A 72,089-nucleotide genomic window follows, 5' to 3' on the forward strand; every position below is an offset into this window, starting at 1 on the left:
AGTCTTATCACTATACATGTGATGAGAAAAACCACTATTTATGATTCATGTATTTTTTTTCTCATATGAGAAATTAGTGTCATTTTCTCATGATTACCAAATTCATCTTTTATAGCACTGTAGACAATTTCATCTTCTTCTGCATTATCAAAATCATTAGAATCTTTTGCCATAAAACATGTTTTCTTACCTTTATCCTTGAATGATTTGAATTCTTTCTTGCCATTGTACTTGTGACCTTTCTTCTCATCTTTGTTCTGCTTATTTGGACACCTAGTAGCAATATGTCCAAATTCTTCACAAGAGAAATAGATTAGAGGAACTCTACCTTTGTATTTTCCTTTGCCTCTTGAATATTTTCTTGCTAGTAGAGCTTCAACCACTTCAAGATCATTGTCTAAACTTTGATCTAATTCTTCATCACTTTTTGATTGTGGTTCCTTCATCTTTTTCCCATTCTCTTTGAGTGAAAGCTTGCCTTCAAATGCTGATTCAACATTTTTGGTAGCTGGAACATAGTTTTCATAGTTGTCTAGCTCAAATGCAGTCAATCTTCCAACTATGGCCTCTAAATTTATTTTATGATTTGCCTCACATCTCCTTTCTTGAATTGCAAAATATTTGATTGCATAAATAGGAAGTAGAGTTCTAAGAACTTTACATATAACTGTCTCCTCACTAATATCTCCTCTAGATGCTTTGATTGCACTAACACATGCTTTAACTCTTTCAACATATTTTGCAATGTTTTCATCCTTCTTATCCTGATTTGATCAAATTTTCCTCTCAAAATTTCTACTTTGGCTCTTTGTACATTATCATCTCCTCCATAGATTTCTTTTAGCTTGTTTCACATTTGAAAGGTAGTTTTGCAATCCTTGATGTCATCAAATTCTTCATAACTCGGAGTAGATGCTATATCTATCATCATGTTATTGTAGTCTTGTATCACCAAGCTACTGTAGTCCTGTATCACCAATGGAAGCTAGATGAAGTCTCATCAATCCTTTCCATGATGAGAAGTTGTCCCTGTTAAGTCTTGGAATTTCCCTTTTGTAAGACATACTAATCTTTAGCTTAGATACTAGAAATCTTTTCCTGTAAGCACCAATATCTCTGATACCAATTGTTGGAATTAAAGATAGAGTAACTTAGAGGGGGGGTGAATTAGTTACTCACAAAAATTAATACAAAAATCCCTTAGATGTCTTAATGATCTTGTTACTGCTTTTCCTTAGTAAACAACTGCTGTAACTTGGTAAATTAAACTATTACTTTCTTTTCAAACAATCATGCATGCAACTGTTAACCTTATAATAGTTTTTGACACTTGAGTGCCAACACACTTAAACATATTTCTCATTGGAAGCCAAGTACATCATGCATGTCGAGTGACGATCAGCTACCGAGTAAAAATTAGATACCGAGTAAAGATCAGTTACCGAGTGAAGTATAAGTGCCAAGCAGTACAAGGTGTCGAGTATTAACAAGTACCAAGTGTTAACAAGTGTCAAGTGTTAACAAGTGCTGAGTGGATACAAGTACCGAGTAACATAAAGTGCTGAGCTACTTAAGGTGTCGAGTAATACAATTTTGTTAAGATGCCGAGCTATCTAGAAAACAGCATGTGCTGAGTGTTTGCAATACTTCAGGATCTGAGTAACTCAATATATCAACATAAGAGTTTGTAATTGCACAAACTATGATGCAAATAGTTTTTACAGCCGAAATAAGGTAAATCTCAAAGGATTTAATGATGAGATCGAATCTTTTATTTTTCTTATGCAATTTGCATGCAGCCAATAAGAAAAAAGCTAAAGGCATGCAACCAATTAGCAAAAGATAAGTATTGAATGGAAAATGAAGATTGAATGTGGATTGTAGATCCATACCTAACCCTAAAATTTCAAATGTCTTTATAAGGAAGATGAAACTTCATTGCAAAGTGCAATGAGGAATAAGATAAGAGGTGTGAGAAGACATACAAGGGTTCGCAAGGAGTTATATTTTCAGAAGTGAGGATTATTTGGATCGCAAAAAGGATCTAGACCAGAGAAAGCATAACAAGTTCTTGCAATCAACAATCAAGGATTGTAATCATTCAAGTTTATTGTATCTAATACTATCTAGCAATTGTATTAGAATGAAAATCCTATGGTGATAGGTTAGCTTAATAGCTATTTTGATAAATCCTTCAACTAGGTGATGAAATCCTTTAACAGGGTAACACTTCATGTTAAGTGTTTGAAATCCTCTAATCAGGTCACTATTGACACAATGTAAAGCCCTTAACAGGGCAGCCCTTTAACAGGGTAGGCCTTTAATAGGGAAAACCATCAAAAGTGGTTCAACAATATTGCTGTAGTAATTTTTGTGGGTATCATCCCCACCACAGTTTTACCTTCTTATTCTTGGAGGGTTTTTGGGTTACCAAAATTCTTGTGTTGTGAGTTATTTATGCATGTGTTTTGTTACATATTTATTTGATATGCATGCAATTTAATTTCTGTTAAAATTTTATTGGCTAAAGTTTGATACTTATGATTCACCCCCCCCTCTCATAAGTACTCTTTCCATATTTGAATATTCTGACAATTGGTATCAGAGCTAGCCAGGTTCTCACAAGAAATAGCCTAACAGCTTGGAGGGAAAAGATCTAAAGATGGAAGCTTTCAAACTTGGAAAGATCATTGAAAATTAGGTGATAGATGTGCAACTTGCTCTGCATAGCTTGGAGGAATTCAGAAACAAATTGAGAAACTCATTAAAAAAGAGGAAGAATCTAGCCATAGCTGAAAATGATATACACTACAAAGAGGTTGACACCACCAACATATTTTCTAGTGGAGACACTAAAGAGTTTGATGCAGCAATAGCAGAACTGATGGAGAAAAATAAAATTCAAGCAGAAGAAATAAGAACTCTCAAAATGGAACATGAATCACTGGCTATAATGATATGTGAAATTACTGAACAAAAGAAAAGAGTAGTTGATGATAAGGTCATGATGGAAAATGACAAAAGGAATCTTGCAAACAGACTTGAAGAAAAATATACTGAACTGACAAGGATCTCAAACATGCAGATGGATACACTTGCGCAAATGATGAACCTTCATCATGAACTTAATGTAAAGGATATTGAGATCTCTACCTTGAAGATGCAAAATGAATAAATGCAAAATGAATTAAATAGGGAAAAAGAGGTAGCAGAGAATCTCAACAAGTCAAGTGAAGCAATCAAATATTTGGAACAGTTGCTGAAATCACCAAAATCTACCCATGATACATCAAGACTAGGATACAATAGCACTGAAGTTGGAGAATCATCAAAGAGTGCTGAACAAAGAAGTGATAAAGGTAAGAATTCAAAACCCACTTGTCATTTCTATAATAAGAAGGGACATACAGCTAATGTGTGCAGGAGCAGAAAATTCAATCAATCAAACATACCCAAAAGTTTCTATCACAAGTGCAACATGCAAGGACATATGACACAAAATTGCAGATCCAATGTCTCAAGGACACAAATATTTGAAGGACATTGTTATAATTGCAAAAAATATTGACATAGGGCATTTGAATGCAGATCAAAAGCTACGTGGACATCAAATCAACTAGAAAAAATAGAAGGGAATGGAAGTCATTATCATTGGGATTACAACACCAGGTATAGTTGTCATTATTGTCAAGAATATGGACATATACCACAAAACTGTATAAGAACACATTTCAAATGGAACTACAAAAAATGGTTGAATCAAACTACATGTTTTAGTTGTTTGAAAACTAGTCATGTTAGCAAAAACTATCTTACAAGATCAAAGGCACCCAAAACTGAAGATAGCAAAGGAAAACAAAAGATTGACATTGAAAAGATAAGGGGGGAAATGAACAAGACTTGGATAAAGAAAGATGAGTGCAACACATCAAGTGGAGGGATCACTTCACCCAATGGGTCAAGTGATCACACTTCATCAAACTAAGCATGAGAAGTACACAGGACTAATATACAAAGCTATATCATACATCAGTCCCAAGACAAAGAAGCCAAGCAAGGTATAAATCTACATGAAACAAGATGTCAAGACAAAAGTAAATGTTGATGTCGAGCTAACTTCAGATGCTGAGTTAAAATAGATGTCGAGCTCCCAGCAACGACTGCGCTGATAACCGATGCCGAGTTGAAAAACTCCAATAGAAGCTAAGTAAAGTGAAGAATAGTGGAAGCCAAGTTAAGTCAAAATTTCTTTAGAAGCTGAGTTGGTAGTTGAGCATTTAATGCAATGAAACTAGGGTATATTATCACAATTTTAATTAAATTTTTGCATCGCGATTAAGAAGCAATGGAGAAGAAAGAGAGCTGAGTGACTTCACAGCAAGAATCTAGTATTTCAAGTAGATTGCAACCTCATTCAGCACATTTTTCATTGATCTAAAGGTATTTTTGTCTGTGCCGAGTTACGTAATTTTAGACCCATTTGTTGTATAAACCCTAGTTTACAAAAATGGCATCAATTTCCATGAAAGTCGAAGAACAAGAGTCATTTGAAGTTTAGTTAGTTTCAAATGAAGTTAAGAAACCAGATTTCTGCCCTATCCCTGAAGTTGCTTATAAAAATGACCCAGCCGGAGCTCTTTCCCACATTCCCCCAAAGGTTGTAATGGTTCAAGATGTGAGGAAATGCTACAATTGCAACATAGGAGCCCTAGGAGACATGGAAATTAGAAAAGCTTACAATAAACTGTGTGTAGATGGAGTACTAAAAGAAGATTTTAAAATTGTTGAAAGAAAGGGTTTGACCCAAGTTTTAAGTCTCCCTACCATATTTAAAAATGAATGGTTTAGACTTGTATTGAGAAAAATCCATGGAGGAAACTTATGGTTAGAAGATATGCCTATCAAATTGACAAAGGAAATTATACATAGAGTAATAGGGTACCCAACCCTAGACCGGTACAAGACCCTAAGAATTGAATCAAAGGAGGTCATTGAAAAGAATATTGGTGCTCAATGGAACAAGAGAGGAATGTCAATTCATACTATAAAAGATCCTGTAGTTGAATTTTCTATTAGATTCATTGCTCACAAATTCACAAATTTTATCAATCCAGTAGACTCAACAGTGTACCATGCATTGCAGTAGATGCAGGTTACAAATTGGTGAAGAAGGATCATACTTATGATCTTGCAAAATTGCAATTGCAATAGATAAATGAAAATCTAGCTGCCATAAGAAGAACAAAGGGCACACAATGCAAATTTGGAGCAATCCTAGTTTGCATATTCTTTTATATATAGAATGAATTTCCTTCTTTTGGTAAAATAGCATGGAGAAATGACAAAACCATTATTGCACAAATAAATGAATATGTTGAGCAAATGGGAGAAAATTTTGATACTTTGATGACAAGCTATTTTGAGGATTTCAAGAAATCCATGAAGCAAAGGTCAAGGATACCAGCATCCTTAGTAGAAAAGCACACTCATGATATATGTTTCTTAGTTGAAATTGATTTCACTTACATTCAAGCAGTAATACCAAGGGTAAGATGGCTAAGGCCATTCAGTTACAAAATCAATATTGATGAAGCATCAACAACAATAACTGCACTATTGACAGAGGAAGTAGATAAAAATGCACCACATTTTGGCACTTATGATGTTGTAAGATCTAAAATAAATATGGAATTAAAAACTACTTCTACACTAAAGAAGAAAGACAAATTGATCAAGAAGATCAAGAGGAAATTTTGCAAGGAAATTGAGGCTGAGGTAGAAGAAGAAGAAGATGACAACGAGGATGAAGATGAGCAGGAACAAGGACCAATGGAGCTAAGCCAAGGTCTAAGAGAAGACAAGGAGGAAGGTGCAAAGGAAGGAGAAGCCAAGGAAGCACCTACTAAAGCTAAGCCAAATAAGAGAAAGGTAGCAGAACAGCCTTCAGCCAAACCCAGAACGAAGAAAGTTGTCGCTCCATCACCTCAAAAGCCAACAACAAGAGCATCAATAAGGGCCTCTACTCAAAAGACTAAAGAGGAAGTTACCAAGAAGAAACAAGTCAAGGAATCATAGGATGAGCCAAGGAAAAGAAGAAGGTATGTGGCTCAACCTAACACTGATGAAGAAGAGCAAACAACAGCAGAGAAAACAAAAAAGGTAAGCACTTAATTCGTTGATACCTTATGCAAAGAGATTGCAAATGGTGACTTGAATAACTTAAATAAAGTTGATTTTAGTAAATTTACAAAAGAGGAACAAAATAAGATAGAAGAAACAGTGTATGGAATGATGGCACAGTTCAAGTACACTCCACTTGAACTAGATGGCCAATTGCCAAAGGACTTGTCAAAAATCATAGAATACAGATGGCATTTTTGTCTAAAAATGGAGAAGGAGATGAGGGAATCAACCCTAGCCAGTGTATTGCCAGATTTGACTAGATAAAAAGTTAGCAAAGTAGTCAAAAGGCATAACAACAGGTTCACACCCAAATATAGGGCATTCTTTATACTTCAAAACATAGTGGAAGAGATTGTTCAAAGAACAATGAAATCGTGGAAGAATTTGTATAAAAGGATTGAAGATTTTCTTGAGGAAGAATACAAGGAAGAGGTAGCCATAGCAATAGAAGAGAGGAAAAATAGAAAAGGAGAAGAAGAAAAGAAAGATGGAGAGGAGGAAGAAACACAAAAATAGGATACAATGGCAACAGCTGAACAAGAGGAGCAACCAGATCAAAGTGTTCAAGACACACAATTGCCACCCCCTAGCCCTCCACAAGCATCCATATCACCTGCAGATACAATAACAATTACTGATCTTCCTAACACTTCTGGTCAGAATATCAATCCACTAACTGTAGAAGATCTGAAAAGAATTCTTGACCAATCAACACAACAAGCAATATTGTGTACAGATCCAGTATTGGTCAGTATAGATGAATTACAGAAACTAGTAGAAAATATAGTTAAAGATAAGGTGAATACACAGGAACCACCTTCTGTCATAACTACTAGTAGTCAACTTGAAATACCAACAAGTATAATTGATGCTACAAGAAAAAAGCAAAGTGCAGCTATAGAACAAGGAAAAGAACAAAAAAGATAGACTATTACATCTGATCTTATAGCACAAACACAAGGTGCACTTCCACAAATAACAATAATTGATTATGGTAGATAGGAGGAGGAGGAAACAGTAAAAACCCCTAAAGAACAGGAGGAAATACAAACACTAATAAATTTGCCTACCTTGAGGACTCCTTCACACCAGCCATTACAAATTATTGTACCATCATCAAGTACTACCAGAGTTGCAAGGGTACTTCACTATGGAGACCCTGAATTAGATGAAGAGATAGTCATACCAAGTTATGACTCAAAATCAATAACCATTGATCAAATAAATGAAGTACAGGATGCACTAAATAGAAGGAAAAGACAGGAAATACTCAGGAAGGAGTATAAACATAAACACACACTTCATGAGATCAAGGACATCTTTATGGATGCCTTTAGTTTGCAATCACCAGATGAGTCAAAGAATATCACAAAGCAATTAAAAGATATTGTTGGCCAGGTGAAAAATGAAGACCTCGAAACCAATGCAAAACTTATGGAATGGTCAGAAAAGAAATTTCAAGGGAGAGTGAATGAGAAAATATCAAGACAAATCACACTTTCACAAGTAGAATTGGAAAAGCTTATTGATAAGGTGAAGAAGGTACTTGAGAATATATTCTCACTGTACAAAAAGTTATGTGATTTTTCATACTTCACACAGGAAACAAGCCAAAAGATACTAAGATTGGAAAGAAACTTAAACATTTCAAGCATACAACTACCAAGTAATCCAGCTCAAAATGTGAAGCATTTTGCTCAATTGCTTCACATAAACAAAGAAATAGTTTTATTAATAGAAAATGAGGCTAATATCAAGGCCAAAGTAATACAACTCCAGTCCTCCATTACCCCACATTTAGAAATACTCCATAAAGAGCAAGTAAATGCTGAAAGTGTACTCAAGAAAGATCCAAATCTTTCTACACTAGATGGACTTATTCATCTTGCTGTCAAGACTGCCATCCAGCATAAGTCACTAGAAATTGCTTTGAACAATTGGGATGCAGCTCTCAGAATGATTATGGAGGTAAATAGCACATTCTTGGCAAATATGGTCTTAACCCTTAAAAATTCTTTGACATAAGTGTCGAAAAGGGGGAGAAAAGAAGAAGAAGGGGGGAGTATAGATTATAATGGAGTTATACAGAAAAAGGGGGAGATACATATTAATAAGGAGAACAGATACAAAGGAGGAGCACCGATATATAGATAAGACAAGATAAGACACAATCAACTCAAGGGGAGTTACAAATTTTTTGAGGTATATACTGTAAAACTGTAAGTTACAAATTTTGATCAAAGTTTTCAATATGTACATACCAATCAGATTAGTAAATGTACTTATAAGATCAGTTAAGTGTTTTTTTCACTCATGTCAAAGGGGGAGATTGTTAACCTCATAATGGTTTTTGACACTTGAGTGCCAACACACTTAAACATATTTTGCATTGGAAGCCAAGTACATCATGCATGCCGAGTGAAGATCAACTGCCGAGTAAAAATCAGATACCAAGTAAAGATCAATTACCGAGTGAAGTATAAGTGCCAAGCAATACAAGGTGCTGAGTGTTAACGAGTGTTGAGTGTTAACAAGTGCCAAGTGTTAACAAGTTTCGAGTGTTAACAAGTGCCGAGTGGATACAAGTACTGAGTAACATTAAGTGCTGAGTGGATACAAGTACCGAGTAACATAAAGTGCCGAGCTACTTAAGGTGCCGAGTAATAAAATTTTGTTAAGATGTCGAGCTATCTAGGAAATAGCATGTGCCGAATGTTTGCAATACTTTAGGAGCCGAGTAACTCAGTATATCAACATTAGAGTTTTTAATTGCACAAACTATGATGCAAACAATTTTTACAGCCGACATAAGGTAAATCTCAAAGGATTTAATGATGAGATCGAATATTTTATTTTTCCTATGCAATTTGCATGCAGCCAATAAGAAAAAAGCTAAAGGCATGCAACCAATCAGCAAAAGATAAGTATTGAATAGAAAATGAAGATTGAATGTGGATCGTAGATCCATACCTAACCCTAAACTTTCAAATGTCTTTATAAGGAAGACAAAACTTCATTGTAAAGTGCAATGAGGAATAAGATAAGAGGTGTGATAAGACATACAAGGGTTCGCAAGGAGTTATATTTTCAAAAGTGAGGATTATTCAGATCACAAAAAGGATCTAGATCAGAGAAAGCATAACAAGTGTATGCAATCAGAAATCAAGGATTGAAATCAATCAAGTTTATTGTATCTAATACTCTCTAGCAATTGTATTAGAATGAAAATCTTATGGTGATAGGTTAGCTTAATAGCTATTTTGATAAATCCTTCAACTAGGTGATGAAATCCTTTAATAGGGTAACACTTCATGTTAAGTTTTTGAAATCCTCTAATCAAGTCACTATTGACACAGTGTAAAGCCTTTAACAGGGCAGGCCTTTAACAGGGCAAACCATGAGAAGTAGTTGAACAATATTGCTGCAGTAATTTTTGTGGGTATCATCCCCACCCCAGTTTTACCTTCTTATTCCTGGAGGGTTTCTGGCTTACCAAAATTCCTGTGTTGTGAGTTATTGATGCATGTGTTTTGTTACATGTTTATTTGATATCCATGCAATTTACTTTTAGTTAAAATTTTATTGGCTAAAGTTTGATGCTTATGATTCACCCCCCCTCTCATAAGTACTCTTTCCATATTTGAATATTCCAACAGTAACTAAAAATAAAGTGAACACAGGAGACACCAGATTTAATGTGGAAACCCAATATGGGAAAAACCACCAAGTAACTAGTCACTAATTTTCACTCTTCTGAAGTGAGCCCTATTAGGAGCCAACCTTGTTAAAGGTTACAATACACACTATTAGGTGTGACCTTGTTAGAGGATTTAATAACCCTGTTAGGAGTGGCCTTGATGGAGGTCTTTAGAACAATTCAACTGAACTATCACCTTGTTAGAGGATTTACAAAATGGTTGTTAAACCAACTCTATTAAGAGATTTGAAATCATTGCTACAATGGTTAGAAAGCAACAATGAATTGACCTGAACAAGATGCAATTGAATTTTCTGGATATAGGTCTCTATTTAGCATCATTAGATCCTCCTTGATCAAATATGGCTCTACTGCTTCTTAATAATCTTTGATATTTCTTCAAATTCACTTCCACAATAATTAGTCTTCATATCACATTAACTTCTCATATCTCCACATACTACCACTTTGAATTCACAACTTGACTTCTTACTTATACCATTCAGATTGTCAATTCAGCTCATTTACATGTTACATTTACTAATAAACCATTCATCAATCAGCTACAGATATTATTCTTAAACAAATAAATGTCCTTTACTGGCTGACTCTACTCGGTAAATACTGCTTCTAGGAATTTCCAGAGTTAACCTTCTTGACTCGGTTAACATTACAATATCTTAAAATCCTTTGGCTGTTGAGTTTACTCAGTAAGAACTTCTTTTACCAAATTACCTTTGATGACTGAGTGAACTGGGTAAGAACTGTTTATGTCGTATTTTCTTAGATTACCGAGTGATCTTGGTAAGAATTAATTTTGTCATGTTTTCTTCAATTATTGAGTGAGCTCGGTAAGAACTAAATTTATTTGATTACCATGAAGGCTCGGTAACCAACTATCTACTTGGTAGATACTGCAAGCTATCTTTACTAACCTTTTGGGCTCAGTAGACACTATCTATTACCTTGCTAACCTTCTAAGCTTGGTAGACACTGTCTATTGCCTTGCTAACCTTCTGAGCTCGATAGACATTATCCTTTGCTTTGCTGGCTTTCTGAGTTTGGTAGGCACTATCTGATGACTGATATGACATTTGTGTGACATCAAAGACAACACACAATTGAACAATTGTATCCAATAGTTCCAACCTTTTGATGAATACTTTGTGATATGTTTTCTTTGTAGATTTATGAGAATACATCAATTTTCTAGGATTTAGATTTTTGGTCTTGAGTCATTGTAAGTCTAGTTCAATTGTATAGAATTTTTTTCAAAATGAAATCAATACAAATATGTATTATCATCACATCATTTTTGGCTAAATCTTGTCTCCATTTATTCTACCTAGTTATTCTAAAGTTGTATAAGCAAAGCTTGTCTAATTGAATTCAATTAAATCAAATTATATATCAATATACCATTTCTATTAATTCAATAAATTAAATAAATGCTTTAGTGGTATTGATAGGGTCTCATAGGTAATAGGAAGGATGTCTATAAGTATGATTTTCAATAAGAACTATTAATAATGTTGATTTTAAAGAAATCAATCAAATCTAGGAATTGAATGGACTCTAAATCCTAATGGATGAAGCACTGATCTATTAAGTTCAATCTATAAGTGAAGAAAGCATAGGAAATCATCAAATTCAAATTAAAAATCAATTTTACTTTACTATTTAAAGAATTATTAATACGGGTCAGCACTTATTTGCATTTGATCTCTAAGCATTAGTTAGCTAATATTGCTACAAATATTTGCAAATCTAAGAAGAATCATGACCAAATTTGTTTATAATTGATGTGTATTATCTTAAGGTGTCATGGAATGAACAAATTATGTAGATGTCAGAGATAGGAGATGAGAATCAAAATGAAACTAAGAGATTCTTATTTAGTAGCATTCATTTGAACCATTCCTTAGGTATATCCACCTTGGTTCTACAAAGGCTTAGGAGTAGAAAATCTTTGCTGATTTTGTTGTAATTGGATCCAAATATGGAACACATTCAATTGTTTATACAAACTAGTTAATCCTTAGATTGTTTGTGTTTTCATTATCTTGGTATTGAGCATTTTTTTTGCATAGTAGTTGAAAACACCAAGGAAATGGTGACTCTACTGGGGAGTTTCTTAACACACATGTGTGTATAAAATATACTACAGTTTCTTTGGTCCAAGTTTATATGTATATTTTCAAGTATTTTAGTATTGATTGTAGTGCTAGTTAGTTTTTAGTGACAAACCTTGAGAATTTAAAGAAAAGAAAAGAAAACCACAAGTAGCACGGACTTACAATAATGCATACAGCCTTTATGAAGTATCTTATCTATTAGGAAAGAGTTGTAGTCATGTGTTTTTTGTGATTGGTCCCTTATGTCATAAAGTCATTTTATATTTTCTTGTACTTTTTCCTCTAAAGTCAAAAGCAATCTTACTATCATTTTTCCCAAGAATAGGGTCATGACTCAGTCAAGTTTTTGAAGCTAGTGCTTATTTAACAAAAAATTCTCTTTAATGGCTGATTAAAGGAAGAATACAAGAGCTTACACAAGGGCCAATCCTGATGTACCCTTATATACTGATTTACCCCAAGGTGGTAGGAAGAATCAAGGCAAAAAGAAGGTAGATTTGAATCCCACCTAGAAGCCTAGAAGTAATACATTAATATATCCTCAATATCAACCAGTGGTAGGAAGGGAGTCTTCTTCATTAATTTTTGAGTCAGAAACTAAAAGGCTTTTGGGGGGGGATATTTAGTACTCCACTACAAGAAGACCAAGTTTATCATGATAAGAATTTTTCCTCAGTAGGAGATACTTTTCGTATATCAAACATGAACCATAGGTTAGGATATGGGAATTTCATGAAAGATCGTAGAATAATTCCATATATGGAGCCTAATCTTATAGATCTTGATGACCCTACTAATTCAAAAGCAACTTCTGCAGACCCTAAGGAAGTATGTTTAGTAATTGAAGTTCTAAAGAAATGGATCAAAAAAGAGGAGGCCAAACATATCCATTTGGAGAAAGAAAGAGAGCAAGCCACTTTGAATGCCATTATTGAAAGAGACAACTTGCTCAGAAGAATGGCTACTTTGAAGGAACAAAATAAGAAGTTAGAAGAAGAAACCTAATTCCTTCATGTTGTTGTGTTTAGGGACATAGACATATTGAGATCTAAGGTTCTAGAATAGAGAAATCTCATTAGTCAAAGGCAAGAACTTATCATTTCTCAGGGCCAAGTTTACAAGCCTATCCAAGAAGACCCTATAGAGCCTGCTATGAAACCCATAGATAAGGGAAAGGGAAAAGCTATAGGAATTCAAATAAATGAACCCAAAAATGCACTACACAAATCTATAAACCCTCCCATGTCTAAACTAGACTTTGATCAGGAAAAGGCTAGAAAAGAGAAAGAGGATTTGGTAAAAGAACTTGAGAAGGTTGAGAGTGAAGTTTAAGTAGCAGAAACTAGGAGAAAGATTCAGTTCATTAAGTCTGACTCTTTTTTAGCTTCCTAGCCCAACATGTCTACTCAAACTATAATTTGTGTGCCTACTTGTGGACCTATAGTATCTAGTCAGACAATGCCCTACTTTACCCCTATGTCATCATCCACTACTAGTATTCCAATCCCTGCTATCCAAATACAACAATCTCAAGCCAATATTGCTCAGAATTAGGCTAATATAGCAAGCACATCAAATGCCACTAGTTTTTAGAAGAAGCCTATATATATGGAGAAATTAGCACAAATATCATTTCTAGGGATTCCTCATTTTCCTCATCCCATATCTTTCGATCTAAGAGATAAAGTGGTTAAGTTCTCTAGGAACAATGTTGTCACTAGAGAGGAACACTTGAGAAAATCTTTGTAGACATGTTAAATGACTTTGAAGTTGAGCATGAAGATGTTGTGATGAAACTGTTTGTGCATTCATTAATAGAAGATGCTAGGGATTGGTTTAGGATATTATTGCATGATTGCATTATTTCTTGGAGTGATATGGAGAAATTGTTTAAAGATCAATATGGTGTCAATACTAATGTTGGTTTCACATTGAATGATTTTAATAATATCATCAAAACCCTAATTAATCTGCATTTGATTTCAATGTAAGGTTTCAAAAAAAAATGTATAAGTTGTTGTAGGTTATGAGATTAAATGAGGATGTTTGTCTTACAATGTATTTAATGCTTTTGATAGCAAGATGGCCTATCAGTTGAGTGATAAAGATCCTAAAACTTTAAGGGATGCTTATAAGATTGTAGTGAATATAAAAAATAATAGAAAGCATCTAGTAAGCTTAGGAGGAGAGATGATCCTAAGCTATTCAATCACAAGAATAAAAACAAAAGGGAAGTTGATAAAACTCCTACAGGTAAGAAACTTGAAGAACCCACAATAGATTAGGTATTGGACTTGTTAAAAAAGATGAACCCAATGACTTTTAATACACATAAGTCAAATGTTGGTGAGAAGGTCCTAGTGAATAATGACCATTTCAACTGACAACCAAGTAAGTAGAACTTTCCTTATATCACTTAATTGAAAGATGGAAAACCAATTCCTAACCAACCCCAAAATGTGAAGGATAAGGGTACACCAGATCCTCTATAAAGAAGTTCTTTTAATATGAATGATGATGTACCATGGTGCATCATATGTCAATCAACCCACTCTCCAAATTATTGTGTAGTTTCTCAATCATTTTCTTTAGATCAAATTGCACAAGTTGGAGTGGATGAAGAAGAAAAAAGACATGATGATGTAAGCTATAATATGGTTAGTATGTGTAATGTTTGTATAGATTCTAATTTGGAAGAACCTAAAAATGATATTGCACACTAGATAATTTCTTATCAGTTACATTATCAGCAAGTGTTTTAAGACAATGAAGGTTATGATGAAGAGCAGGTATGTGTTACATCTTCTAAAGTTGGCCATGTAAATGAGAATACCCTCTAAGGAGGAGATTGAAGGATGATAGCTAGAAAAATTAGGTAAACACAACAAAGGCCAAAGATAGTAAGGCCAAAAAGTGGGAGCCTAAAAAGAAAGTTCAATTTCAAATAAGTGATATCCCTAAAACAATGGTGCAAGAAAAGAACTCAAGATCTAATTTAGCCAAGTAGGTTGTATTCCTTGCTACTCAAAGGACTTCAACTCTAGGTATTCTTGTAAAAGCCTACTACATCTAAGCCTATTGATATGATATCCATGTTGTCATAGATTACTATCAAAGTTCCTTTGTCTAAATTATTTAGAATTGATGATCACAAGAGCAAAGCCTTTTCCTGGTTAGGTGGGATAGGAAATAGTGGTAGTGTGGATGAACCAAGCACCACTTAGCAATCCCCAATATTGTTAGAGGATGGTGGTATTATATCTTGAATTGCCCAAATATTATTGGATGATTCATTAGTAGCATACATAGAAGATATTGACCAATTTTTTCTCAGTTTGATCATAAGAGGAAAAACCCTAAAGAATTGTATGAAATATTTAGGAGCTTCTAATACCATTATGCCATTCAAAGTTATGGAAGCTTTAGGTCTGAAAGTAGACACCAAGCAAGGAAGTTGCAAAGGTATGGATGCTAGAGAAGTTCTAGCCATAGGTACTATCAATGTTTTACAATTTAAGCTAGTCGCATACCTTGATATAGAATTCACCATGTCAGTCCTTGTGGTCAACATTACTCCACATTTTGGGATATTTCTTTCTAAGAAATGGAGTCCTACTATGGGAGGTAGCTTGTAGTGTGATTTTTCTGATGCAACTTTCCATATAGGTGATAAGGAAGTTAGTGTTGATAGGGAGGCAAGGGTTAATAAGATTCTAGGAGAAGGAATTGATAAGGATTCAACGTACTTTTTGGACACTAGTGTAAATGCTTTTAGGGCAGAATTGATCATTCAAGAAGTAGAGAAATCACCTATTGTAATTGAAAATGAAGTGGAATGTTGTATGCATTCACCAATTTTATGGACTATGTATTTTGATGGGGCTACTTCCAAAGAAGATTCAGTGGTAGGGGTAATTTTTGTTTCTCCTGAGAAGAATACTTTTAGATATTCAGTTACTCTAAAATTATTTTGTACCAATAATATAGCTGAGTATGAAGCCCTACTATTAGGATTGAAGGTTTCCACCCACCATGGGATCAAAAAGTTGCATGTCATAGGTGATTCAAAATTGGTTATCCAACAAATAAAATAAAATAATGCTCCAAAAGATAAAAGGTTGAAACAATATAGAAATGTAGTCTCAGATTAGATAGAGCTTTTTGATGTATTTGGTATTTCATGGAAAGATAGAAGTTAGAATAAAATAGTAGATTTACTAAAAAATTTAGCCATCAAACCCAAGGAAATGTCATTTGTAGGAATTTCACAAATAGAAGTTCAAAACAAACCTCAATACCTAACAATATTGAAATTTGGCAAGTTTTTGAAGATGATAAAGATATTTTAAACTTCATGTTAAGTGAGGACAAATTCCATGGTCAAGAAATGGATTGTACTGATTTAATTGAAACCATTGATAGTAAGGAAACTATTTTTTGCTAGGCAATTATGCAGTTGAAAACCAACAACGTACCTAAGCGTTTAGTGGTTTTGGAGAATATTTTTTATAATCAAGATAGAGTAAAACCTAGAATTAGGGACCCTAGGCCTCAAGAATCAGAAGAAGTAAATCTTGGTACTACTAAGGCTCCCAAGAAAGTTTACATTGGCAAGAATTTGTCAGCCAAAATTAGAAAACCATTGATTGAATTACTAAGGAAGTACAAACATATTTTTTCCTGGTCGTATGACAACCTCAAAGCTTATAAAGAATATTTATTTCAACATGTTATACCATTGAAATATAACATTAAACCTTTCAGACAGAAACAAAGACTCGTTAATCCTACTTTAGGCCCGAAAATGCAAGAAGAGCTAATGAAGCTAAGGGATGGAGGGATAATTAAGCCAATTAGACATTCCACCTAGGTTTCAAATCTAGTACCTGTTTGAAAGAAGAATGGCAATATAAGATTATGTGTAGATTTTAGAAATTTGAATGTTGCATCTCTAAAGGATAATTATTGGTTGCCAAACATGGAAGCTATGTTGCAACAAGTAACTAGTTATGAGCTAATGCCCATGATGGATGGGATTTTAGGATATAATTAGGTCCTTGTAAAAGAAAATGAACAATTTAACACAACATTTACAAATCCATGGGTAACTTATGTGTATGTGAGAATGCCATATGTGTTGATTAATGCTAGTGCAACTTTTTAGAGGGCTATGGATGTAGCTTTCGATGATTACATCAATAAGTTTATGGTTGTATACCAAGATGACCTAATATCTTGTTCCAAGAAGGCTAAAGACCATTGTAGACACTTACAAAATATTTTTTATCAAAGCCTTGGAATATGGAGTATTTGTAAATCCAAAGAAATGTACATTCGGGGTAAAAGAAGCTAGATTACTAGAACATATAATGTCAAAAGATGGTGTAAAAAATAGATCTTGAGAGAGTGGCAGCCATAAATAAGGTGCCTAAGAAAAAAAAATGTGAAGGGAATACAATCTTTCTTTGGGAAAGTGAACTTTTTGAGGAGATTTGCCACAAACTTTGCTATAATTAGTAAACCTATTTCAAAAATCCTTAAGAAAGGAGCTACGATCAACTGGGATGGTGAACCTTCATAGGCATTTCAAGATATTAAAATTTCCATAAAGAGTGCTCCAGTCCTTAGGACTCCAGATTATAGAAAACCAATACACACATTCTCTTTTGAATCTTTCTATACTATAGCTATAGTCTTGTTGTAGAAAAATGAGGAAGGATATGAGCAACCCATTTCTTTCTTTAGTAAATTAGTACAACCTATTGAACTAGAATATGATATAAATGAGAAGCAAGCATATGAATTAGTTAAAGCTATTAAAGCTTTTAGTTGTTATTTGATAGGTGCTATTGTTATTGCATTTGTAGCTAGTGCAACTATAAAGGACATTATTTCTCAACAAGAGTTCTCAGGAAGGAGATGTAGATGGATCAATAGGATCCTAGAATTCAACATTGAAATTCAAATCACAAGATTACTAAGAGGTCAAGGATTAGCTAAGCTTATGGCTCAATCTAACTTAATCAGATCAATATAGTAATAGATTATTTAAAATCAAGCTTATGAGACATGGAACATTGTGAATGGTATATTATTGTCCAGGATGACTTATGGTGGAGAAACTTTGAAGGAGCGCTACTAAAAGAGTCAGTGCAAGAAGTTGGGTCTCACTTTGGTCAAAAAGAAAAAAAGTGTGTTTCCTATTTTTGAAATTTTTTGTCAATTGATGTCAAAATTTTTTGTCAATTGATCTCAATCTGTGGACTTCTACAAAATTGAGACCCAACTCCTTACTTCTACCCAAAATGTGTTGATCAAGAAAAATCAAAAGAAATATTGAAGGAAATGCATTCTAGAGTCTATGGAGGACATTATTTGGCCAAGACTACTGCACACAAGGTAATGAGAGCTAGATTTTGGTAGCCTTCTCTTTTCAAAGATGCTCAGGTAATGATTTGGAAGTGTGATGTCTACCAGAGATTTGCAAGTAAATTTAAATTCTTAGGAAACACTCCATTAAAATGAGTAGAAGTTAAAGCACCATTTCAACAATGGGGAATGAATTTTATAGGTGAAATTTTGCCTAAGTCTAGTACTAGTTATTCATGGATATTGGTTGCAACTAGTTACTTCACAAAATGGGTGGAGGCAATTCCTAAAAGAAATGTAACTAGCAAGGTTATCAATAATTTTTTGCTAAATAACATTACTTCTAGATTTAGTTGCCCTTAGAGGTTTGTGACAGATAATGCAATGTGCTTTAGATTTGAGGAATTTATAAAATTTTGTAACAAATATAGAATTATAGGATCAATTTCTTCTCGCTGTCATCCACAAGGAAATGGACAAGCAAAGTCCACAAATAAAAGTTTATTGAAAGTAATAAAGAGGACACTGGATGATAATAAGAAAGCCTAGGATTCTAAATTGTAGTTAGCAATATGGGCTGACAGGTTGACTGTGAAAAAAGCTATACGAGTTGCACCCTTTTATATCGTCTATGGGATCTAGGCTAGAATGCCATAGAACAATTTAATGGGATTGTATAAATACATCCAAGTGTATGATGAAGACATCACTGATGATATGCAAGAAAGAATGGATGAAATGGTAGGACTAGCTGAAACCATAAAAGAAGCATCTACCAAAAATCAAAAGTTGCAACTACAGGTTAAGACATTGTATGATAGAAGAATAGTGAGTAAGAAATTTTAACTTGAAGATCTAGTCTTCATGTGGAATGCTAGGATTGAGGACAAGGGGAAACATGGAAAATTTGACCATATATGGTTGGGTCCTTATCTAATTGAAGCCTCATGGGGAGAGGATTCTTATTTACTAAAGGATCTATCAGGTAACATTCTTGAGCTACCAATTCATGGACAATTCTTGAAGAGGTATTTTTGCAAAAAATTCTTATTTTCTCCATGAACAGTAGTTTTTAGGGTTTCTATACATGTTTTTATCCTTTGTGTCTATGTACAGTTCTTGTATATTATTTTTCTCTGGTGTGGTTGCTCTCTCTGAAGTTGTCATTGTTTGTCAAGTTTGTGGTCTCCTCTACCAAAGATTTTATTTTCTTGCATAGGCACATGTAGTCTATCATCCCTAGATAGAGCCCCTAGTGGTCTAATTTTTGTAAAAAATAAAGAGTATAATAAATTTGTATCCTATAGGTTATGGTTTGGTTTGTGCAAGTTTTATAAAAAGAAACCTAGGTGAAATCCTATTAAACATTATTATGCCCCAAGAAAAGTTGTTAAGTCATATGTTATCTATTGGTGTGATTTCTCATAGTATAGGAAAATTTCTGATATTTGGGTGAAAAATCAGTTATGTCTTTGTTTTCTGGTGCCCTTGTTTTCAATTTTATTTTAAAAAGGTATTTTCTTCAATTATTCTGGTGGGGTTTTTTATCCTAATATTTTATTTACGTCAGAATGCCTTTTGAAAATCCTTCGTGTAACTTTAATTGCAATATTTCATTTGAAAGGATGCCAAGTTGATGTTTTTTTCAATCACCGTTGATCTATCAGAGATCAAGGGTCAGCGCATCCTCACATTATAGAGTTGTAGGTTTTTAAGTAATGCAGGGAAGCGCGATGATGACACATAGCCCCTGATGTTTTATGAGATCTAGTACACTGCAAAAGCTCCTGTATGTCAGATTTTTCAGTACTTTTGCACACATTTTGTTTTTTCTATGATATCATTGGTGGATTCATTGGTAGAGCTATGAAGATAACTTACCAAGCAGTATCACCGTTGATCTATCTTGATCAACGGTTGATGCATCCCCGCATAATAAAGATGCCAATTTTTAAGTTATACAGGGAAGCGTAGTGGTGATGTGTGGCAAAGTGGGGTCAGGTATTTGTATTTTAGTATGCTACACTACAAACGATTGATGATGTGTAATGCTAGGTATTTATAGAAGGGTTTTTGGTTGCTTAATGAATGAGAAGTAGTATCACCGTTGATCTTTTCTTGATCAATGGTTGACGCATCCTCGCATAATAAAGATGTAGGTTTTTAAGTAATGTGGGGAAGCACAATGGTGACAAGTGTCTGTGATGACGTCAAAAAATTTCTTCCTCAAAAGAAGATACGGTATCCGCTGGCGTGAAATGTTTTCAGACAGAATGAGCTAATATGGCAGTTTCCTATTGGTTAGTACAACTAGCTAGTCGTTAATACGAAATGGATTATTTTGATCATCGATCTTGTCTTGATCGACGGTTGATGCATCCCCGCATAATAAAGATGTAGGTTTTTAAGTAATGCAGAGAAGCGCAGTGGTGACATGTAGCATTTTTCAAAAAAGACTGTAAATCCTTGTTATTTTTAAATCAGGATCGTGCGATCTGTTAAAATCTACGGATGGGATTCAAATTTGAGTGCAAATTGCAGGTAATGGTTACTGAGAGTAAATGTGATCCAAACCTCACGTCTACAGTTTTAATTCATAAAAAGAACTCACAATTTCAGCATTAATGAATCACCAAAGCATAGAAATAAAAGGGCATTCAAGATTTCAGAGCTACGAAATGGAATTTCTTGGTTAATACTCCAATAAAATTGTAGAAGACATCATTTAGTGCAAAAGTGCAATTTTTGGCGGGTAAGTGCTCTGTGACTTTTTGAGTAAAATTTGAAGCCTCTTCTGTTGTGAATTTTCCAAAGTTTCATTAAAAATGCCGCCCCAAAAAGAGTTTACTGGACAAAAAGATTATCTAAAACGTTCAGTGCATGATGATTTTCTTGAACAATTCCCCTTATCAGTGCATGAAATAACTAAGGGAAGGGAGCTCATTCCAAAAAACCCTAGATTGGTTGTGGTAGAAGGATTTTATGAAAAAGCTAATTGGATAAGGGATGCTTAGGTTTCCATGGGAGGTTTGGAGTTGTTTAAGAAATGGTTTTCAGAGCGAAAATTGGACACTCTTATGAGCAATGTATGGGAATTTGACATTGGAATATTAGTAGTCCCCAGTGTCTTCTTTGATAGTGATTTATTGATGGACCTAGCAAAGAGGTATGATCCTATCATAGGGTGGGTTAAAAATCATTTAGGGGCCAACCTTTTTAGGGTTTTCCCTGAATTGTACAGTGAGGTTTTCAACCTAAACCCTAACCACACTGTGCATGAAATCATTGATCTAGATGATTTGCAAGCTAGATATGATGCACAATGAGTGTACTTCAGAATAGGGCCACTACAAGAGCATGCTGCTAGGGTTGGAAATTTGCCTGTGATCATAGCCAGTACTCCTGAGCCATTGTTAAGAAGACATTTCAATCTGAGAGCTCAAGCACTATATTTTTCTCTTTGCAAGATCTTGGGGATAGATGAGGGTGATCAAATTCCAAGTTCTGTGGTCCTTATAATTTCTCAAATCCTTCAATTTGGAATGAGTACCATTCTGGATTTTGCCACTTTCCAAGCAAAAGAGATTCCCAAAGGTCTAGTTGGAATAGTAAAGGGGAAACTAAAAAAACCATTCTGTTGGTATTCATTGATGATGCATGTAAGTTTATACAAAGGATATACTTTCTTCTCCAAAGGTATGGAGTTAGAAACCACAAAGGATGGAGAAAGGAATACAGTGCAATTATGGAGTGTGGATATGACTTCAGAGGCCACTGATGCTAGTTATGTAAGATTTGACAAGTATTTTGCATCAAAGCTTAGACTGCTTTTAAGAGGAGATAGCCCTAGAATCCCACAAGCATTATTAGAATTGGTCAGACCTAAGGACCATGCTAAAGGGCTACTTTTTAGTCGCAACTAGGGGGATATAATTCCCTACAATTTTTCAACAGTAATAAGAGTTTATGGTTTCTTAGGAAACCCTCATGTGTTACCTTTTCATGTACCTTTGAAAATAGGGATGGCTGAGCTCTTATGGCAGATAGGTACTATAGATGAGAGGGAATTGGTCAAGAAGGGCACTTTCTTTCCAATGGTTACTATAGTGCATGTTTTTTTTTGGTTAAAAATGGGTGGAAGCATTTAAATTTGTTTTTGAATAAATATAACATGGCAGAATGTCATGCTAGATTCATTGACCCTGAAGGATTCTATGATCTATTAAGAGAAAGGGTGAGAGCTTCCCATATGGTACATTAGGTTTACTATCCAAAAGATATAATCAGAAATATTTTCACATTGCAGGAGCAAGAATTAAGGAAAGAGAAATGGATAGTTTTCAGTAAAAACCTAGAATTCATTAATGCTTTTGACCCCCAATATGACCCATTGAAAGATAAGAAATATCGGGGAGATAAAATATAGGTATTAATGAATAATTTTGCTATAATAATTCAAACTATGAATGAAAAGAAAGATATATTTATTAAGGCACACCCAGAGAAGGCAAAAAAAATACAAAGAAGAATGAGTGGTAGAAATGTAGTAATTCCTGGCCAATATACATTGCAGAAAAGGGCAGGTTATGTCATGGTTTAGAGTGTGCAATAGGTACCCACTCATGAGAAGCCAAGGCCAAGAAGTCCATCTGCAGCCAGCTCTCCAAAAAGATGAAAATTGGAGCAAGGGTCTTCTTCTTCTCAAAAAGAACAATACTCCCCAAGCCAGTCTCCAATCCAAATAGATGATGAGGCATCTCTAAAGGAACAGCTTAGACAAATGGGAGGAGATGGGGATGTGATTGTCACTTCTATAGACTTGGATGTTGGAGAGCCACAAGAACCTCCTACACCTTCCTTCGACCTGACCATTGCTGATTACCAAGGTAAGGAAATTGACCTAATTGTTGCCCAAGCTTCTGAAAGATTTATTAATGATGAAAATTTTGTAAGATCTAGGGCTTTTGCTCAGTTTTAATGGAGATTAAATATAAAGAATTTTGAGAAAGCTTGTGAGAAGATCAAGGATGAGCAACCAAATAAATCTGACCCGGTTGTCAAGGAAGAGGTAAAATCAAAGTTTTTGAGTGATTTTGCCCAGTTCACTCCTGAAGTTGGAAGGAAAATAGTTAGACAATCAGGAGTCCTCCTTCTGCAAGAATGGGATATTGCAAATGCTATTGTATTTGATTCAGTAAGGAAGCAGAAGGATGTTCAATTGACAACTGCTGAAGAAGTCTTACAGGCTCATAGAGGGATCAAATTTGGTGATGACCACCAAGCCCTTGTTTTGTGGTCCATAGATAAGAGAGAAAGTTCCAAGATGCATGAGTTTCCCACTGCAGAACATACTAGTACATTGACACTATACAGGGCTGGTGATGTATGTAGTAAACAAGTAATGGGAATAGCTTTAGAAATGCTAAAATTGGGTGGTGTTGTATCTGGACAAGAAGTAGATAAGTTTTCCCAACTCAATGCTAGGTTCAAAGAAGTTTTGAAGTCATATGAGGAAAGGGGTATACGGATACAATCATTGGAAAACAAAATGTCTCAAATGGGGAGGATACTAGGGAAAAGAAAAATGGGAGAATCCAGTGCACCTACAATTGCATACCCTTCATAGCCATTGGTTGGATCTAGATCAACCCCTATTATTGAAATACCTAACACCCTTGAAAGGCCCCAATTCTATACTGCAGAGGAATTTGAAGAAGAAAAAAAAAAATTGCATGAGTTGTAGATAGAATTGAGAAATCAATATGAAGAAAAATTAAAGCAGGGTGTAATATATCTGAGGGTTAAAATACAATGGTCAACTTTTTTTGATTAGTTGACAAGAATTGCAGCCCTCATGGATGAGTTGAATAGGGATAAGGATAAACTAACTTTTCTTGCACAAAAATGGAGGGAGAGAAATAATGATATTACAATCATATGTATATCTGCAGTCCAAATGCCTTATCATCAAGTTGATAAGATTTTTGATTTATTAAATAAGCTAGAGAATTTTGATGATGAAAGAGATTCTTTACAGAGAAGATTAACACTCTGTTTTTCCCAATATATTGCTGAAAAATTCACCCTATTTCCTTGTGCTTTAGAATCTGTTGATACAATAAAAGAAAAAGAAAAGTGGAAAAGGGAGATGGATGAGTTATTCAATGAAAGAATAATAAACATCATGAGTGAAACTAGCCACTGGTTCTGGACAAAGACAAATGAAGAGCTAGTAAAAATATAGTTATTTTATACTGCTATGAGGAAAGAATTTGATGATTTAGAAGAAAATGCAAATTCTTTAATAATGATACAAAGAGAAGCTCTAAGGTTTCATTGGCCAGATGATGATGCTTTTAATAAATGGAAAAATCAGTTTCTAGAACAAATGTCAGAAGATGATGAGGAAGAAAATGTAAAAGTAAAAGTCACCCTCGTAGTTAATAATGAGGACATGGAAAATCCCCAGGTTGAAGTAAATTTAAAGGCAACTGAAGATGATACATCACTTTTAAACCTCATGGCTATTTACTCTGAGGATGAAGAATAATTGGAGAATCAGATCCTATCTTCTTGTTAAAACAAATGAGAAGTATAACAAAAAGGGACCCACCTAGGATGGTTTGATGTGTTAGCTTTTTTGTTATTTGTTTTTTGTCTTTTACTATAGACATTCGTCAGTATCTTTTAGGGGACACATGTCACTCTCTTTAGCCCAAAGCTTGTTGCATCTCAAACTATTTAAGTGAGATTCCAAGGCTAAAGAATGGTCCAAATTCTATTTCTTCTAAGTATTGTGCTTAGTCTGGTTTTTGGTCCAATTTCTAAAAGCAAGTTTTTAATGTATTGTTCTGCAAATTCTCTGAGAATACATGAATATTGAATGAGATGTGTTTCTTTCTGAAGGCCATTCTGAGTCTATTGTAAAGGATATACCATTTTCAAAGTAAATGAATACAACTTATGAACTGTCCCCATATCAATTCTTTCTGAATTTTGTCTCCTTTTAGATACTTAGCTACCTTGATGTGGTATGTGTAAAAGCTTGTGCAATTGAATGCAATCTAATTAGGTTGTATATCCATTTATCATTGCTGTTAATTCAATGGATTAAATAAAGGCTTTGATCAATGTGATAAGATTCCTTAAGTATTGAAAAGGATTTTTGAATGATAAGTTCTGATAACAATTGTTGATAGAATTTATTGTAAGGAAACAAATTAGATCTAAGAATTTGCTATAGACTCTGAACCCTAATGGATTAGGCACTGATCAAGTTATTTCAGCTGAAGGAGAAATATCTTACAAATGGTTTTTCAAATGCATCATCAAATCAAATTTTACTTTTATTTCCTGTAGATCTTCAAAGTTGGCCAGCACTTGTCTGTATGGAATGTTTTAGCTTTAGTTAGCCATTGTTGTTGAAAAAATCTCCAAATCTATAGAAAACTTCTTGGCCATATCTGTTTACAGGATGTGTTTATGAAGTTAGTAAGAATTATGTATATGTTTGAGGATCTTGAAATGAGAATCAGAATGAAACTAAGAATAATCCTCATACAGTTGTTTCAGTTTTGAACCATCCCTGGGTACACCCACCCTAGTTTTGCAGAGCCAAAAGAATAGAAAACCATTTGTGGTTTTGTTGAAGTTGGGTCCAAATACCTTACATATGCCATTGTTAATAAGAATAGGCTGGTCTTTAGATTGTGTATGTATTGTCATTTTGGTATTAAGCATTTTGTTGCTTAGTAGTTTTAGTACTTTTTTAAAACTCCAACAAAATGGCGACTCTGCTAGGGACTTGTCCAACACCTCTGTGAAAAGTACTACAGTTTCTTTGATCCTACTGTGTACATGTGTGTCATGTGATCTATGTTTTTCCCATGGTTATAAGGGAATATTTTAGTGTCAAACCTTGAGAATTTAAAGAAGATAGAGCCCAAGTACCATTGCTACACACTGATGTACCTAGCCTATCCAAGTGTCTTATTTAACAAGCAAGAGTTGCAGTCTTACTACATCAGTGATTGGTCTGTCTATGCCATATATTTTTGTTCCTACTTGTGTATTATTTTCCTTTGGTCAGCTAAAGTGTCATTATATATTTTCTCAAAATAGGGTGGTGACTCAGTCAAGGTTTTGAAGCTAGTGCTTATTGTAACAAAAGGTGAATACGACTGACAAGAGAGAAAACATAAGAGCTTACATGAGAGCCAATCTTGATGTATCAATGTATACTAATTTACCCCAAGGTGGTAGGAAGAACCAAAATAAGAAAAAGACATATCCAAATCCCACTTGGAAACCCAGAGGTAATGCATCCATCAATTCCCATTATCAACCAATAATAGGAAGAGAGTCTTCTTCGCTTATCTCTGAATCCAAAACTACAAGACTCTTAGGAGGCATTTTCAGTACCCCATTACCAGATGAGAGAGTTTTTCAAGACAAGGATGTGTCTACTATGGGAATTGCTTCATTAAGACTAGATCCTATAGAAGATATGAATTATAGGCTAGGATTTAGGAGTTCATCTGCTAATCCTTTTAATCCCAGAGTAGCCCCAAATGTAGAACCAAACCTTATAGATCTGGATGACCCTGCTGATTCCTAGGTAACTTCTGCAGATCCTAAAGAAGTGCACTCTGAAATAGAATTTTTGAAGAAATGGATTGCTAAGGAAGAAGCTAAGTGCATTCATCTTGAAAAGGAGAAGGAGAAAGCCACCTTAGATGCCATAATAGAAAGAGATGCTCTGCTAAGAAGGATGGCTGCTTTGAAAGAGAAAAATAAAAAATTAGAAGAGAATACCACAACTCTCCATAAGGATGTTTTTGGAGATGTTGATAATCTGAGAGCTAAAGTGCAAGAATAGGAGAAACACCTAAATCAAAGGCAAGAACCAATTATTTCTCAAGTTCAAGCCTATAAACCTGTTCAAGTTGATCCTGTAGAGTCCACTACAAAAGCTCCAGATAAAGGGAAAGGCAAGGCTCTAGGAATCCAAATAAATGAGCCTCAACCTATACCAAGCAAACCTATACAACCCTCCATGTTGAAGTTAGATCTAGATCTTGAGAAGGCTCAAAAAGAGAGGGAATATCTTGCAAAAGAGCTTGAGAAGGTTGAGAATGAAGCTCAAGCTACAAAAACTAGAAGGAAAATCCAATTCATAAAGTCTAATTCTGCATTGGCTTCATGGACCCATTTCTCTACCCTGCCTACAAAGCCTGCACCAGTTAGTGCTCCCACAATTTCAACTCAGGGAATAGCCCAATCTACTCCTCCCTCATCATCTACTATTGGCACCCAAGTCCCATTTGTCCCACCACAACAGTCCCAAGCTACTCCCCTAAGTCAAGCTAATATAGCTAGTACCTCAAATGTTCCTGGTTTCTAGAAGAAACCTATATACCTAGAAAAGTATAGACAGATATCATTTGCTAGTATTCTTGATGCCCCCCATCCCATATCATTTGATTTAAGGGATAAAGTGGTTAAGTTTTCTGGAAATAATGATGTTACTAGTGAAGAGCATTTGAGGATTTTCATTAACATGTTGAATGATTATGAAGTTGAACACGAAGACATGGTAATGAAATTGTTTGTGCATTCACTAACAGAGGATGCAAGGGATTGGTTTAGGAGGTTGCCTAATGATAGTATTACCTCATGGAGTGATTTGGAGAAGTTGTTCAAAGAGCAATATGGGGACAATACCAATGCAGGATTCATGTTGAATGAGTTCAACAATATCAAGAAGAATCCAAATGAGTCCACATTTGATTTCAATGTGAGATTCCAAAAAGGTATGTACAAAATTTTTCAATTCATGAGGTTAAATGAAGATGTCTGTCTCACAACCTATTTCAACGCTTTTGATAGCAAAATGGCTTATCAATTGAGGGATAAAGATCCTAAAACTTTGAGAGATGCCTATAGAGTTGCAGTAAATATAGAGAATAATAGAAAGGCATTTGGAAAATTAGGTAGGAGGGATGATCCCAAGCTTTTTAATCCTAAGAACAATAATAAAAGGGAGGGTGAAAAAACTCGTATAGGAAAAAAGCCCGAATAACCTACTATAGGCTAGGTTTTAGAAATGCTCAAGAAGATGAATCCCACTAGTTTCAATAAGCCAAATGTTGTTGAAAGACCCCCTGTGAATAACAACAACTTCAATAGGTAGCCTAGGATGCAGAATTACCCTTATACCACTCAGTGGAAAGATGGTAAACCAATTCTCAACCAGACCCAAAATTTGAAGGATAAGGGTACTCCAAACCCCCTGCAAAGGAACACTATAAATATGAATGATGATGTACCATGGTGCATTATATGCCAATCACCTCATTCTACTGATTATTGTGTTGTTTCTTAGTCATTTTCCCAAGCCCAAGGAGTGCAAGCTGAAGAAGAAACTGAAGAGAAAAGCCATGATGATATAAGCTGCAATATGGTGAGTATGTGTGATGATTTGATATATTCTAATTTAGAAGAGCCTGAAAATGATGTTACTAGCTAGAGAATTGCTTACCAACTACATCATCAGCAAGTACTTTCAGATGATGAAGGGTATGATACAGATAAGGTATGTAGTACATTTTTTGATATAGGTCTCACAAGTTTAAGAATGCCCTCCAAGGAGGAAATTGACAGAATTACAGCCGAAATGATTTCACAAGTCCATAGTAATTATAATTTGAGAAATAGAGCAATAAATAATGATGCAGGAAGGCCATCTAGTGTATTCATCAAAGACATCACTCATAAGATGAATGATCAAGACAAGAAAGTCAATGTAGATGTTCCTAAAATCAAGGAGAACAAGGGTAAGAAATGAGAACCAAAGAAGAAGGTTCAATTTCAGATAAGTGAAGCAACAAAACCAATTGTGCAACCAAAGAAGTCAGAACTGGATGTTATCAAGCAAAATGTGGTGCCTACTACTCAAAAGACTTCGATTCTAGGTACTATAGTAAAACCTAATATGGTTGAACCTGTTGATATGATATCCATGTTATCTCAAATTACTGTAAAAGTGCCCTTTTCTGAACTTTTTAGAATTTAAGAGCATAAGAATAAGGCTTTTTCATGGTTGGGTGGAATAGCAAACAATAATATTATTGTAGATCAAACTATGTCCCAACAGACCCCATTAGTAATAGAGGACAATGGTATCATATCCCAAATTCCTCAAATGTTTCTAGATGATTTCTCAGTGGCATTCATAGAAGATATTGATCCTTTTTTCCTCAGCCTAATCATAAAGGGGAAGACCTTAAAAAATTTCATTATAGACTCAGGAGCTTCTAACACTATAATTCCTTTCAAGGTAATGGAAGCCTTAGGATTGAAGGTAGATACCAAGCAAGGCAGATGCAGAGGGATGGATGCTAGAGAAGTCCCAGTCATAGGTACTATAAATGCCCTACCATTCAAACTGGTTGCATATCCTGAAGTAGAATTGACCATGTCTATCCTTGTGGTAGATATACCTCCACACTACGGAATGTTACTCTTCAAAAAATAGAGTGCTACCATGGGGGGAAGCCTACAATGTGATCTTACTTATACCACTTTTCATATAGGGGACAAAGCTATCAGGTTAAATAGGGAACCAAGGGTTAACCACATCTTAGGTGAAGAAATTGACAAAGATACCACTTGTTTCCTAGATACTGGGATTAATCCTTTCAAGGCTGAATTAATTATTCAGGAAGTTAAAAATTTACCTGCTATCATCAAAAATGAAGTTGAATGTTGCATGAATTCACCAAAATTATGGACAATGTTCGTTGATGGAGCTAGTTCTAAAGAGGGTGCAGGGCCAGGTGTAGTCTTTATGTCCCCTAAAAATAACACTTTTAGGTATTCATTCACCTTGAAGTTTTCCTGCACTAATAATATTGCAGAGTGTGAAGCATTGCTACTAGGGCTCAAAGTTGCCATACATCATAAAATTAAGAAATTATGTGTCATAGGGGATTCTGAACTAATTATCTGTCAGATCAAAGGAACCTACTCATCCAAAAATAAGAGATTGAAACAATATAGAAATGCAGTCTGGGATCAGATAGAATTCTTTGATGTATTTGGGATCTCATGGAGAGATAGGACCCAAAATAAAATGGCTGATCTGTTGGCAAATGTAGCCATCAAGCCAAAAGAAATATCATTTGCAGGAATCTCCCATATTGAGGTGCAAAACAGGCCTTCTATACTTGACAACATTGAAAATTGGTAGGTTTTTGAAGATGACAAAGATATTACAGATTTTTTGTTAAATGAAGACAAGTATCATGGTGAGGAGATGGACTGAAGTGGACTGATTGAAACCATAAATGGGAAGGAAACCATTTTTGGTTAGGAAATAATGCAATTGAAAAAAAAAAAGATGCCGAAAGGGTTAGTAGTCTTGGAAAATATTTTTGATAGCCAAGACAGAGTAAAATCAGGAGTTAACAACCCCAAACCCCAGGAGTTAGAAGAAATAAACTTGGGTACTGATGAAGTTCCTAAAAGGGTTTATATTGGCCAAAATTTGCCTGTTGAAATTAGGAAAACATTGATTGACCTACTTAGAAAATACAGACATATTTTTGCTTGGTCATATGATGACCTTAAGGCTTACAGGGAGGATCTTTTCTAGCATGTCATACCATTGAAGGAAAATGTAAGACCTTTTCGGCAAAAACAGAGACCAATCAATCCTACGCTTACCCCAAAAATGCAAGAAGAACTGACAAAAATTAGAGATGGTGGGATAATCAAACCAATCAGGCATTCCACCTAGGTTTCAAACTTGGTTCCTGTCAGGAAGAAGAATGGAGATATTAGGCTTTGTGTTGATTTTAGAAATTTAAACATTGCATCTCTGAAAGACAATTATGGCTTACCTAATATGGAAGCCATGTTACAACAAGTGACTGCCTCTGAATTGATGTCAATGATGGATGGTTTCTCTGGATATAATCAAGTTCTAATAAAAGAAAGTGAATAGTTCAAGATAGCCTTCACAACCCCTTGGGGAACATATGTGTATGTGAGGATGCCTTTTGGCTTAATTAATGCAAGAGCTACTTTCCAAAGAGCCATGGATGTAGCATTTCATGAGTATATTGAAAAATTTATGGTTGTATAGTAGGATGATCTTACAGCATATTCTAATAAGGCTGAAGATCACCCCAAACATTTGGAAAAAATCTTTATAAAAGCCCTGGAATATGGAGTATCTTTAAACCCAAAGAAATGCACATTTGGGGTCACAGAAGGAAAATGATTAGGAAACATAGTGTCTAAGGATGGGGTAAAAATAGGTCCTGAAAGGGTAGTAGCTATTGACAAAGTCCCCAAACCAAAAAATGTCAAAGAAATTCAGTCCTTTTTTGGCCAAGTCAATTTTTTGAGGAGATTTGTTACCAATTTTGCTGAAATCAGTAGACCCATCTCAAAGATGCTCAAGAAAGGAGCTGTTATAGATTGGAATGGTAAACCTTCACAAGCATTCCAAGATATAAAAATTTCAATAAAGAATGCTCCAATATTGAGGACCCTGGATTATGAAAAGCCAATGCATATTTTCTCTTTTGCATCATTCCATACTGTAGCTATAGTCTTATTACAGAAAAATCAAGAAGGATATGAGCAGCCTATTACCTTTTTCAGCAAGTCACTACAGCCTACTAAACTGAAGTATGAAATAAATGAAACACAAGCATATGCTTTGGTAAAGCCTATAAAAGCTTTCAGAAGTTACTTGGTAGGTGCTACTATTATCACTTTTTTACCTAGTGCTGCAGTCAAGGATATATTCTCTCAACAAGAAGTTTTAGGCAGGAGGTGTAGGTGGATCAATAGAATCCAGGAATTTAACATTGATATACAAATAACAAAATTAGTAAGAGGTCAAGGTTTGGCCAAACTCATGGCTGAAACTAATCTAGAGGCTAATCAAATAAATCTGGTAAATGATGATCTTAGAGCTGACTTATGTGACATGGACCAATGTGATTAGTACACCAATGTCATATATTACTTGCAACATATGGAAGCTCCTCCCCATCTGTCTACCAATGAAAAGAGGAATACTAAATTGCAAGCCATCAAGTATGTAATTGTCCAAAATAACCTATGGTGGAGAAAGTTTGAGGGAATTCTGTTGAAGTGTGTTGATAAAGAAAAGGCAAAAGAGGTTTTGAAAGAAATGTATGTTGGAGTATGTGGTGGACACTACATGGCCAAAACTACTACACATAAGATAATGAGAGTTGGATTCTAGTGGCCTTCTCTGTTCAAGGATGCTCAAGTTATGGTTAGGAAAAGTGATCCTTGTCAGAGGTTTGCTGGAAAGCTGAAATTCTCAGGAAATACTCCATTGAAGCCAGTTGAGATTCAAGCACCTTTTCAACAATGGGGTCTTGACTTCATAGGAGAGATTTTCCCCAAGTCTAGCACTAGCTATTCTTGGATTTTGGTTTCCATTGACTGCTTTACAAAATGGGTAGAGGCTATCCCCACAAGAAATGCAACAAGGAAAGTGGTAAATAATTTCCTGTTGAATAATATTATTTCTAGATTTGGATGTCCACAGAGAATTGTCACAGATAATGCTATGTGCTTTAGATCTGAGGAGTTCATCAAGTTTTGTGACAAATATGGAATGACAAGGTCATCATCTCCTCCATATCATCCACAAGGGAATGGACAAGCTGAGTCCACAAATAAGAGCCTGTTGAAGGTCATTAAGAGAACATTGGATGATAATAAAAAGGCATGGGATTCCATGTTACAGTTGGAAATATGGGCTGACAGAGTAACTATAAAGAAATCAATTGGTGTAGCTCCATTTGATTTAGTGTATGGGATTCAAGCTAGAATGCCTTAGAATAAGTTGATGGGACTATACAATTACATCTAGTTATATGATGAAGACACTACAGATGAAATGCAAGAAAGAATGGATGAATTGGTAGGACTGACCGAAACCAGAAGAGAAGCATCTTTAAGGAACCAAAAGTTGCAATTGCAAGTCAAGACACTCTATGATAAAAGAACTGTCAGCAAAAAATTTGAAAATGGAGATTTAGTCTTAATGTGGAATGCCAGAATTGAAGATAAAGGAAAACATGGCAAATTTGATCCTATTTGGTTAGGCCCATATCTCATTGAAAATACTTGGGGTGAAGATTCTTATATACTCAAAGATATATTTGACAATATTCTTGAATTGCCAGTTCATGGACAGTTCTTGAAGAGGTATTTTTCTTGAAAAATACTTATTTTCTTCCATGAACAATAGTTTTAGGGTTTCCTATTGTTTTGTGCATTTTTTGCTTTCTGTAAATTCTTGTAAATATCCTTGTGCACTTTGGTTCCTTTTTTTTTTGTGTTTCTTTGTCCTCTCTGAAGAAGTTGTCATTTTACCAAATATGTGGTCTGCTCTCCCAAAGATTCTAAATTCTTGCATAGACTGAGGTAATCTATCATCCCCAAATAGAGCCACTGTTGGTGTGATTTTTCATAGTATAGGAAATTTTTTGATATTTGGGTGAAAAATTAGTTATGTCTTTGTTTTGTGGTGCACTTGTTTTCAATTTTTTTTTAAAAAGGTATTTTATTCAATTATTCTGGCGGGGTTTTTTATCCTAATATTTTATTTACGTCAGAATGCCTTTTGAAAACCCTTTGTGTACCTTTAATTGTGATATTCCATTTGAAAGGATGCCAAGTTGAAGTGTTTTTCAATCATCATTGATCTATCAAAGATCAAGGGTCAGCACATCCCCGCATTATAGAGTTGTAGGTTTTTAAGTAATGCGGGGAAGCATGATGATGACACATAGCCCCTGATGTTTTATGAGATCCAGTACACTGCAAAAGCTCCTGTATGTCAAATTTATCAGTACTTTTGTACACGTTTTATTTTTTCTACGATATCATTGGTGGATTCATTGGCAGAGCTATGAAGATTACCTACGAAGCAGTATCACCATTGATCCTGTCTTGATCAATGGTTGACGCATCCTTGCATAATAAAGATGTAGGTTTTTAAGTAATGTGGGGAAGTGAAGTGGTGATGCGTGGCAAAGTGGGATCAGGTATTTGTATTTCAGTATGCTACACTGCAAACGACTGATGGTGTGTAATGCTAGGTATGCACATAAGGGTTTTTGGTTGCTTAATGAATGAGAAGTAGTATCACCGTTGATCCTGTCTTGATCAATGGTTGACACATCCCTGCATAATAAAGATGCAGGTTTTTAAGTAATGCGAGGAAGCACAATGGTGACATGTGTTCATGATGATGTCAAACACTTGCTTGCTCAAAAGAAGATATGGTATGCGCTGGTGTGAAATGTTGTCAGACAGTATGAGCTAATATGACAGTTTCCTATTGGTCAGTATAGCTAGCTGGTTGTTAATATGAAATGGATTATTCTGATCGTTGATCTTGTCTTGATCAACGGTTGATGCATCCCTACATAATAAAGATGTAGGTTTTTAAGTAATGCGAGGAAGCGCAGTGGTGACACGTAGCATTTTCAAAAAAGACTATAAAGCCTTGTTATTTTTAAATTAGGATTGTGCGATTTGATAAAATCTATGGATGGGATTCAAATTTGAGTGCAAATTGTAGGCAACAGTTACTGAGAGTAAATGTGATCTAGACCTGGTGTGTGCTATTTTAATTCATAAAAGAAATCATGATTTCACCATTAATGAATCACCAAAGCACAAAAAGAAAAGGGAATTCAAGAGTTTAGAGCTAAGGCATGAAATTTCTCGGTTAATACTCCAATAAAATTGTAGAAGACATCATATAGTGTAGAAGTGCAATTTCTAGCAGGTAAGTGCTCTGTGACTTTCTGAGTAAAATTTGAAGCATCTGCTGTTGTGAATTTTCCAAAGTTTCATTAAAAATGCCACCTTGAAAAGAGTTTACTGGACAAAAAGATTATCTAAAATGTTCAGTGCATGATGATTTTCTCGAACAATTTCCCTTATAAGTGCATGAAATAACTAAGGGAAGGGAGCTCATTCCAAAAAACCCTAGATTGGTTGTGGAAGAAGGATTTTATGACAAAGCTAATTGGATAAGGGATGCCTAGGTTTCCATGGGAGGTTTGGAGTTGTTTAAGAAATGGTTTTCAGAGTGAAAACTGGACACTCCTATGAGCAATGTATGGGAATTTGACATTGGAAAATTAGTAATCCCCAGTGTCTTCTTTGATAGTGATTTATTAATGGACCTAGCAAAGAGGTATGATCCTATCACAGGATGGGTAAAAAATCATTTAGGGGTCAACCTTTTTAAGGTTTTCCTTGAATTGTTCAGTGAGGTTTTCAACCTAAACCCTAACCACGTTGTGCATGAAATCATTGATCTGGATGATTTGCAAGCTAGATATGATGCACAAGGAGTGTACTTGAGAACAGGGCCACTACAGGAGCATGCTGCTAGGGTTGTAAATTTGTCTGTGATCACAGCCAGTACTCCAAAGCCATTGTTAAGAAGACATTTCAATCTAAGAGCTCAAGCACTATATTTTTCTCTTTGCAAGGTCTTGGGGATAGATGAGGGTGATCAAATTCTAGGTTCTGTGGTCCTTATAATTGCTCAAACCTTTCAATTTGGAATGAGTACCATTCTAGATTTTGCCACTTTCCTAGCAAAAGAGATTCACAATGGTCTGGTTGGAATAGAAAAGGGGAAAGTAAACAAACCATTCTATTGGTATTCATTGATGATGCATGTATGTTTATACAAATGATATACTTTCTTCTCCAAAGGGATGGAGTTAGAAACCACAAAGGATGGAGAAAGGAATCCAATGCAATTATGGAGTGTGGATATGACTTCAGAGGCCACTGATGCTAGTTATGTAAGATTTGACAGGTATTTTGCACCAAAGCTTAGACTGCTTTTAAGAGGAGATAGCCCTAGAATCCCACAAGCATTATTAGAATTGGTCAGACCCAAGGACCATGCTAAAGGGCTACTTTTCAGTCACAACTAGGGGGATATAATTCCCTACAATGTTTCAACAGTAATAAGAGTTTATGATTTCTTAGGAAAACCTCATGCGTTACATTTTCATGTACCTTTGAAGATAGGGATAGCCGAGCTCTTATGGTAGATAGGTACTATAGATGAGAGGGAATTGGTCAAGAAGGGCACTTTCTTTCCAATGGTTACTATAGTGCATGATTTGTTTTTTGTTAAAAAGGGGTGGAAGCATTTAAATTTGTTTATGAATAAATATAACATGGCAGAATCTCACGCTAGATTCACTGACCCTGAAGGATTCTATGATCTATTAAGAGAAAGAGTGAGAGCTTCCCATATGGTACATCGGGTTTACTATCTGGAAGATATAATTAGAAATATTTTCACATTGTAGGAGTAAGAATTAAGGAAAGATAAATGGATAGTTTTCAGTAAAAACTTGGAATTCATTAATGCTTTTGACCCCCAATACGACCCATTGAAAGATAAGAAATACTGGGGAGATAAAATATAGGCATTAATGAATAATTTTTTATTAATAATTCAAACTATGAATGAAAAGAAAGATATATTTATTAAGGCACACCCAGACAAGGCAGTAGAAATACAAAGAAGAATGAGTGGTAGAAATGTAGTAACTCCTGGCCAATGTACATTACAGAAAGGGCAGTTGATGTCATGGTTAAGAGTGTGCAATAGGTACCCACTCATGTGAAGCCAAGGCCAAGAATTCCATCTGTAGCCAGCTCTTCAAAAAGACAAAAATTGGAGTAGGGGTCTTCTTCTTCTCAAAAAGAACAATACTCCCCAAGCCAATCTCGAATCCAAATAGATGATGAGGCATCCCTAAAGGAACAACTTAGACAAATGGGAGGAGATGGGGATGTGATTGTCACTTCTATAGACCTGGATGTTGGAGAGCCATAAGAACCTCCTACACCTTCCTTAGACCTGACCATTGCTGATTACCAAGGTAAGGAAATTGACCCAATTTTTGCCCGAGCTTCTAAAAGATTTATTAATGATGAAAATTTTGTAAGATCTAGGGCTTTTTCTTAGTTTTCATGGAGATTAAATATAAAGAATTTTGAGAAATCCTGTGAGAAGATCAAGGCTAAGCTACCAAATAAATCTGACTTTGTTATCAAGGAAGAGGTAAAATCAAAGTTTTTGAGTGATTTTTCCCAGTTCACTACTGAAGCTGGACGGCAAATAGTTAGACAATCAGGAGTCCTCCTTCTGCCAGAATGGGATATAGAAAATGCTATTGTTTTTTATTCAGTAAGGAAGTAGAAGGATGTTCAACTGACAACTACTGAAGAAGTCTTACAGGCTCATAGAGGGAACAAATTTAGTAATGACCACCAAGCCCTTGTTTTGTGGTCCATAGATAAGAGAGAAAGTACCAGGATGCATGAGTTTCCCACTGCTAAACATACTGGTACATTGATAGTATACAGGGCTGGTGAGGTAAGTAGTAAAGAAGTAATGGGAATGGCTTTAGAAATGCTAAAATTGAGTGGTGTTGTATCTAGACAAGAAGAAGATAAGTTTTCCAAACTCAACGCTAGGTTTGAAGAAGTTTTGAAGGCATATGAGGAAAGGGGTATACGGATACAATCATTGGAAAAAAAAATGTCTCAAATGGAGAGGATACTGGGGAAAAGAAAAATGGGAGAATCTAGGGCACCTACAATTGCATACCCATCATAGCCATTGGTTGGATCTGGATCAACCCCTATTATTGAAATACCTAACACCCCTAAAAGGCCCCAATTCTATACTATAGAGGAATTTGAAGAAGAAAAAATAAAATTGCATGAGTTGTAGATAGAATTGAGAAATCAATATGAAGAAAAATTAAAGTAGGGTGTAATATATCTGAGGGATAAAATACAATGGTCATCTTTTTTTGATTAGTTGACAAGAATTACAGCCCTCATGGATGAGTTGAATAGGGATAAGGATAAACTGACTTTTCTTGCACAGAAATGGAGGGAGAGAAATAATGATATTACAATCATACGTATATCTACAGTCTAAATTCCTTATCATCAAGTTGAGAAGATTTTTGATTTATTAAATAAGCTAGAGAATTTTGATGATGAAAGAGATTCTTTACATAGAAGATTAACACTCTGTATTTTCCAATATATTGCTAAAAAATTCATCCTATTTCCTTGTACTTTAGAATCTATTGATACAATAAAAGAAAAAGAAAAGTGGAAAAGGGAGATGGATGATTTATTCAATGAAAGAATAATACAAATAATGAGTGAAACTAGCCACTGGTTCTGGGCAAAGACAAATGAAGAGCTAGTAAAAATATAGTTATTTTATACTGCTATGAGGATAGAATTTTATGATTTAGAAGAAAATGCAAATTCTTTAATAATGATACAAAGAGAAGCTCTAAGCTTTCATTGGCCAAATGATGATGCTTTTAATAAATGGAAAAATCAGTTTCTAGAACAAATGTCAGAAGATAATGAGGAGAAAAATGTAAAATTAAAAGTCACCCTCATAGTTAATAATGAGAACATGGAAAATCCCTAAGTTGAAGTAAATTTGCAGGTAACTGAAGATGATACATCACTTTCAAACCTCATGGCTATTTACTCTGAGGATGAAGAATAATTGGAGAATTAGATCCTATCTTCTTGTTAAAATAAATGAGAAGTATAATAGAAAGGGACCCACCCAGGATGGTTTGATGTGTTAGCTTTTCTGTTATTTGTTTTTTGTCTTTTACTACAGATATTTGTCAGTATCTTTTAGATGACACATGTCACTCTCTTTAGCCCAAAGCTTGTTGCATCTCACACTATTTAAGTGAGATTCCAAGTCTAAAGAATGGTCCAAATTCTATTTCTTCTAAGTATTGTGCTTAGTCTTGTTTTTGGTCCAAATTCTGAAAGCAAGTTTGTAATGTATTTTTCTGCAAATTCTCTGAGAATACATGAATATTGAATGAGTTGTGTTTCTTTCTGAAGGCCATTCTGAGTCTATTGTAAAGGATATACCATTTTCAAAGAAAATGAATACAACTTATGAACTGTCCCCATATCAGTTCTTTTTGAATTTTGTCTCCTTTTAAATACTTAGCTACCTTGATGTGGTATGAGTAAAAGCTTGCGCAATTGAATGCAATCTAATTAGGTTGTATATCCATTTATCATTGTTTTTAATTCAATGGATTATATAAAGGCTTTTATCAATGTGATAAGATTCCTTAAGTATTGAAAATGATTTTTGAATGATAAGTTCTAATAAGAATTGCTGATAGAATTTGTTGTAAGGCAACAAATTAGATCTAAGAATTTGCTATAGACTCTGAACTCGAATGGATTAGGCACTGATCAAGTTATTTCAGCTGAAGGAGAAATATCTTACAAATGGTTTTTCAAATGCATCATCAAATCAAATTTTACTTTTATTTCCTGTAGATCTTCAAAGTTGGCCAGCACTTGTCTGCATGGAATGTTTTAGCTTCAGTTAGCCATTGTTGTTGAAAACATCTATAAATCTATAGAAGACTTCTCGGCCATATCTATTTATGGGATGTGTTTATGAAGTTAGTAAGATTTATGTATATGTTTGAGGATCTTGAAATGAGAATCAAAATGAAACTAAGAATAATCCTCATATAGTTGTTTCAGTTTTGAACCATCCCTGGGTACACCCACCCTGGTTTTGCAAAGCCAAAAGAGTAGAAAACCATTTGTAGTTTTGTTGAAGTTGGGTCCAAATACCTTACATATGCCATTGTTAATAAGAATAGGCTGGTCTTTAGATTGTGTATGTACTTTTATTTTGGTATTAAGCATTTTGTCACTTAGTAGCTTTAGTACTTTTTTAAAACTCCAAGATTATCTTTTAAGAAAACGGGCTTGGAGGGTGAATTAGATTTGAAAATGGAATATTCCTTCGAGATACCTTTTTAAAATTTCTTTCCTTTCAGTCTCCTCTTCTCAAAATTTTTCCTACCATTATATCTCTTCTAGATCTATAGTAGTTTTCATGTTGCATAGAAAAGTTGCAAGTATTATGCCATATGTGACATGGTGACCATTACAAAATGTAAAGACGATGACGAAAACCAAAAAATGAGCACCAATTTTTAATTATTTTAAAGTTCTCAATAGATAGACTTATGTTAGAAATGTCAGTACAAAAGAAAGGGACTAGTTTTTTTCCATCACCATCTTTGGCAAAGTCTAGGAGGTCACTATGTCATGACCAAAAATGCATGAATCCCATTGGTAATGACATAGTGCCTTGCTTAATAATCAAAAGGTGTGAAATTATCAAATGGACAGGCACCGTAAAGTTTTTTCTATTCTTAATGTGGTTGTATGTTAATGATGCATTGTCAAAAGCATTGATTTTTATAATAATGGAAGAAGTGTGTTATATTTCTTGGCATGAAAGGTTCTTAACACTTTAAGGAGGTTGCTATGTCATGACTAGAAAATCAAGCAATCCTATTGGTAGTGACATACCGCCTTCTCAAAAAACATGCAATGCAACAATAGTTATATTGGTTCCCAAAAGTTTCTTAGTCAGCACATAATCATTATGACATGTTGGCAATAATTAAGAACATGTGTTTTTTTCTTATGCTAGATTTTTCAAAGTCTGGGAGGTCACTATGTCACGACCAAAAAATGCATGAACTCCATTGGTAGCGACATAGTGCCTTACCAGAAAAGTCAAGACAAGGCAGGGCTCAATTTTATCATGTTGTGAAAGGGATTGAAATATTATATTTGATTTCTCGGCATGTCAAAGTATTGCCAAATCACATATGACATTGAAAAGCACTCAAGAAAAGGGCAGACAATTTTTTGGGATCATCATATCAAAACTTTCATCAACAGTTGTTATGAAGTCACCATCACGAGCTGCATGATGTTTATTCCATGTGACATTGTGACCAAGGGAAGGAAAGCATGGTCTCACCATAGTTGAAATAAGGTAATAATAGATTCTACACCATTATATCAAATTCACATCGATGGTAGGTGCTTTAAGTCGTAATGAGGAACTGTTAGTTTTTTAATGGTAGCAACATAATACCCAAACGGAGAGATGGAGGGACCTACCACAATCATGTTAAAATAGTGTTCAAATGCACATTGTCAGATTATAATTAATCAATGGTGGTTTCTATGCCACATATGGAAATTTCTCACTACTTATGCATGGTGGCATAATGAGAAGATGATACATTTCCATAAGTGCTAGTGGGTCTAGTTCAAGTTTCCAGTAGTAACAAAAAGGCTTACATAGAGAAAGTTTATTGGATTAGCTCCCAGCTTGGCAAGTAGAAGATGAGTCATCTTTTTTTTATATTCCTAGATCATTGGATTTTATGAAAATCAATGGCATATTTTTAAAATCGAAGGTGGTGCCACTATGTTCTCCATTTAGCTCATATAAGAAAATTGAAAAGCTCCTCATGCAAACTAGGAACATATATATTGCAAAAATCTTTCTTTTTCCTTCATATGTGAAAAAATATTTAGGCCTCTAAAGAACTCAGTGTTATTGAGAACTTGTGCATGGTGGCTAAAGCTTGAAGAAATTCTAGTAATCACAATGTATTATAGAATTACAGTTGTAAGACAGTGGAGAGCAAGTAAGTTTCTTAGTCCATTATATATTAAGCTTTCTAAGTATTCAACAATTTTAATAGCAATGCCTCCAAAGAAGGTTTTCTCATGTTAGGTCAATTATTTTTCTAGGAACATAAATGATGACCTCCTTGAATTGTTACCTGAGTCCATGAATGAATCTACTCAAGTCAAGAAGTTAACCTGTCTAAACCCTACACTCAAAATTGCTAATGGATTGTATGATAAGGGAAACTGGGTTAGGGATGCTAAAAATTTTCAAATAGGGCTTGTTCTCTTCAAAAAATGGTTCTCGAAAAGGAGATCATTTGCTCCTCATGGGAACATTTGGAACTTTGACCTAAGAAAACTAGTGGTCCCTAGCATTTTCATGGATTATGACCTATTAGAGGTCATTGCTAAAAATTATGACCCGGCAATCAAAGTAGTGAGAAGGTTGGAAGGTGAATGTCTCATTACAATAAACCTTGAGGAGATTTGAGAAGTTTTTGGTCCTGAGCCACTATTAGACTATCATATCCCTATTGAACTACAAGAATTAGAAAAAGAATATATATCTAAAAGGGATAAGATCAGACAAGGTGCAGGTACACATAGGTGCAATTGGGAACTTACCAGTGATCACAACATCTACTAGGGAACCTTTTAATAAGGAATATTTCACCTCCCAAGCTATGGAAATATAGAGGACTTTGTGCAAGGTTTTTGGTGAGGATGAGAAATTTTTTATGCCTATAAGGTTTATGTATATGATGGTTTAGATTTCTACTTTTTGTGTTGACATTCTCTTTGATTTCACCTACTATTTAGTAGAAGAAATCCATATAGGCTTGGTTGGAATTGCCAAAGGCAAGGTAGAAATTTTTTTTGGTCACTACTCTTTGTTGATGCACATGTTATTTTTTAAAGGTGTGACATATTTTGGGAAAGAAATGGATTTGAATAGAGAATAGGAGGGTTAAGCTTTGCCAGTTTAGTTGTGGAGTGCAATATGACCTAGGATGTAGAGAAGGCTAGTTTTGTTAGGTTTGATACACACTTTGCCTCAAGAGTAAGGTTCCTTTTATTAAGTGACAATTCTAGAGTCCCTAAGGCATTAATGAATTTCATCATGCCCATGGATAACCCCTTTGGTTTAAAAGTATCACATAATTGGGGAGATATTATACCATAAGTTGTTTCAAATGTGTTTGGAGTTTATGGTTTGAAAGGGACTCCTCATGTATTGCCCTACCAGGAACCTCTAAAAGTGGGGATAGCTGAGATGCTATGGTAGCTGTGAGGATTGGAGGAAATTTATTTAGTCAAAAGAAAAAGAGGCCTAATTTTTCCATGTACTATAGCCCACCATTTTGTAATTACAAAAGGTGGTTGATTATTTCTATTTAAATTATTATACTAGTATAAGATGGCTATATCTCATCCCTATTTTAGTGATATGGGGGGATTCTATGATTTAGTTTTTAGACACAGGGCTAAGATTAGTTCCATAAAATGTGAACCTTATTACCCTAAGGATATAATAAGGAATGAGCTCTCTTTACATGAGCAGGAGACCAAGAAAGAAAAGTGGAGAGTTTTTTCAAGAGTTTTGGAATTCATTCATTATTTTGACAAATATTATGAGCCTCTTCATAATGCAATAATAGAGGTAGATAAAATAAATCAACTCATGATAACTTTGCCTAAGATAATGGAGAAAATGAATGAGAAGAAGAAATTCTTTAGTAATACTTATAATAATAAAGCCATAGAGGTTATGAGAAGGCTGGCATTCACTCCCAATGTTGGAGTAGGACAATTTATTGTTCAAAAAAGGTTTGGCTATAATATAATTCAAAATAAGAAGACCATTGTGGATAAAGGTAAAAAAAAATAGGATCCACTAGTGTTTTCTTGGAAGAAAGACCTAATGAGCCCTCTTGTAAGAAGCAAAAAATAATAAAAGAACAAGGTCCTCACATTGAGGAATATTCACCTATCCATTCCCCTTTGTAGATTGGAGAGGAGCAGCTCATTAGAGAGAAAGTTGAATAGCTAGGGTCCCAAGGGGGAATTTTTATTACCTAGGCAAAGCTAGATGAGGGAAACCTTGAAGAGCCTCTAATGTCAAGCCTTGATTTGATAGTGGCAGACTGCAAAGGAGGAGAATTAGATACTATAATTGAACAAGCTAATCATGAAATTTTGTCTGATGATAATTTTTTTAGAAGAAGATCCTTCTACCAATTTTCATGGAGAGAAAATATGGGAAAATATGAGGAAAAATGTAATGAGTTAAGAATAGAGCATCTAGAAATGGAGGAAGCAGCCATGCAGAATCAAGTGTAAGAAGAAATGATGCAAAAATTCCATAATATAACCCCTAAAGAGGGAAGAAAAATTGTGAAAGCATCTAATATTATACTACTACCTAGTTGGGATATAGCAGATGCCCTATTTTTTAATTCTGTTTCAATTAAATTATAAATACAGAACCAAAATAAGAAAAAAAAAAAAAAAGGTGCCACTTTTAGTGAAGACTAGGATGCCTTAGTTATTTGGTCATTAAGGAAAGGATATAGGACTATTTCATCATAGCTAGATGACACTAAATTAATGGGAAATATCATTGTAAATAGAGTGGCATATACTACCCATGTGGAGGCTACACATTTGAATGTTGGTACATCTCACTTAGCTTTGGCCACTGCAGAATGAGATGAGTAGGAAAGGCTAGAATTATAGGCTAAGTATGAGAAAGCTTTTAAGGCTTATAATAAAGAAGTTTAGAAAAGAATTGAACATGAAAATAAGATGAGGGGATAGTCTTCTAGGCCAAGGATCAGATACCCTTTCCCACTAGTGGAGCCTTTTAAATTCACTCCCCTCATTGAAATGTTTGATACACCACAAAGGCCACAATATTATACAATAGAGGATTTTGAAGAGGACAAGAGAAAACTATGGGAACTACATGTAGAGTTGAATGTGCAATATGAAGATAAATTGAGAAAGGCTCTCATGTATCTGGTTGATGAAATTGAGTGGCCATTGTTCTATGATCAATTAGCAAGGGTAAGAAACATATGGGAAGAGATAAAAGAAAATGAAGAGACTTTGAATCCCATTGTCAATAAGTGGAATAAAAGGAGAAATGAGGTCATATTTTTGTGTTATTCTATCATAAAACTTTCACATGACCTCATAGAAAAAACTTATGATATTACTAATGATCTTCCAGAATTTGATGATATAAGAGTTGGGTTACAAAGGAGGATTATTAGTTACTTGAATAACTACAAATGTGAAAAATTTGACTTGTTCCCATTTACTTTGGATAAGAAGAATAAACTAAAGAATAAATATGAATGGGCCAAATATTTAGATGATTTATTTTGTTTAAGAATAAATCAAGTCATTAATGAAAACATGGAAGAGTAGGAGAAGGTCTAGGTATTCTTTGATTCTTTGAAACAATAATTTGTTAACATTGATAAGGAGGCTGAATTTGTAATCAAGAAATAGAATAATATCCTACACTTTAACTAGCCAAATGACACACTTTTTGACAAGTGGATGATAGATATTGCTTTTGGTGAGCAGTGGGAAGAGGTTGAGAGTGATGATGATGAGATGGATCAAAATGAAGTTGAAATCATTGATGTACCTTTGGAAGATTAGAGGAGATAAGAAGACAAAGAATGGCAACCATATCAGGTGGAAAGTACAGTGGGTCAGGTTAATGATGTGGTACAAACAAACTATATATAACTATTACCTTAATAGTTCATGACAAAGATGGTGAAGATCCTCAAATTGAGGTTAATCTTCAAGCACCAAATCATGACACATCATTAAAAAGTTTGATGGCTTCATATTCAAAGGAATCATAATAGTAAAAGATCCAACCATTGAAGTCACCATTTTTGAAGATGTAACAGAAAGTGGACCCACCAAAAGAATTTTTTGTTGTAAAAGTTTTTGTTACCCACAATTTTTTCTTTTATGATAGTTTTAAAATGTAAATATCTTTTGTTAAAAGACAATAGTCAATTCTCAATGCCTAAAGCTTGTCACATCTCACAATATATAAGTGAGATTCTAGGGTGAGAGAAAAGGTCTAAATTATTGTCTTTCTAAATCTTTACTAAGTATGTTTGGTCCAACCTTTTGATGAATACTTTGTGATATGTTTTCCCTATAGATTTATGAGAATACATCAATTTTCTAGGATTTAAATGTTTTTTCTGGAGTCATTTTGAGTCCAGTTCAATTGTATACAATTTTTTTCAAAGTGAAATTAAACAAACTTGAACTATCATCACATCTTTTCTAGCCGAATCTTGTCTCCATTTCTTCTACCTAGTTATTCTGAAGTTGTATAAGCAAATCTTTTCTAATTGAATGCAATTGATTCTAATTGTATATCAATATATGATTTGTATTAATTCAATGAATTAAATAAATGCTTTAGTGGTATTGATAGGGTCTCCATGGTAATAGGAAGGATGTATATAAGTATGATTTTCAGTAAGAATTGTTGATAATGTTTATTGTAAAGCAATCAATTAGATCTAGGAATTGAATGGACTCAGAATCCCAATGGATGAGGCATTAATCTATTAAGTTGAATTTGTAAGTGAAGAAAGCATAGGCAATCATCAAATTCAAATTGAAAATCAAATTTACTTTACTATTCAAAGAGTTATCAATTCTAGACAACACTTGTTTGCATTTGATCTCTAAGCCTTAGTTAGCTACTATTGCTAGAAATATTTGCAAAACTAGGGAGAATCGTGACCAAATCTGTGTATAAGGGATGTGTATTATCTTTCATGGAATGAAAAAATTATGTATATGTTAGAGATAGGAGATGAGAATCAGAATGAAATGAAGAGATTCTTATTTAGTGGCATTCATTTGAACCATCCCTCAAGTATACCCACCTTGATTCTATGGAGCCTAAAGAGTAGGAAATCTATCCTATTTTCATTGTAGTTGGATTCAAATAAGGAACACATTTAATTTTTTTATAGGAAGTAGTTGATCCTTAGATTGTTTATGCTTTCATTATCTTTGTATCAAGCATTTTGTTCTGAGTAGTTGAAAAAGACAAACATACCCTGTGAAAGGTCTACCCTATTAAAGGCTTACAAAGACTATTAGGTCTCACCCTATTAAAGTATTTCAACACCCTATTATAAGAGTTCCTTGTTAAAGAACTTTAACTCACAATTAAGTAAGCACGTTATTAAAGGATTCCAATACAGCCTATGAGGACTAATCTATTAATGGATTTAACTTATTCATTTGTTATAATGACTCAGCATTGATCCTATAATTAGCACTTAGCTACTTAATGATAGATCACCTCTAAACTGATCTCTTCTTGATCCTTCTTGTTTAGATGTCTCTTTCCTGTATGATAATCCCTTCCTCTATTCTCGTATCACTAATTCTACAATGTAATTGAAATCAAAATTTCTTATCCACCATGAATGCTTTGTTTGTGCATGCAAACTTATCTCTTTGCTCCTTCCACACACTCTAAAAATTTTAGGGTTTGTCCTCCTTAAGAAGACATAGGTGACTTAGGGTTAGGTATGAATCAATGACTATGATTCATTCATTTTTATGCTTAAACCTTCCCTTTTCCTAATTGGCTACATGTAATGCATTAGGAATCCAATTTAAGATTCATCCTTATCTCCAAAATATCTTAATTCAATCTTTACGTCAACTAAAAAATGTTTTAGATAGTTGTTTGTGCCATTACAAACAACTATGTTAAAACTATCTTACTTTGCATATGAAGTCTCTGATGCTCGGCATATAGTGTCTTCTATAATACAACTTGGAATCTATATTAGTCAACATGCACTTCTTTCTTGGCTCTTGTATCACTCATTATAAATTGTCTTCTTGGCACTTGAGTGACTTGACACTCACTATGGACTTGACATGCTCTATCATATAAATGTTTTGCTTGACTGTGTTACTTGTTCAACATGAACTAAGTAAATGACTTAAGTTTGTAGACACTCACTAATAAAAAATAATCTAAGATCAACAAAAAATCATCATTTCAAGTAAATATTGTATCATCCACAAAATTATACACCAACACAATCTTCTTAACAGGTCCTTCTTTGATGTATAGGCTACTATTATCATTAGTTCTTTGAAAACCAATCTTTATGAGATAATTATGCAACATATCACTCCATGCTCTGGGTGGTTGTTTGAGACCATACAAAGCTTTGTGTATCTTGCAAACCATTTCTCTTTTGTTAGGATCAAGGAAACCTTCTAATTTCTCTATGTGTTGGAAATATAAGGTAGGCTATGTTAGTGAGAGGGGAGGGGTGAATCAGGTACCAATAGAATATTAAATCACTTCACCAACTAATCCTTCACATATTATTCTAATCTAATTACATGTATGAAAGAATGAAAACAATAAAAAATTCATAACACTTTGACACAACATATGGTGACCTAGAAACCTTCCGATTAAAAAGTAAAACTAGGGTGGGGATGATACCCACAAGATTTAGTAGTATAGTATAATGTTGGCTTGCTAAGGGTTATAATTGACCACTTCTAGTGATCTACCCTATTAGGAGGAATAAGGACTATTAGGTCCACCTTCTTAAAGGATTTACAAACATATAATGAAGTATGCACTCTATTAGGAGATTTAAAAAAAGACTATTAAGTCCACCTAGTTAAAGGATTTGACTAATGCACCTATTAGAATGAATTAGTGGTTGATCTCTAATTTGCAACTATGATTTGCTAAATGAGATTCCTTGGATTGAAATGATCACCTGACTATGATAGATAAGCCTCTATTGTACCATATACTACATGTAGCCTTTTTCAATTCACATTCTTCTGCTTATATTTCTTTACAATGTCATACTTTTCTACATTTGGATATGATACAATACATTACATATATCAATGCAATTAAATACTTACTTGCTGTAACTCATGTTTAGAAGACAAACTCGGTGATGTTCTAACACTCCAAAAACATGTCAACACTTGACATACTTTGGTACTCAATTGAAGTTAAATCTTGGTCCATACTAATCACTTTAAGTAGCATGAACTTGGTCAACATTGTATTGCTCGATGAACATTGAGAAACTTGGTAGATACAAAATCACTCAATTAACACTGCATGACTTGGTCAATATTGGATTCAATTCATTAACACTACAAGCTTAGTAGAAACTATAGAACTTGGTTAACACTAAACAACTTATTTAACAATAAGATCTTCATTACTTCTATTGGATAGAACTGTAGACACTACAATGCTTGGGCTATACTATAAACTATCTTAGATGCTCGGTAGACACCGTGAAGCTTGACATGAACTGCATTCTAACTACTTAACTTATTAGCAACTAAAACACTTGGTTAATACTACTAGATAAATGATAATCTTGGTAGAGGCTATAGAGCTTGGTAGCAATGTTATTTAAATGACTAAGTGTTAAGTCACTTAGACTATAAGAATTTTACATAGGGCAAACTGACACCAAGATCAAGAAGCTCAAACACTAGCATGATATGGACTAATAATGGATGATCAACATAACAATAATGAGAATATCATATGTCTACATACACATTAGAAGTTCCTATATATAAAGGCATCTAGAATGACTAGGAGTTAGCAAAGTGATAAGCTTCACAACTAAGCACATGTCCACGAAGAGTGGATTATCCTACATTGAGCACAAGAATTTGTGCGATGATGAGAGGATTAGCTTACATAGGTGTATCTCATAAAGAGATTTTGTAGACACCATGTACTCAATTAGAGTGCAAAAAGTTATGTTTTCTACATAACAACTCAGATGATTATGCAAAATCTTGTGTTGTCAACAAGACTACTCATCTAACTATGCATACTTCTAGGTGTCTATATGATAAATAATAAGATAATTTATTTAAGCTAAGTAAAATTAAGTAAATTGTAATAATAATTTATTGTCTACACTAATACCCCCCCTTAAGTGCAACTTAGAGGAATTCACTTAAGCTCACAGAAGCTATGATGAAAATGCATAATGGGTCCTAGCTACTAGGCCATGTTAGGTATCCATGTACAAATGCAATGCTCTATAATGTGATGTAATGCAATGAAATCTCTCTAAAAATGGAGAAAGAGGGAAAGCCTCATGGGAAAAACCCTCCCCCAAAAAGAGAGATAAGTACAATAAAGAAGAATGAGAAGGACAAAGCCTTATAAGAGGAAAAGGTTTGCCCTATAAAAGAGAAGAAGAAAGGAGACATGGTAGTCTCCCTACAATACAGATTGCCCATTAGTGATAGCTGCTCCAAGATGAATGTAGAAGCTGATCCATGACTCCTAAATAATATTCCTCCCCTTAGGAAGAAACAATGTCATATTTACATATGAGATGCTTCCCTAATGTGTAGAAAGAATCCTAAAGATAAACAATGTCTCTAAAAACTGTTCAACTATCCCTATGTCGATACTGATGGACACCCCTTCAAACACTATTCAAGAGAACAATTTAGGATCTAGAAAGGATGGATGTAGAACATATTCCAAAGAACCAATTTTTATCTCAAATGATAAAGAGACCTCTTGCATCTGCTCTACATAAGGATCTACAATCATATCAACCTCGAAAGACTGATCATGTAGAGAATGAAGAAGAGGGTCAGAGTGTTCCCTCACAACAACTAGAGAAGGATTATCTTCATCAAAGAGAAGATGTATATCATCAATAATGTCTACTAGATATACTATGTAGGACTCTTGAAATATCTATCAAGTAGTCATCCCCTGATGCTATAACTAGAAGACAAGGTGTTCTCAACTATATTGAATTACATGGACCTATCATTGTAGTAATGTATGCATATGGAAATGATTTGTGTTGTGACCTTGTCCTCCTAGTATCTAAAGGATTCCCCACCAATGAACCTATTGAATCAAGTGTTTTTTGTGACCAACAAGGTCTAGTGGAAGAAGAAGTAGGAATATTCTCAACTATTTGTGGACCCTATGAAGGTGGTGTCCTGCGAGTCAAAGTTGAAGGAATATCATGTTCCAAGTCACTATCATCACTTTCCATGATGAAGGAAGGAGGAGTTGAAGGAGCCAAAATTGGAAAAGTCTCTTCAAAGTGAACACTTCTCTCAAACAAAATTTCATCTGTCTCTGGATCTATGAGTTTGTATGCCTTAATGTGGTCAGGATATCGAGCAAATATACAAGGTTTTCTTTGAGATTCTAAAGCCTTCTATCTTTATGGAGGTATCCTTGCCCATGCTGGAAAACCAAAAAATTTAAAGTGTTTTACACTTGGTTTTCTACCACACCAAGCCTCAAAAGCTTTAATTCCATCTAAGGCCTTATGGGGACTTTTGTTTTGGATGTAACTAGCACAACAAATGGCTTCTACCCAAAAAACTTGATCCAAAAAATTATGTTGAAGCACACAAGTGGTCATCTCCTTAGGGGTTCTACTATTTCATTCAACAATACCATTTTTTTATGGAGTGTATGCAACTAAATGTTGAAGATCAATACCCTGATGAGTACAAAAGTCTATAAGCCTTAAGTTGACATATTCACTTCCATTATCTATTTGTAGAATCTTAATGGCTTTCCTTGATTGCTTCTCAAATTAAGCTTTGAAGTTGATAAACTTATCAAAGACTTCACTCTTATGAGCAAGAAAGAAGACCCAAGTGTAGCATTAAAAGTTATAAATGAAGGTGACAACATAGTGAAACTTTCCAAATGAGGGTACTAGAAATGGGCTAGCTACATCACTATGAAACAATTCAAGAACAATAGCTCTCCAAGACTTCCCCTTGTCAAATTTCTTTTTGCGATGCTTGCTTGCTTCACAACCTAAACATACATGCTCTGAATACTTGACTTCAGGTACACTTATGACCATATCCTTGTTGCTAAGTTGTTGAAGGTAGTGGTAATTGAGATGTCCAAACCTCTCATGCCATAGTTTACTTTGTGAATTTGAGTGGGTCAACAAGGAAAGGGAAGTGGACTTAGGCATAAAATGAGAAAAAGAATAAAGTCTTGTCTCATGATTAGCCTTTCCAATTGTGACCATAGAATCAACTTTTAGATTTTTCAACACAAGTTAATCAGGAAGGAACTCCATTTTGTTGCCACATGCATAGTGAATTATTTTTTAGATTGAAAGGATTTTGGTACTAAGGTTGGGAATATGAAGAACATCCTCGAAGAGTCCATTGTCCAACTCAACATTCCCTTTTCCTTGAAGCATCTGTATGATGTGTAGCTCTTGAATCAAGAACCCATTCCTTAGAATTGTTCATACTTGCTAAAAAAGCTTGTCCCTTACCTTTCAATGTGGTTGAATATCCCTTATCCTCATCAAAATTTGGTACATCAATTTTATTTTTCCTCATTAATTTTAGCAACTCATCAATCTACTTATCCTTACACACATTTTCATCATGACCATTCTTCTTACAATAGAGACAAGTTTTCTTCTCCCTTTTGTTGAAGTTGTTTCCCTTCTTATTATTTTTGGAAAAAGAAAGACTTGCCTTGTTGTGAAGAAGATTATTGTGTGGAGGAAGATTTTTGCATAGAGGAAGATTATTGTGTCTCATCTTGTGGCTTAGCCTTCTACTACTTTTGCTTCTTGTTGTAATTTTTACCACCTTCATTCCCTTGATTAGCTACCAAGGCTTTGGTCTTTGAAGACTAGAAAATTCCCATACTCACTAACTTTTCATGTGCTAAGACCAAAATTAATAAAAATGACTCAAATGAAGGTTTATTGAAGGCACTACCCATTGTTAATTTATGAGTATTATAATTGGAAACAAAAGTGGCATATTCAAGAGGAAGATGAGTCATCACATGTTTGATCAACTTTCCATCCTTGATGAGTTCACCACAATCCTTAAGTTGTGCCCTATACATGTCTACTTGAGTAAGATAATCTTTGATGGTGTCAAAATTCCTAGGATCCAATTTGAGAAGATTGTCCTCAATGGTGTAGGCCATATCTTCATCTACTACCCCATACAATGCTTCAAGTTTATCCCAAACTTCTATTGGATTGTTAATGTTCTTGATGTGATATTTGATAGAATCAGAGATATTCTTTAACAAGGTTCCTATGGAAATTTCTTGTTTTGAAGCCTAGTTTTCTTTACGAGACTCATCAACATCATCATTATGTTTCTTTGATGTACCTGTTGGTGTTTTAAAAAGGACTAAAACTAATAAGCAAAAAAATGCTTAATACAAAAATGACAGTACATACACAATCTAAACACCAACCTATTCTTATTAACAATGGCATATGTAAGGTATTTGAGCCCAACTTCAACAAAACCACAAATGGTTTTCTACTCTTTTGGCTCTGCAAAACTAGGGTGGGTGTACCCAGGGATGGTTCAAAACTGAAACAACTGTATGAGGATTATTCTTAGTTTCATTCTAATTCTCATTTCAAGATCCTCAAACATATACATAATTCTTACTAACTTGATAAACACACCCCATAAACAGATATGGCCAAGAAATCTTCTATAGATCTGCAGATGTTTTCAACAACAATGGCTACTTGAAGCTAAAACATTCCATGCAGACAAGTGCTAGCCAACTTTGAAGATCTACAGGAAATAAAAGTAAAATTTGATTTGATGATGCATTTGAAAAACCATTTGTAAGATATTTCTCCTTCAGCTGAAATAACTTGATCAGTGCCTAATCCATTGGGGTTCAGAGTCTATAGCAAATTCTTAGATCTAATTTGTTGCCTTACAACAAATTCTATCAGCAATTCTTATCAGAACTTATCATTCAAAAATCCTTTTCAATACTTAAGGAATCTTATCACATTCATCAAAGCCTTTATTTAATCCATGGAATTAGCAACAATGATAAATGGATATACAACCCAACTAGATTGCATTCAATTGCACAAGCTTTTACTCATACCACATCAAGGTAGCTAAGTATTTAAGAGGAGACAAAATTCAAAAAGAACTGATATGGGGACAGTTCATAAGTTTTATTCATTTCCTTTGAAAGTGGTATATCCTTTACAATAGACACATAATGGCCTTTAGAAAGAAACACAACTCATTCAATATTCATGTATTCTTAGAGAATTTGTAGAAAAATACATTACAAACTTTCTTTCAAAATTTGGACCAAAAACCAGACTAAGCACAGTACTTAGAAGAAATAGAATTTGGACCATTCTTTAGCCTTGGGATCTCACTTAAATAGTATGAGATGCAACAAGCTTCAAGCTAAAGAAAGTGACATGTGTCCTTTTACAAAAATAGGGTAAATTACCCCTTTTCAAAAGAAAACTGAACAAACAAAAAAAAACAAAAAAAAACAGAAGGCAAATGACAGCTGGAGCATAAAATCTTCAATTTTGTCCTTTTCTCTAATTGCTCCCAGTTGGTAGTGCTTTGATTTTTGTGATTGCTTCCGAGACAAATATTTCTCTTTTAGTGGGCCAATCACATTCTTTAACTGTTGTTAATTCATCCACTATTTTCTGCCACCTGGCATCAGTAATCATGCTTCCTTCTATGATAAACCTATTCACTTTAATTTCAACCTTGAAAAGGGTATAATTTAGTTCATTGAAAAGACATTCATCAATACCATCTTGGAGGATGGACACCACTTGTGGCAAGTCTATAATGTGATCAAAAGAATTAGACCACTCATCAAAATCTTTTAACTTATCATTAGAATCCATAACAGAAGGAATCAAAGAATAGAAACCATTTGTTAGCATTTTTTATTTACTTTGAATTACTACCAGCTTCCCTGTGAAGATTTGCAATAATTCTTATACTTTGTCCATACCTTCCTTCATAGTAATAACTTTATCTTGGAGATCTGGCTTCTTGGCTAAGAAGGGTATCAACCTGTCAAAAAATTTCATATAGGGTCCCCACTATTGAAAAATAGGCTCAAGCCATCTAACTACACCCATGCATACCTGTTTCGCAGATTGTAGACTGATGAATGTATTATAAGTATCCTGAGATATTCTTTTTAGAATGCTGATTCTATGATTTAATACATTCATCAAAGAATTTTTATTGGTATTATTGTCAACCTGGGAAACTTCTATTTCCACACTAATCATAGGCACTGACACTTTTGTTCCCATAAGCATTTCTTCTCTTTGGGCCTCTTGCTTGTTAGATAAGACACTTGGATAGGCTGGATACGTCAGTGTGTAGCAATGGTACTTGGGCTCTATCTTCTTTAAATTCTAAAGGTTTGACACTAAAAAATTCGCTTATAACCACGAGAAAAATATAGATCATATGACACACACGTACACAGTAGGACCAAAGAAAATTGTAGTACTTTTCACAGAAGTGTTGGACAACTCCCCAGCAGAGTCGCCATTTTGTTGGTGTTTTAAAAAGTACTAAAACTACTAAGCGAAAATATGCTTAATACCAAAATGACAATACATACAAAATCTAAAGACCAACCTATTCTTATTAACAATGGCATATGTAAGGTATTTGGACCCAACTTCAACAAAACCACAAATGGTTTTCTACTCTTTTGGCTCTGCAAAGCCAGGGTGGGTGTACCCAGGGATGGTTCAAAACTGAAAAAACTGTATGAGGATTATTCTTAGTTTCATTCTGATTCTCATTTCAAGATCCTCAAACATATACATAATTCTTACTAACTTGATAAACACATCCCATAAACAGATATGGCCAAGAAATCTTCTATAGATCTGTAGATGTTTTCAACAACAATGGCTACTTGAAGCTAAAACATTCCATGCAGACAAGTGCTAGCCAACTTTGAAGATCTACAGAAAATAAAAGTAAAATTTGATTTGATGATGCATTTGAAAAACCATTTGTAGGATATTTCTCCTTCAGCTGAAATAACTTGATCAGTGCCTAATCCATTGGGGTTTAGAGTCTATAGCAAATTCTTAGATCTAATTTGTTGCCTTACAACAAATTCTATCAGCAATTCTTATCAGAACTTATCATTCAAAAATCCTTTTCAATACTTAAGGAATCTTATCACATTCATCAAAGCCTTTATTTAATCCATTGAATTAACAACAATGATAAATGGATATACAACCCTAAAAGATTGCATTCAATTGCACAAGCTTTTACTCATACCACATCAAGGTAGCTAAGTATTTAAAAGGAGACAAAATTTAGAAAGAATTGATATGGGGATAGTTCATAAGTTGTATTCATTTCCTTTGAAAGTGGTATATCCTTTACAATAGACACAGAATGGCCTTCAGAAAGAAATACAACTCATTCAATATTCATGTATTCTCAGAGAATTTGTAGAAAAATACATTACAAACTTGCTTTCAAAATTTGGACCAAAAACTAGACTAAGCACAATACTTAGAAGAAATAGAATTCGGACCAGTCTTTAGCCTTGGGATCTCACTTAAATAGTATGAGATGCAACAAGCTTTGGGCTAAAGAAAGTGACATGTTTCCTCTTACAAAAATTTAGTAAATTACCCCTTTTCAAAAGAAAACCGAAAAAACAAAATAAAACAAATAAAATAGAAGGGAAATGATAGCTGGAGCATAAAATTCTCAATTGTGTCCTTTTCTCTAACTGCTCCCAGTTGGTAGTGCTTTGATTTCTGTGATTGCTTCCTAGAAAAATATTTCTCTTTTAGTGGGCCAATCACATTCTTTAACTGTTGTTAATTCATTCACTATTTTCGGCCACCTGGCATCAGTAATCACCCTTCCTTCTATGATAAACCTATTCACTTCAGTTTCAACCTTGAAAAGGGTATCAATTAGTTCATTGAAAAGACATTCATCAATACCATCTTGGAGGATGGACACCACTTGTGGAAAGTCTATAATGTGATCAAAAGAGTTAGACCACTCATCAAAATCTTTTAACTTATCATTAGAATTGATAACAGAAGGAATCAAAGAATAGAAACCATTTGTTAGCATTTTTAATTTACTTTGAATTACTGTCAGCTACCCTATGAAGATTGGCAATAATTCTTTAACTTTTTCCATACCTTCCTTCAAAGTAATAACTTTATCTAGGAGATCTGGCTTCTTGGCTAACAAGGGTATTAACCTATCAAAAAATTGCATATAGAGTCCCCACTATTGAAAAATAGGCTCAAGCCATCTAACTGCACCCATGCATACCTATTCCATAGATTGTAGACTAATGAATGTATAATAAGTATCCTGAGATATTCTTTTCAGAATGCTGATTCTATGATTTAATACATTCATCAAAGCATTTTTCTTGGTATTATTGTCAACCTGGGAAACTTCTATTTCCACACTAATCACAGGCATTGACACTGTTGTTCCCATAAGCATTTCTTCTATTTGGGCCTCTGCTTCTACTACGTGCCTTCTTTCTTCCTCTTGCTTTGGTGCATGCTCTGCCTCTGCTGCTATCTTGAGCTGTTCTTTGAGGGATTTTATTTCTGTTTCCAGAATCTTAATTTTTTCCTGCAACTCCTCTATTCTTTGTTTCTGTACATGGCTCATTTCGAGCTCTTCTTCATATGTTCTCCTGATATCAAGGCATTCATTAAACATTGTAGCTAACTTATCCCCAATTTAATCAACCTTTTCCTCATTCATAAGAGAAAAATGTTTTACCAAACTGGAGATTTCCTTCCCAGTAGTGCTCTCTAATGTCCACACAATCATATTTCCCTGAGCAATTTCTTCTATATCCATCATCTTAGGCTTCTTGGTGTCAGGGGCCACACTCCATATGGCTAGGGTTTTCGCGTCCACATTAAAACTTGACCCTCTTTTAAAACCTTCACTGCTAGTGGCTTCATAACTGATGGCCCTATCTTGTCTTCTCATTTGGTCCAACACAAAAGCTTTCTCAATGTCCCAATGAGGTATTAGAATCATGCCACTCCTATGTACTAATTCCCTAGCTTCTGCAGTAGTCATTGTTTCACTTTCAGGGTCATAAGCCAATAGTTTTTCAACCAACTCTTTATTTTTCTCTGGATCTTCTCCTGGAATGAGACTCAATGTGAATTCATTTTGTTTGATTTTATAGAGAAATTTTTTTAATTCTGATGATTTAATAAAATCATCATCTTCCATGAATTTCTTAGATTGAATGAGCTTGTCATCCAACCTTGATGTTGCAATTTGCATGTCAGTAGAAGCTTTTCCTGCTTCAGTAGCCCTTTGATGAAAATAATTTTGCCTAATATCTGCAAAATACTCACTACTTCTATACATGACTTGTATACTTCTACTTACCACCTTTTCAGGGATGTACATTGTCTTTTGTCTTTTATTTCCTTGTGGCACCCAGGCTGAAGTTGATGGCTACTCTTCTTCCAAATCAATTTCTAATTGTGTATCTGGTTTAGGGGATTCTCTATTTACAATGGCTTCTTCTCCCTCTGGCTCATGAGGCATTTGTAACATAATATGATCAAAATTCTTAATCATTTTCCTTAGATTATTAGGATATGGAACTTCTATATAAAAACCCTTAAAATGAGGTTTGGTCCTCTTTAAAGAATTTTCCACTTTCCTTATTTCTTTATACTTCCTCAATAACTCATCTGCCTCCCTTGTTGCTACTATGTTGGCAATTAGGTCCTCTACAGGGATAGGCTTACTTGGAGGCAGAACAAAACCCCTAATGGTCTTAACCTCATTTGCAATATAACTATCAGGATCATACATCCTATAGGGCCCAGTAGCAAATTTATACTGACCTAAATAGTCACTCAATTCCTCAAAAGAATTCTTTCCTATTTCAAAGTCTCCTACCTTAAAGGTTCTACATAAAAAAGTAGGCTTATGCAGAGAGGGAGGGATCATTTCTTTATTCATCAATAAGAATTGCCAAAAGAATTCAATAATGGCTAATCTAGGGGGTAGATATTTAGGCAATAGATGAGGAGGCTGTGGGCATGCAAAAACTCTGATTAAAGTACATTCTTTAAAAAAAAATATTCTTCCCCAGTTATGATCTAATTTTATTTTTTCATCTAAGAAAGTGGGCCTAAGCAGAGTCTTCAAAACATTGGGTTCCCTAAAGAAAGTATGATCTAGCTGATCATAATAATAGAATTGAACAAATTGAAAAAAACTAGAGCATTTGAATAGAAGAAATCTTTATGCCAAATATGAGTCCAGATTTGCACATGTAACTCACCAAATTCATTAGAAGTTTGATCAATGAAGTCTCCACTGATGTACCCAATGTTGCTATACAGGATAAGGTGCATCAATAATGAATAATGGTGGAACTTGAAGTCTTTTAGTTCTCCTTTCTTAGCATCACAAATCTACATGTGCATGTTGTCAATGATAAAGGCCATATAATCATACTCCTTATGATGAAAAGGATCCTGTATGTTGCATGCCATCAGAAAAAGAGAACCATATACACAATCCTCTACACCATCACTTCCCAATACTTTGTGCAACCCATACACTGTGTTTTTGAAATAATTTTTGAACCTACTCAAAGGTAAAATTCTCCAACCTTTTTTGGGATTAACCCTACCTTCTTAACTTTGTAAGGAATGTACAAAAGCATGACATTGTTTACAAAGTAGGTTTTATTCCTAGCAAATTTTCCTTGTAAGTCTGCAATGTCAATAGGTACATCCATTTGTCCCATTAATCCAAAAGCTTCAATAAAAGAAGTTTTGTCCAATGTACATAATACACTCCCATTATGCCTATGAAAAGTCTTGGTTACTAGATTGTATGAATTTATTAGGGCCTTCAACAGGTCAACATCAACGAACACTTTTGGAAAATATAATTTTTCCATATCTCTATTCCAAGGGTTACATACTGGCACATTCTCTATTCTGTTCTGATAAAAGTACATGAAAAGATCATAGCTAGTAATTCTAGGGCATTCAGCATCTCGAACAAAAGCATAAGGGTCTCTAAATATATGATCGTTTGCAGAAATTGCATTTGACAACCCTGTAAGGGGTTTTAACCAGTCTTCTGCATGCTTGTTCAATTTTTTGACCCTTGTCTTCTTTTCTATTTTGACAGCAGATTTCTTCCTTTTTCCTCCTAGTGTGACTTCTACCACATCATCACCCTCATCTTCAACTTTGAATTCTTCTATGTGCACCTCTTCAACTTCTTGGTCTACCATTTTTTTTTTACTTTGAATTCTTCTACAATTTCACAAGATATACAGAGCTCTATAGCTTCCAAAACCTCAGAACAACATAGGAACAAGCTTCTTGAGGCTGGTAATTCAATTAAATCCTTGATGTTCTAATTATATATCTTCCAACCTTTCTAATAAATTTAGCATGCTTGAGCTTTAAAACTTATGATCACAGGTCACCATTAGGGTATATCAGCCGCAAAATTGGATTTTGATTGTACTTTTCAAAGCGTTACTTTGCTTGGCTACAGTAATTTTGTCCTTTTTTGCTTATCTATCATGACACATCAAAGGTTCTTTCTTATATGACTATCTTCCGTTCTTACACTAAGTCAAACCTTCAATCTTTGTGATGCTGAAAATGCTCTCGATGGATCTCTACACTCACTTGGAGAAGCTTCAAAATGCCCTAATCGTAGGAACATAATGATGTTCTTTCACTATTTTGCAAATCCCTTTTACGTTCCTACAAAACCTTTTACCCCATAGGATCTGAAGCCCTTTTGTTGTGTGTTTCCGCCTTTACGATTTAAGCTTCTTTCATATAAGCATAAAGATCCTTAACTCTATCTTATTACCTTTTACACTTATATGTAACCCTTTACACCGAAACATCAAAAACCTTTTTACTAACATCTCCATTCTTATGATTCAACATTCCTCATGTGAGCGTAAAACCCTCATTCAAGCCATCCTTATAGCCTTTACACTCCTACATGCACGTATCTGTGGAGACCTTGGAAATTCCCTCTATGTTGTTCTACTTACTTCATTTCTCGAGGCAGTGTAAGGCTTCAAAACTTATCTCTCGCTCTTATGGCTTAGCTTTATTCGTATCACCGGAGAGCCCTCTCAACTGCTATTGCGATCTCACGTCTTCCTTTTATCATATGAGCGTAAACCCCTTTTATTGATCTTCCTTCTCACCTCTTTACACTTACACGTTGAGACTAGATCTGTAACCATGAAAAAAAGAAAAAATAGCTCTTCGTTCATACGCTTAGCCTACAAGTGTAAGGGCGTGATATGAAAAGCTTAAATCATAGACCACGAGCCATGGGCACATCTGACATAAATGTTGTGTCTCCATTTGATTTGCTACAACTGGGCCCTTCTGATAGCTCAACAGGTCCCACATGATTCCTTTACCACTAAGAACAAAGATTTATGGTTGTCTGCAAACCCAAGAATCATAGACACGTAAACACCATGAAACCTTGCCTCCATGCTTATGGAAAAAACCTTTACTCATAACACCATAATACCCTCGTGTGCCCTTCAGATCATGCTTTATGCCTTTACACTACCCATTTGGGCATATACGTGTAGATCACATTGCAGGCTTCCCCGTTCCTTTGCTCAAGGTATTTACTCGTAAGCCCATAACAAGATCTTTTCAAGGTGCAATAAATTCGTTACACCTCTTTGTTGTATCAAAAAGTGTGGCCATGGAAATCAAAAGCAAAAGGCATTTTGTTGTTACGCAAAACCTCACACCGTAAGAACATAAAGGACTAACTTAAAACATTTTACAACTCCTTCTGAGAAATTCAAAAGGGATGCCATCAATTTCAGACCTAGGAAAATTTCATGGTAGTTTTAAAAGATCAATCTGGAAAAATCAATAGACTCTGATAACACATGAAATAGGGGAAGACTAGGGCAATCCTAAAAACTCAAATGATTAGTCACCATAATTTTCAAAAAAAATTTGCAAGTGTGAAAAATTAGACCAACAGTGGCTCTGTCTGGGGATGATAGACTACTTGAGTCTATGCAAGAATTAAGAATATCTGGGAGAGTAGACCACATATTTGGTAAGATGACAACTTCTTTAGATAACACAAAGCAATGCACAAAAACAAGGAACTAGACTGCACAAGGGTATTTACAAGGATTTACAAAAAGCACAAAATGTACAAAACAATAGGAAACCCTAAAACTACTATTCATGGAAGAAAAATAAGTATTTTTCAAGAAAAATACCTCTTCAAGAACTGTCCATGAATTGGAAATTCAAGAATATTGTCAAATATATCTTTGAGTATATAAGAATCTTCACCCCAAATATTTTCAATGAGATATGGGCCTAACCAAATAGGATTAAATTTGCCATGTTTTCCTTTATCCTCAATTCTAGCATTCCACATAAGGACTAAATCTCCATTTTCAAATTTTTTTCTTATAGTTCTTTTATTAGAGAGTGTCTTGACTTGCAATTGCAACTTTTGGTTCCTTAAAGATGCTTCTCTTCTAGTTTCGGTCAGTCCTACCAATTCATCCATTCTTTCTTGCATTTCATCTATAGTATCTTCATCATATAACTGGATGTAATTGTATAGTCCCATCAAGTTATTCTGAGGCATTCTAGCTTGAATCCCATACACTAAATCAAATGGAGCTACACCAATTGCTTTCTTTATAGTTTCTCTGTCAGCCCATATTGCCAACTGTAACTTGGAATCCCATGCCTTTTTATTATCATCCAAGGTTCTTTTAATGACCTTCAACAGGCTCTTATTTGTGGACTCAGCTTGTCCATTTCCTTGTGGATGATATGGAGAAGATGATGACCTTGTCACTCCATATTTATCACAAAACTTGATAAACTCCCCAGATCTGAAGCACATAGCATTATCTATTACAATTCTCTGTGGACATCCAAATCTAGAAATAATATTATTCAATAGGAAATTATTTACCACTTTACTTGTTGCATTTCTCGTGGGGATAGCCTCTACCCATTTTGTAAAGTAGTCAGTGGCAACTAGAATCCAAGAATAGCCAGTACTAGACTTGGGGAAAACCTCTTCTATGAAGTCTAGACCCCATTGTTGAAAAGGTGCTTGAATCTCCACTGGCTTTAATGGAGTATTTCTTGAGAATTTTAGTTTTCCAACAAAGCTTTGACATGGGTCACATTTCCTAACCATAACTTGAGCATCCTTGAACAGAGAAGGCCACCAAAATCTAGCTCTCATTATCTTAAGTGCAGTAGTTTTGGCCATGTAGTGTCCCCCACATACTCCAGCATGCATTTCTTCCAAAACATCTTTTGCCTTTTCTTTATCAGCACACTTCAACAAAACTCCCTCAAAATTTCTCCACCATAGGTTATTTTGGACAATTATATACCAGATGGCCTGCAATTTAGTATTCCTCTTTTCATTGTCAGGTAGATGGGGAGGAGCTTCCATATGTTGCAAATAATATATGACATTGGTGTACCAATCACATTGGTCCATGTCACATAAGTCAGTTCTGAGATAATCATTTACCAGATTTATTTGATTAGCCTCTAGATTAGTTTCAGCCATGAGTTTGGCCAAACCTTGACCTCTTACTAACTTTGCTATTTGTATATCAATGTTAAATTCCTGAATTCTATTGATCCATCTACACCTCCTACCTGATACTTCCTGCTGAGAGAATATATCCTTGACTATAGCACTAGGTACAAAAGCGATAACAATAGCACCTACCAAGTAACTTCTGAAAGCTTTTACAACCTTTACCAAAGCATATGCTTGCTTTTCATTTATCTCATACTTAAGCTTAGTAGGCTATAGTGACTTACTAAAAAAGGCAATAGGCTACTCATATCCTTCTTGATTTTTCTATAATAGGACTGCAGCTACTGTATGGAATGATGCAAAAGAGAAAATATGCATGGGTTTTGCATAATCTGGGGTCCTCAACACTAGAGCATTCTTTATAGTAGTTTTTATATCCTGGAATGCTTGTGAAGGTTCACCATTCCAAATTATAATGGCTCCCTTCTTGAGCATCTTTGAGATGGGTCTACTGATTTCAGCAAAATTGGTAACAAATCTCCTCAGAAAATTGACTTGGCCAAAAAAGGATTGAATTCCTTTCACATTTTTTGGTTTGGGGACTTTGTCAATAGCTGCTACCCTTTCAGGATCTACTTTTACCCCATCCTTAGACACTATGTGTCCTAATAATTTTCCTTCTGTGACCTTGAATATGCATTTATTTGGGTTTAAAGACACTCCATATTCTAGGGTTTTTATAAATATTTTTTCCAAATGTTTGCAGTGATCTTCAGCCTTATTAGAATACATTGTAAGATCATCCTGGCACACAACCATAAATTTTTCAATATAGTCATGAAATGCTACATCCATGGCTCTTTGGAAAGTAACTCCTATAGTAATCAAGCCAAAAGGCATCCTCACATACACATATGTTCCCCAAGGGGTTGTGAAGGTTGTTTTGAACTATTCACTTTCTTTTACTAGAACTTGATTATATCTAGAGAAACCATTCATCATTGACATCAGTTCAGAGCCACTCACTTGCTGTAACATGGCTTCCATATTAGGTAAGCCAAAATTGTCTTTCAGAGATGCAATGTTTAAATTTCTAAAATCAACACAAAGCCTAATATCTCCATTCTTCTTCCTGACAGGAACCAAGTTTGAAACCCAGGTGGAATGCCTGATTGGTTTGATTGTCCCACCATCTCTCAGTTTTGTCAGTTCTTCTTGCATTTTTGGGGCAAGGGTATAATTGATTGGTCTCTATTTTTGTCAAAAAGGTATTACATTTTCCTTCAATGGTATGACATGCTGGAAAAGATCCTCCCTATAAGCCTTAAGGTCATCATATGACCAAGCAAAAACATGTCTGTATTTTCTAAGTAGGTCAATCAATGTTTTCCTGATTTCAACAAGAAGATTTTGGCCAATATAGACCCTTTTAGGAATTTCATTAGTACCCAAGTTTATTTCTTCTAACTCCTAGAGTTTTGGGTCGTTTACTCCTGATTTTACTCTGTCTTTGTTATCAAAAATATTTTCCAAGACTACTAACCCCTTCGGCATCTTATTTGTTTTCAACTGCATTATTTCTTGACCAAAAATGGGTTCCTTCCCATTTATGGTTTCAATCAATCCATTGCAATCCATCTCCTAACTATGGTACTTGTCTTCATTTAACAAAAAATTTGTAAAATCTTTGTCATCTTCAAAAACCTGCCAATTTTCAATGTTGTCAGGTATGGAAGGTCTATTTTGCACCTCAATCTGGGAAATTCTTGCAAATGATATTTCTTTTGGCTTGATTACTACATTTGCCAACAGATCAGCCATCTTGTTTTGGGTCCTATCTCTCCATGAGATCCCAAATGCATCAAAGAATTCTATCTGATCCCAGACTACATTTCTATATTGTTTCAATCTCCTATTCTTGGATGAGTAGGTTCCTTTGACCTAAGAGATAATTAGTTCAGAATCCTCTATGACACATAATTTCTTAATTTTATGATGTATGGCATCTTTGAGTCCTAGCATCAAAGCTTCATATTCAGCAATATTATTAGTGCAGGAAAACTTCAAGGTAAATGAATACCTAAAAGTGTTATTTTTAGGGGACACAAAGACTACACATGCCCCTGCACCCTCTTTAGAACTAGCCCCATCAAAGAAGATTGTCCATAATTTTGGTGAATTCATGCAACATTCAATTTCATTTTCAATGATAGCAGGTAAATTTTCAACTTCCTGAATAATTAATTCAGCCCTAAAAGCATTAATCCCAGTATCTAGGAAACAAGTGGTATCTTTGTCAATTCGTTCACCTAAGATGTGGTTAACCCTTGGCTCCCTATTTACCCTGACAGCTTTGTCCCCTATATGAAAAGTGGCATAAGTAAGATCACATTGTAGGCTTCCCCCCATGGCAGGACTCCATTTTTTGGAGAGTAACATTCTGTAGTGTGGAGGTATATCTACCACAAGGACAGACATGGTCAATTCTACTTCAGGATATGCAGCTAGTTTGAATGGTAAGGCATTTATAGTACCTATGACTAGGACTTCCCTAGCATCCATCCCTCTACATCTGTCCTGCTTGGTATCCACCTTCAATCCTAAGGCTTCCATTACTTTGAAAGGCATTATAGTGTTGGAAGCTCCTGAGTCTATCATGCAATTTTTTAAGGTCTTCCCCTTTATGATTAGACTGAGGAAAAAAGGATCAATATCTTCTGTGAATGCCACTGAGGAATCATTTAGAAACATTTGAGGAATCTGGGATATGATACCACTATCCTCTATCACTAATGGGGTCTGTTGGGACATAGTTTGATATACAATAATATTATTGTTTTCTATTCCACCCAACCATGACAAAGCCTTAGTCTTATGCTCTTCAATTCTAAAAAGTTTAGACAAGGGCACTTTTACAGCAATTTGAGATAACATGGATATCATAGCAACAGGTTCAACCATAGTAGGTTTTACAATAGTACCTAGAATTGGAGTCTTTTGAGTATTAGGCACCACAGTTTGCTTGACAACATCTGGTTTCAACTTCTTCAGTTGCACAACTAGTTTTGTTGCTTTGCTTATCTGAAATTGAACCCTCTTCTTTGGTTCCCATTTCTTACCCTTGCTCTCCTTGATTTTAGGCACATCTACATTGACTTTCTTGTCTTGATCATTCATCTTATGAGTGATGTCTTTGATGAATACACTAGATGGCCTTCCTGCATCATTATTTATTGCTCTATTTCTCAAATTATAATTACTATGGACTTGTGAAATCATTTCAGCTGTAATTCTGTCAATTTCCTCCTTGGAGGGCATTCTTAAACTTGTGAGACCTACATCAGAAAATGTATTGCATACCTTATCTATATCATACCCTTCATCATCTAAAAGTACTTGCTGATGATGTAGCTAGTAAGCAATTCTCTAGCTAGTAACATCATTTTCAGGCTCTTCTGAATCAAAATCTATCAAATCATCACACATGCTCACCATATTGTAGTTTATATCATCATGGCTTTTCTCTTCAGTTTCTTCTTCAGCTTGCACTCCTTGGGATTGGGCAAATGACTGAGCAACAGTACAATAATCAGCAAAATGAGGTGATTGGCATATAATGCACCATGGTACATCATCATTCATATTTACAGTGTTACTTTGTAGGGGGTTTGGAGTACACTTATCCTTCACATTTTGGGTTTGGTTGGGAACTGGTTTACCATCTTTCCACTAAGTGGTATAAGGGTAATTCTGCATCTTAGGCTGCCTATTGAAGTTGTTGTTATTCACAGGGGGTCTTTCAGCAACATTTGGCTTATTGAAACTAGTGGGATTCATCTTCTTGAGCATTTCTAAAACCTTGCCTATAGTAGGTTCTTCGAGCTTTTTTCCTATACGAGTTTTGTCACCCTCCCTTTTATTATTTTTCTTAGGATTAAAAAGCTTAGGATCATCCCTCCTACCTAGTCTTCCAGATGAATTTCTATTATTCTCTATATTTACTGCAACTCTATAGGCATCTCTCAAAGTTTTAGGATCTTTATCCCTTAATTGATAAGCCATTTTGCTATCAAAAACATTGAACTAGGTTGTGAGATAGACATCTTCATTTAACCTCATGAATTGAAAAAGTGTGTACATACCTTTTTGGAATCTCACATTGAAATCAAATGTGGACTCATTTGGATTCTTTTTGATATTGTTGAACTCATTCAACATGAATCCTACATTGGTATTGTCCCCATATTGCTCTTTGAACAACTTCTCCAAATCACTCCATGAGGTAATACTATCATCAGGCAACCTCTTGAACCAATCCCTTGCATCCTCTATTAGTGAATGCACAAACAATTTCATTACCATGTCTTCGTGTTCAATTTCATAATCATTCAACATGTCAATGAAAATCCTCAAATGTTCTTCACTAGTAACAACATTATTTCCAAAAAACTTAACCACTTTATCCCTTAAATCAAATGATATGGGATGGGGGGCACCAAGAATACCAACAAATGATATCTGTCTATACTTTTCCAGGTATATAGGTTTCTTCTGGAAACTAGGAACATTTGAGGTACTAGCTATATTGGAATGACTCAGGGGAGCAGCTTGGGACTATTGTGGTGGGACAAGTGGGACTTGTGTGCCAATAGTCGAAGATGAGGTAGGAGCAGATTGGGGTATTCCCTGAGTTGAAATTGTGGGAGCACTAACTGGTGCAGGATTTGTAGGTGGGATAGACAAATTGGGCCATCAAGCCAATGCAGAATTAGACTTTATGAATTGGATTTTCCTTCTAGTTTATGCAGCTTGAGCTTCATTCTCAACCTTCTCAAGTTCTTTTGCAAGATCTTCCCTCTCTTTTTGAGCCTTCTCAAGATCTAGATCTAATTTAGACATGGAGGGTTGTATAGGTTTTCTTGGTATAGCTTGAGGCTCATTTATTTGGATTCCTATTGTAGACACCTAAATTTGATTACACTATTTTAGTAATCCTATTTAGTTATCTAAAAAGGCATTATTAATTAAATTTCTATTTAATTAATCCTTTGTCATCCCCTAGTTGATTAATTTAATTAATCATCTATAATCCTAATTGATAAATCAAATAATCTATTATTTATCAATTAAATCCTATTCTTCTATCTAATTCCAAAAATCCCCATTTATTAAATAAATCTATTTGATAAATGAAATCCTCAAATTCAAAAACCCCTAACCTATCTCTAATCCTCCATTTAGCCTAATCCACCCCATCTACCCATACTAACCAAGCTTAGCCACTAACTCACCCACCCTCATTAATGCCATCCACTTGCACATCTCTAACATCCCTAAGCTAATCCTAAACCCAAGCCTAATCCACCCCCTAATGTTGTCACATTCCTTAAACAAGTTTAAGACTTTCCTAATCCAAACCAAAGTCTCCCCTCAAAAAATCCAACCACTAAGTCATGAGTGCTCTTACAAAACATAAAGACTCTTACAAGCCCACTCATGACTCTTACACCCATCTTCCACACTCTTCCCTCTTCCACACTCATTCCTCTTACATCCCTCTTACATACTCAACCCCACTCATCATGACTTTAACCAACCCTTTACCCTACCCTCTCACACTCATCCTCCTTGTGACAAGTATCACGTTCCCATTGGTGCTAAACAAGCACAATCCATGTGCTCCCCTTTGAGTGCATCTTAGCCCTCCTTAAGCCTTCATCCATCCTTGCATCTAAGCCCTCCATCCCTCTACCCCTTAGCCTATAAATTGAATCCCATCCCAAGCCACTTCATCAACAATATTTGAGCTAAAGTTACCATGCTATTTTGAGAACCAAAGCCATCAATATTACCCTTATAATGCCAAATTGAGAGCTCACAAAGCTACCAATTTTCCATTACCCATCTCCATTGAAGCAACTTTTGAGCATCTTGAGCATACATCCACAGCAAAAGGACACATCTACAGAATCAAGAAAGCATGGAGTGATTTTTCTTGTGAGGTTTGCACTTCTTGTTTTCTTCCTTTGTCTAAGCATATATGTGAATTTAGTTTTTGGTTTGTGAATGTTTACTTTATTTTTTAATGTTCTTTGCATACTTATTCTGGTTCTACACCTATAGCCTTGCCTTTCCCTTTATCTAGAGCTTTTGTAGTGGGCTCTACAGGATCAACTTGAACAGGTTTATAGGCTTGAACTTGAGCAATAACTAGTTCTTGCCCTTGATTTAGGTGTTTCTCCTATTCTTGCACTTTAGCTCTCAGATTATCAACATCTCCAAAAACATCCTTATGGAGAGTTGTGCTATTCTCTTCTAATTTTTTATTTTGCTCTTTCAAAGTAGCCATCATTCTTAGCAGAGCATCTCTTTCTATTATGGCATCTAATGTGGCTTGCTCCTTCTTTTTTTCAAGATGAATGAGCTTAGCTTCTTCCTCAGCAATCTATTTCTTCAAAAATTCTATCTCAGAGTGCACTTCTCTAGGGTCTGTAGAAGTTGCCTCGGAATCAGCAGGTTCATCCGGATCTATAAGATTTGGTTCTACATATGAGGCTACTCTGGGATTAAAAGGATTATCAGATGAACTCCTAAATCCTAGCCTATAATTCATATCTACTACAGGATCTGGTCTTAATGAAGCAATTCCCATAGTAGACACATCCTTGTCTCGAAAAACTCTCTAATCTGGTAATGGGGTACTGAAAATGCCTCCTAAGAGTCTTGTAGTTTTGGATTCAGAGCTAAGCGAAGAATACTCTCTTCCTATTACTGGTTGATAATGGGAATTGATGGATACATTACCTCTGGGTTTCCAAGTGGGATTTGGATCCGTCTTTTTCTTATTTTGGTTCTTCCTACCACCTTGGGGTAAATCAATATACATTGATACATCTGGATTGGCTCTCATGTAAGCTGTTGTGTTTTTTCTCTTGTCAGCCATATTCACCTTTTGTTACAATAAGCACTAGCTTCAAAACCTTGACTGAGTCACCACCCTATTTTGAGAAAATATATAATGACACTTTTGCTGATGGAAGGAAAATAATACACAAGTAGGAAAAAAAATATATGGCACAGAAAGACCAATCACTGATGGAGTAAGACTGCAACTCTTGCTTGTTAGATAAGACACTTGGATAGGCTGGATACGTCAGTGTGTAGCAATGGTACTTCGGCTCTATCTTCTTTAAATTCTAAAGGTTTGACACTAAAAAATTCCCTTATAACCATGAGAAAAACATAGATCATATGAAACACACGTACACAGCAGGACCAAAGAAAACTGTAGTACTTTTCACAGAAGTGTTGGACAACTCCCCAGCAGAGTCGCCATTTTGTTGGTGTTTTAAAAAGTACTAAAACTACTAAGCAAAAAAATGCTTAATACCAAAATGATAGTACATACACAATCTAAAGACTAGCCTATTCTTATTAACAATGGCATATGTAAGGTATTTTGACCCAACTTCAACAAAACCACAAATGGTTTTATACTCTTTTGGCTCTGCAAAACTAGGGTGGGTGTACCCAGGGGTGGTTCAAAACTGAAACAACTGTATGAGGATTATTCTTAGTTTCATTCTGATTCTCATTTCAAGATCCTCAAACATATACATAATTCTTACTAACTTGATAAACACATCCCATAAATAGATATGGCCAAGAAATCTTCTATAGATCTGTAGATGTTTTCAACAACAATGGCTACTTGAAGCTAAAACATTCCATGCAGACAAGTGCTAGCCAACTTTGAAGATCTATAGGAAATAAAAGTAAAATTTGATTTGATGATGCATTTGAAAAACCATTTTTAAGATATTTCTCCTTCAGCTGAAATAACTTGATCAGTGCCTAATCCATTGGGGTTCAGAGTCTATAGAAAATTCTTAGATCTAATTTGTTGCCTTACAACAAATTCTATCAGCAATTCTTATCAGAACTTATCATTCAAAAATCCTTTTCAATACTTAAGGAATCTTATCACATTCATCAAAGCCTTTATTTAATCCATTGAATTAGCAACAATGATAAATGGATATACAACCCAACTAGATTACATTCAATTGCACAAGCTTTTACTCATACCACATCAAGGTAGCTAAGTATTTAAAAGGAGACAAAATTCAAAAAGAACTGATATGGGGACAATTCATAAGTTGTATTCATTTCCTTTGAAAGTGGTATATCCTTTACAATAGACACATAATGGCCTTTAGAAAGAAACACAGCTCATTCAATATTCATGTTTTCTTAGAGAATTTGCAAAAAAATACATTACAAACTTGCTTTCAAAATTTGGACCAAAAACCAGACTAAGCACAGTACTTAGAAGAAATAGAATTTGGACCATTCTTTAGCCTTGGGATCTCACTTAAATAGTATGAGATGCAACAAGCTTCAAGCTAAAGAAAGTGACATGTGTCCTTTTACAAAAATAGGGTAAATTACCCCTTTTCAAAAGAAAACCGAACAAACAAAACAAAACAAATAAAACAGAAGGCAAATGATAGCTAGAGCATAAAATCTTCAATTTTGTCCTTTTCTCTAACCGCTCC

This window comes from Cupressus sempervirens, chromosome 5 (genome assembly GCF_028749045.1).
Source record: "Cupressus sempervirens isolate cs-2001-9-10 chromosome 5, ASM2874904v1, whole genome shotgun sequence".
Taxonomy (NCBI): domain Eukaryota; kingdom Viridiplantae; phylum Streptophyta; class Pinopsida; order Cupressales; family Cupressaceae; genus Cupressus; species Cupressus sempervirens.